Source organism: Panthera leo, chromosome B4, assembly GCF_018350215.1.
Source record: "Panthera leo isolate Ple1 chromosome B4, P.leo_Ple1_pat1.1, whole genome shotgun sequence".
Lineage (NCBI taxonomy): Eukaryota > Metazoa > Chordata > Mammalia > Carnivora > Felidae > Panthera > Panthera leo.
This window is the reverse complement of record NC_056685.1, coordinates 112,478,268-112,550,356: the sequence shown is the minus strand read 5'-3', so window position 1 is coordinate 112,550,356 and position 72,089 is coordinate 112,478,268. Positions and strand designations below refer to the sequence as shown.

Here is a 72,089-nt window from a genome sequence, read left to right as displayed (position 1 = left end):
TGTAAGTTCAAGCCCTGCGTCAGGTTCTGTGCTGACAGCTCAGAACCTAGAGCCTGTTTTGGATTCTGTGTCTCCCATTCTCTGCACCGCCCCCCCTCATTCTCTCTCTCTCTCTCTCTCTCTCTCTCTCAAAATAAATAGACATTAAAAATTTTTTAAAAATAAACAATAACATTTACTGTTATTTATTTATTTATTTATTTGAAATGTTTATTTATTTATTGAGAAATAGAGAGAGAGAGAGAGAGCACAAGCAGGGGAGGGGCAGAGCCTGACACACAAACTGTGAGATCATGACCTGAGGCAAAACCAAGAGTGGGATGCCTAACCAACTGAGCCACCCAGGCACCCCACTAATATATATTTTTTAAATACTTATTTAGAAGCTATTTTTTGGGCAACGTAAGTCACAGATGATTGGATTCTAAAAATAATAAGTTCCAATACATTTCAGAATTCAGAGGCGCTTTGAGATTCTCTCATCTACGTATGTCTTCATTTTAGAACAAGGCCAGCATGTTTGACTGTCGTGATGCCCACAAAGCATGCAACTGAGGGAATCTGAACTTGAACTCAGTTCACTTCACTCATAAGTTTATGACATTCTTCACTAGATCAATTGACTGACTCAGTAGTATGAAGGAGTCAATGACACAGCCCACCCAGCATGAGGTCTTTTGAACAGGGTAAAAATGTAAATTCTACATTTCTCAAGTGGTTTTGGTTTTCCCAATAGTGGTCCATATTTTGAAAACACACACACATAAACACATGCCTACATGCATGGATATACACATGCACACACACACACTCATATATGCAGATACCCTCTATCAGGAGCATTTGAAATGTTTCATATAAAGAAATAAAAATAAACTCTTAAAGCAGGGTAGATCTGCTTATTTTATAGACTCAGTGAATAATATTTCTTCCAGTTTTTGGATTGCATTTGGGAGGGGAGGGCAGTAGTTACTGAACAATTCCTAACTTGTATAAATGCTTTTTTTTTTTTTTTTTTTAATCTAGCATCTGTCAAATTTTTGTAATTTGGCAGATCCTGTATCTGGACATGACAAATTTCAGCTGGAAAAATATGTTGTGAAAAATCTTTCAGATGCCACATCACAACTGGGGCCTCTGTTAAAGCCAAAAGTGCAGCTGGACCATATTATTACATAGCTATTTTATTTGCATTCCTGACCCGTAAGGAGTAAGTGGATTTCCATCTGGTATATTATATCATTCTTCTTCTATGATGAGAGTGAACAGGTTTTTTTTTAAAGTTATACTAACAGCATAGCTGAATTAACTATATCGGTCAAATTATTTTAAACACTATTATTCTTTATTAAGCTAGCAAAGAACTATAAAACCAACTAGGTCTCAGTGAAAAATAATTAGTATGCAAATATGATCACAGTTAAAAAAAAACTTGCAGTAAAAGTGAGACCGAAAAAATATTAAATATATTTCATTTAACATGCTTTTAAAAGAATGCATCTTTTTAAATGTTTATTTATTTATTTTGAAAGAGCCAGAGCAAGCACGAGAAAGGCGGAAAGAGAGAGGAAGAATCCCAAGCAGACTCCGTACTGTCAGTGCAGAGCCTGACACAGGGCTCGATCCCACCAATCGTGAGATCGTGACCTTAGCTGAAATTAAGAGTTGGACACTTAACTGATAGAGCCACCCAAGTGCCCCAGGACACTTTATTTTAAAGAATGCCACATGACTGAGAGAGAGAACTGGTGTCAGGGCAATGGGGCTGGCTGGACAGATGCCACAGCAGTATCCTGGGCAGGACAGAGCAGGCACTTGGCAAGCAGACCCAGATTGTCACAATTCATGCAGGAGGAGGTATGGGACCTCCAGGGGAAGTCGTTAACTTTCATGCCATGCTGGCTATACTCTATATCCCATCTCTGTCCTGACCTGTGCCCCAGGGGACTGACCTCCCTGGACTTCATGACAGTGCTTCTTTGGTCCCTGGCTTCCACTGGGTCTGACAAACGAGTCATTTGCAAGGCAGGGGGGCAGAATTGATTCTCCTCACCCACTTCCTCATCACCTGTAATTGCGTCAGTGACTGTGTTTCTCTTTCTTGCAGCCTTGTCCAGCGACTTCAGCCCCTCAAGGCTACAGATTTCCCTGCATTTTGGTAATACCAGTCCCTTCCTCCTTCTCTCAAGGGATGGTCGTTGTTTATAATAATTGTTGCCTCCTGGATGATCAGCCATTCTGTCTAGTTTCTTTACAGCCTGACCACACATCTTCATTAAAATGTTTTCAATTCAATACTTTGAATGTGCTGTTTCTGCTCGAACCCTAACTAATGTAAAGTAATAATAATAGCTACTAAGTATTATGATACGCTAAATATTGTGTGAGGAAGTGAAAATGACTTATAAAAGCTCCTAATAATCATCTGAGGCTGACATGTATTATCTAAAGATAAATATTATTTGCAGATAAGTATTAGAGAAATTGAATGACTTCCCCAAGGTCATGCATCTTAAGTGAGTGAATGATTCAAGCTCTGATTTTCTGACTCTGGAGCTTAGTTTCTTAATTATTACGCGATCCTATATTGCAAATCATCACACCTTAGAGCAAATAAAAAAGTCTGCGCATGAAAAGGCTTAAAAAAATTACAGTTGAAAAAAATCCAACTAGCACTGGCTTTCCCAATCGTTTTTCCAAAGGGGTAAAATTTCCACATTCTACTTGACTATTACAGCATAAGATGATACAGCGGGTATTCAAACTTCTTAAACCAACAGTGTATATTTTTACATGTGGCAATTCTGGTTTTAACATTAGCTACGTGGTAGTGCAACGCCTATATAAATCTGCCCAACAACAAAAGTGAACGCTACAACATCTGTCACTGTTTTTCCTCAAAAACACTAAGAGCTGTGCAGACCGATCTCATAGGAGCAGACTGATCTCATCCTGTATTTGATGTCCTGAGAAATATCTACTGATCTGTAAAACTTATCACCAGTTACGACAGAGAAAATCTGTCATTAGTTGGTTAGTAAGTGTTAGTAGTTAGCTTTTACAGTAAAGCTTAATAGCATTGGAGAGTACATTGTCCACAATTTTTTTAATCAAATAAAATTTTGTCTTAACTTGGCTTACTTACTACTGGAGGAGATCTGATATTCAGACACTCTCTGTAAAAATTATGCCTACGTTTGTTGATGTCAGAAGCTATACGGATGAATTCATGTTGGTGCAATGAAAGCAAAAATTATGGCTATAAATTGAATTGGTACTATTTATTTTAAGTTCAATGTGGTTCATCTTCTTTGGTTATGTTATTCTATATCAGAAAAAAAAGGAAATGTTAGGTCTGAGAGTTACAGGGACACAGTTGGATTCTATTGTTCTATATCATTCATTTAAAAACATGAATGCTGTGAAAAAAAAATTTGGCCTTCCTCATGTACTTTATATTTTCTCTGAGAAGTAAAAACTAATTGAATGTGTGAATGAAGGACCTGTAAGTGAATGAACAAGCCAACCATTCAGGTAAAAATTACTTTCCTTACACATTAAGAGTTGATTAATGTAAGGGCATCTGGGTGGCCCAGTAGGTTAAGCGGCCGACTTCGGCTCAGGTCATGATCTCGTGGTTCATGGGTTCGAGCCCTGTGTTGGGCTCTGTGCTGACAGCTTAGAGCCTGAAGCTTGCTTTGGACTCTGTGTCTCCCTCTCTCTCTGCCCCTTCCCCTCTCACATTCTCCCTCTCCCCCCCCCCCCGGCCTCAAAAATAAATAAACATTAAAGAAGTTTTTAAAAAGAGTTGATTAATGTAACAATTACCTTTTGCAATATTTAAAATGTTCTAGTTTACTTAAAAATCTCTGGTTTACTTGATTCTCCTACTTATTGGGCACTGAGAGGGGTTTCACAGTTATTGAAAGTCTATTATGCATGAGATATTGGCTCATAAAATTATTTAAACCTTAAAATAATTGTGGCATGTTAGGCAAAGATGATTAATAGTTAGGAAAAAGGCTTTTGGTGTCAGATCTGTGTTTGAGTGTCAGATGGAGGTGTGAGTGGATCCAGAATCTCTGTACAGAAGGGATATTGAATTTTTAGGGGGTCACAAATAAAACTCATCTTGTACATGGGAGATAAAGCGATAGAATAAATATGTCAACTTTATTGTCAATAAAACCTACATTAGAAGATGTGGCCTAGGTCGATGGCCAGATGGTCTGGGGAGCACTCCGTTCTTTATTTCCACTCCCATCCCCACTTTAGACATCGGGATAGCCCAGTCAAGGAGAATTTGAAGTCTACTGAGGGCAATCCCACTTACCATGATGACCACCACCCATCTCTGGGATAATAATGGAAGGAAATAGAATGGATAGCGAAGCACTCCCCAGTGCTTTTAAACTTCAAATCACTTAATTCCATCTAGTTGAGCACAATGCCAGACGCATAATCTTTAAGAAATAATAGTTATCACTACCATAAGGCACAAATATTCTAATTTTGCTATGTAAGAAACTAAGTCTCCAGTAAATGATGTGACATGTTCAAGTATCAGAGAAGCAAGGATTCAGATCTGAGTCAGACCCTGCAGTAGGTGGAAGAATGCCCCCTGCCCCAAAGATGCCCACATCCTAATGCCTGCAACCTGTGAATATGTTCTGGTACACGACAAAGGGAAATTAAGATAGCAGATGGAATTAGGCTTGCTCATTAACTGACCTTAAAATAGAGTATCCTGAATTATCTAGGTGGTCCAACGTAACCACAACGGTCTTAAATATGGAGGAGGGAGACAAGAGTCAGAGTGATACACTGTGAGAAAGACTGTATCAGCCATTATTGGCTTTGAGGATGGAAAGGGGCCATGAGCCAAGGAGTGAGGGTAGCCTGTAGAAGCTGGAAACAGCAAGAACACAGGTTCTACTCTCAGGACTCAAGAAAGGAATGTAGCCCTGCCAACATCCTCATTGTAGACATGAGACTATTTCAGAGTTCTGACCTCCCAAATTGTGACCTAATAAATTTGTGTTTCGAATTACTCAATTTCTGGTAATTTGTTACAGCAGCAATAGGAACAAATACAAACTGCAAAGGCAAGCGTGTCTACCCCATACCACACCTGTTCCCAGATGGACTCTGACTCCATCGAAGGCTGAGTTCTAAGGGCTGGGTTAGAAGGTGAGGTGGCGTGGATTCCAGATGTCGTGCAGGACTGGCAAGAAAGATGATTTGATGAAGAGGGGTTATTTGCCACTAATAGACTTTGAGGCACATAATAGAAGAGACTTTGGTGAAAGGAGTATGAAAGAGTGAGCCCTCTTACCTCCGCGCCATGTCCACAGAAGCTGAATAAAATGGCAAAGAAAGAGCATTTCTATGGCATTCTTTTTCATGAGACATTGTGCTTCATAGGCAGTTTTAAGCCACACTGTCATTCTGTGGCTCTGTCAGTAAAAGCTGGTTACAAAAATACAGATTACTCCAAAGCATAAAGCTCCAAAACAATGCATCGTGTCTATTTAACTCTGCCTTTTAATCTAGCCCTAAACCAAAACATTTTGTGAAAAAATTCAATGGTAAGACTAGCTTGTTCTATTTTAGAAACTAGTAAAAAATGGCTATTAATAGTTTAGGTTAGTTGTGGCCTTTAGAGCGTGTTACCCTCCTGAAATGGAGCTGCCTTATGTTCATTACATTGAGTAGAAATTGGATATTTTATTTGGGTTCCATCTGGAAAGGGAACCAACGCCACCCAGGAGACTTGACACAACATGGGCTTCGAGTAGGATAGCATTAGGAAATTGGAAAATAATGTTTTCACCTCTTGGTCCCTTCATAGCGGCTTATAGCAATATATGCTTAAGATGTTCATCTGGGCTATATTTTTTCATTGCTTCTTAAGAACGAGTTTGTGGAAATGTCTAGCTATGCTTTGACCCAGAATTCTGGATCCTCGGGACACATTTTATTTGCTCACTGACCCATCCCTGACCACCTTTGCCTCTCCTTGGTGTCTGGAGGCTAAAAATTAGGAAAAGAATTTCAAAGGGCTTCTGCTCCCTAAGACCACTACCTCTGCTCTCAGACAAACGTGGAGTTTTGAAATGATGACTTCAGGATCTGAGTTCACTTTCTCTACCAACGTTTCCAGGAGAAGCGACTTACGAAACACATCTGGAACAGCTCCGATGAAGTGGAAATTCCCTGAAGTGAGTGCATGTGATTAGTGATAAATATTTTCTTATGTATTCATTCAGAATGACTTGAAAATTTTTGAGTCATCATCCAGGAAAAACACATACAGTGTAAATAAAGGTGGTATTAATAAATAGATGTTGCTTTCACAATTTCACAGTTATTTCTGAAGAAGTGAAATTTGAACATAGATGTTCTCCTGACTCCAGGAAAGCCTCACTTCAGATCAGGCGCATGCTATTTCTAGGTCTTTTAACATGAATTTTATGTTTTCAAAATCCTCAAATTAGGAGCGTCTTGGTGGCTCAGTCAGTTAAGCAACTGACTCTTGAAATCAAGAGCCTGCTTGAGATTCTGTCTCTCCCTCTCTCTCTGCCCTTCCCCTGCTTGCATTCTCTCTCTCTCTCAAATAAAAAAACCCCAGTTTTTTAATAAAAAAATAAAATCCTCAATTTACAGATTTCCCTCTATTTGTTCATACAGGTAAAGTTTGTTTTCTCTTAAACTAATCAGTGAGCCTATTGGCAACAGACCCTCTATACCTTTTATTGTCCTCTATCAGAGAACACCCTTCTCCCCTGCATCATTCTGAAAGCTTTTACAGATTAACAATTCAAACAAATGAAGAATGCCTAGGGTTACTTGTCCCAGAATAAGATTTTCTTTCATTTTAATAATGAAGGCATATCCTCAATTTTATCTCGGCGTACCTGAAAACCCCAGCCTTTTATTTTTTGATGGGGCAATGAGTTGCCTTTATGCGCACGAGAAAAGTGTATCTTTCAGCACTAGCACAAGGCTTGGTGAAGGACAAGTTGATGGGCAATCAGAAGGTGTTCATTTTAGGCAAGTGAGTTAGAAGAAGGGCCACCTTTAGACAAACCCTAGTAGATCAAAGGCTGGATTTAAGCCCTCACTCATACCCAGGGGTATGTACTCGGAGACAGCACCTGCACTGCCCATAGGTGCCCAGGAGCCTCGTACAAAGTAGACCCTCAGGAAGTCATCTCTTTGCTTTGCCTTCTGAAAGGACTTTTAAAAAAGTACTCTCCTCTTCCTTGGCAAAGAGCAGTTGCTATGGGCTCCTCAGCCGATAGCCCATTGAAAGGATGGGTAGACGGCAGGTGATGACGCAAATGAGAAACAACACAAACACCACAGTAATTGTTCAGATAAGTGTCAGGATCTTTGATGAAACTTTATGTACCGTAAGGGCTGTGGACTAATACAAATAATCAGTTACTCTTGTGGAGCTCTTTATCATTTAGAAAAATCTTTTCCCTCTGGGGACTCACTATTTCACCAGATGATCATAACGACCGTAGGAGTTTCCTGATTTTTACAGAGTCAGACTATAAGTCACTTGCAGTATGCTGACCATGTTGAAGGTATGATGATGATTGTAATACAAAGCAGTAGTCAAAGGAAAGTTCAAAGGTTGAAAATGGGTAGATTGTGGAGTGTTATGTTCCTACCATTAGTGTTCCATTTTGTCTGGAAAGTATTCCCGAAGAAAGGTAGGCAAACATTCAAACGTGGTAAATTCCACATAAAAGTTCTGATTTTTCCACCAGACTGTTGGAGGTGAGCAGTAGCAACCCTTGTAGAAAAGGTGTGTGCCCTTTCAGTGGACACAACCTCTGCCACTAACTCCAAATATAGGTACGTGCATTTACAGCCGGCAGGTTTCAAACAAAAAGAGGGTCTTGCCAGTGCCTTCTCTGTCTCATCTGGAAGTTGGGATTTTCCCTGATCATTTACCTAGCGTACATATATTTATTGAATGTCTACTATGTGCATTGTTTTAAGGCTGGGACAGAGCAATACACAAGACAGACAAAGTTCCTGCCCGCACGGAGCTTTCATTCTACTAGCTAGAGATCGTGATGGGGTTTAATAAGCTCGTCTATTTTGTTTCGGTGTAAAGACCATCTGTGATCATTTTGAAAGTCATTCATTTAATACATTATGGTGTTTGGGGCTCTGTTGATGAGTTAGGTGTTCCAGGTGCTTTGACAAGCACGCTGCATATCTTAATGACAGGAGAAAGCCCACAGTAACTCTCTTGAGGTCGGGGTAATTATGATCCTTATCTTAAGCACGATTTTACAAACAAAATCTCAGAAAGGGAATCTTGCCCATAGTTTGCAAGCTATGAAGCAGTGAAGCCATGATTCATAAACAAGTCTGACGAACACAAAAGACATTCTTTCTTGTAGTAACTTGTACTGCTAAAAGCAATTAGCTCAAGTGTCAACATTTTGCCTAGAAGCCGTCTTGCCTCAAAGTACAAGTTAATTGGGTGAATTCACTATCTTTTTAGTTGGAGCCGTACATTTTTACTGTGGGTAGGTAGCACGGGGTCCATTTTGCCAATATCCTCTTTTCCTTTCCATTTTTGAATTTTTTTGCAACCTGTTTTCTTGCCTTTCACTATCCAGTGCCAAGTCCAAGGGTTTTGTTATAGCAGCAGCACACTGCTATGAACTGCCTCTCTTGGTTAAGAGTTTACCTAGAGAATATATGCTTAAACACAGAAACTTTCCCCTTTTAACCATGTAAAACCAATGGACGTATATTTGTGGTGCCGAGAAGAGTGTAGGAAAACAGATATGAGACCAGATGAAATAATTTGAGTGGTTAAGGAACATTACACTCGGTAATATTAACCATATCACATTGAACATGTAGCTGTCAACAGATTCTGCTTTATTTGCATGAATGTGAGAATAATGAGGCCTTCAAGAAATTAATTGCTAAAACAGTATCTGGCTGAGCTGCTTTATGGCTACAGCAATTTCTTTTGTTCACGGACGGAAATTCTCATAAAGCAAATGAAATACTTTCTGATGCTCTTTTTCTTAAGAGCTAATGCTCTTTTTCTTAAGAATAAAAATAACTTTTGAATTCTCATCTTCTTCATCCACAGTATATAGATCAAGGAAATTTGTGTTTGTATGTTAAAAAATAAAAAGCTGCTGGAGTAATATTTACTGTTATCTTCAGGGTATAATTTAATTGCAAGTGAAAACATGAATGCATCCCTCCATATACATAAACTATGTGTCTCTCTGATTCATAGCCCCACATCCATACAAACATTCTGAGGAAATGTATTTCTTTTAGAGAACAACTAGGCGTGGTCCATAATTACTTACAAAATGAAGCAGTAAGAAACGAAGGCAATCGATTGATAAGAAATTTGGAAATGTTGAATTCACAGTTTCAAGAACATCTGTATAATGTTCAAAACAGTATTATAAAATATCTTAACACATCAATTCTTACGTTTTCTCACTGAAAACTTGTAAAGTTTCAAACAGTAAATGTGCATGAATATATATTCATATATTCATATGTATATGTGCATATATATATATACACATTGATTCATATATGCTTTCACATATGAACATTAAAGCCCATCATCAGGACGAGCTGTATGGTAGGACCACTTAGCATTCCATTTGACATTCACAGCTTTTCAAATTTTGACTTCACCACTCCCTCCAAATAATCTTGTACATATAATTTCAGAGATACATTGATGGAATTTAAATGAAATTATGATCATACTTCTTTAAAGACACAACTGATTTTGGGGTACCTGGGTGGCTTGGTCAGTTGAACATTCGACTTTAGCTCAAGTCGTGCTCTCGAGCTTCCTGAGTTCAAGCTTCACATTGGGCTCAGTGCTATCAGTACAAAGCCCGATTTGGATCCTCTGTCGCCCTCTCTCTGACCCTCCCCAAATTGTGCTCTCAAAAATAAATAAATATTTAAAAAAATTTTTAAAGATAAAAAAGAGACACAGCTGATTTCAAATCTTATTTTTATATATCTTAATACTAAAAGTGAAAATGAAAGAGATACTGGTTTCTACCAAACTTTTAAGAGACTGATAATATGGTCTTCTTTAGTAGAGGATTATTTTTTGAGAATACATATATATAAGATCATTTATCCAGTTTTTAAATTGATTTGTATCACAGTCCCAAATTTCTATTCATTCATTCATTCATTCAACATTTATTTAGCATCTATAGGGGTACCCACTCTGCTGATACTAAAGATAATAGGGCAGGGATGCCTGGGTGGCTCAGTCAGTTAAGCTGATGACTCTTAATTTCGGCTCAGGTCATGATCTTGCAGTTCATGAGTTTGGGCCTCACATCAGGCTCTGTGCTCATAGCACGGAACCTGCTTTGGATCCTCTGTCTCCCTCTCGATGCCCTTTCCCCACTATCTCTCTCTCTCTCTCTCTCAAAAATAAATAAATGTTTAAAAAAAATTTTTTAAAAGATAATAGTGCAACATTTTTATCCTCAAGAAATATACAAAATGCACTGTATTATAAGGGGAGAAAGACATATAAACAAACAAACACAAATGTTATAGTTGATTTGAGAAAAGTCTGTCCTACATACATGACGTTGTGAATGGCAAAAATGAATTAATAACTACTTCTAAGAATCAAGACAATGGCACAGATCAAGTTACACTTGAAACAGAATTTATATTTTATGTATGGTTTTTTTTTTTGGTGGTGGTGGTGTTTATTTTTTTGTTTGTGTATTTTTTTGTTTTGTTGTTGTTTTTTTTTTTTTTTTTAGAGAGGGAGAGAGAGAGTGTGTCCAGCGTGGAGACTGACTTAGGGCTCAATCTCATAACAGTAAAATCATGACCTGAACTGAAATCAAGAGTTAAAACACTTAAGCCACTCAGCCACACAGGTACCCTGAGAAGTTATATTTTAAATGAATATTGAAACTTAAGTAAATTTCACTAATTCACAGAAGAGAAAACAAAGCATGAGCAATGAGCCAGGGGGTATGAAACAATATGATGCATTTGGGGTCCTCTAGGCTATTCACTATGGTTGATTTTCAGATAGGTCATGGAAAGACACATTAAAAGATGAGGCTGGAGACCTAGCAAGAACCTGCCATTGATCTTGTATTTGAAGTAGTGAGATTTGTTTCTGTATTGTTCAAGAAGATAGCCACAGCCATATGTGGTTGTTTATTTTAATTTTTTTTAACGTTTATTTATTTTTGAGACAGAGAGAGACAGAGCATGAATGGGGGAGGGTCAGAGAGAGAGGGAGACACAGAATCTGAAACAGGCTCCAGGCTCTGAGCGGTCAGCACAGAGCCTGACGTGGGGCTCGAACTCACGGACCGTGAGATCATGACCTGAGCCGAAGTCGGACGCTTAACCGACTGAGCCACCCAGGTGCCTCCATATGTGGTTGTTTAAATTTAACGTCAATAAATTAAAATTAAATATAATTAGAATTAAATTGCACCATCACCTCAGCCACATTTCAAGTGCTTAATTGCCTCTATGTCTAGTGGCTGCTATTTGGGACAGTATAGATATCGATCATTTTTATCATTGTGGAAAATTCTACTGGACAGCACTATATTATTTACACTGGGAATCCCAAATTTTAATGCCTACAAAGGCCAGACATATAAAAAAATAAATGAAAATCTGGCTATATATATATATATATATATCATATAAAATGCCTATGGGACATCCCAGAGGGAATGTTCAGTAAAAAGAGGAATAGAAAATTATAGAGAACAGAGCAAATGTCCAGACAGTAGTGCAGTGTTTTGTAAATAAAGGCTATTGACACATCAGCATGTACATTTATTTACTTAATGTCTATAGCTGCCTTTGCTCTACAATGACCGAGCTAAATAGTTACAAAAGAGACTTATGGCCCAGACATCAAAAAAAATTAATACCTGGACTTTTTCTTAGAAAAAGTTTTCCGACTTCTGCTCTAGAGCAAGAGATTAGTTTACTCCATAGTAAACACACATCGTTCTACCAAATGTGTGGGTTAAGCCCATTCATTCATTTATTTAATCAATTTGAAAATATTATTTATTAAGAAGTATTTGTGTGCCAGGATTAGATTCACAAATGATACATGGAAATTCTTCAGGAAAAGGATGCATCTTTTAAAAGGATGCAGATATAATCATGATACGGGAAAGGACTTAATAATAAAGACTTTTTTTTCCCTCAAGACATCACAAGGAAAATCATACCAAGGCAAATATGTGAGTCCTTCCAGTTTTAACAGTCTTCAGTTTTGTTTAGGTTCATGCAAATTTTTACTGGAATGTTAGGTGATATTGGCTTCTCTGTCATTTCTTCCAGAGTAATTCAACTTAAACAATCAACAATCTAGAAATGTGAAAAGGCTTCCAGACTGACATCTGAAAACTCCAAAAGAACTTCTAGCACAAGTAGGCCATTGATGCTGTGGTTTGAAGAGAGGACTGTTCCTGGCATAACTACAACTCCAATAAACCAGGTGACCATTCACCTATGCAATCACTCATTCATCCATCCATTTATTTAGCAAACATTCTTGAAGTGCCTACTGTTTACCAAGAACTGTTTTGACCTTGCAGATAAAAAAGAAAAATGAACAAAGAAAAACGATTCTAGGAACCAACATAGATATTAACCTAGCTGGGGAAATTATGTCTTATAGAGTTCTAAGGGAATATAATGGTAAAGTTTAAATAGCTGGTGGAAAATTGAACAATTTCATCAACTTCTATTTCTTTACCAAATCCCATTAAGATAGCAATAAAAAGAGACTTTTTAAAAAAATGTTTATTTTTCAGAGACAGAGCGCGCACATGCGCGTGCTTGTGCAAGTGGGGGAGGGGGAGAGAGAAAGGAGGACAGAGGATCTGAAGCAGGCTTTGTGCTGACAGCAGCGAGCCCAATGTAAGGCTTGAACCGCGAGATCATGACCTGAGCCAAAGTCAGACGCTCAACTGACTGAACCACCCAGGCACCTCAAAAAGTCTTTAAAAATCTATCAAAAAGGATGGTAAAAAGAGAAAATAAGACCGTGGCAATAGAACTTTGGAAGCCAGAAAGAAGGATAAAGCTCACTGGCTTAAAAGAACTAAGACATTTCCAGTTTCAGCAACAATGTATAAGAATCTTGGAAGTAACTCCTGTTACAGTAAGAAAAAGCTGAACAGACTGAGCATCAGTGACCTTCTTGGACTCATAAGAAAATGGAGGTTTCAGGGCAAAATACTATACTGAAATCTGGCTAAACAGGTGAATTCAGAGTCACAGCCGGAATGTGCTTAAGTGGAGCAGAAGCCACTGTAGCCATAAACTGACACAAACACATAAGTGGCACTTTTGAGCAGTCACTGAAGGCTGAATGTGTACTACCATGACAATGAGAAACTTCTTGGTCTTCAATGTTAAGGTGACCTTACATTTTCAGGATTTTTGCCTCTGGAAACTCCACCAGGTTCTCAAGCTGAAGATCTGAGGAAGATCTTCTTGTGGTTTTGGAATGGGAGAAGATGAGTAAATACTATGGAATGTACCTGGAATGTTCCCTGTAACAAAGATCTATTTCAGGGAAAAGGCTTGACCGGAGCCTTATCCCAGTTGGGGGAAGGGGGTTCCTACCACTCCAGCTTGTCCAGCCTTCATGTTGTACCAAAGCAAGTTTGGGGTTGGCGGGGGATGAGGCTATACCAGGGGACAGATAGTTGTGAAGGTCACAGCCCAGACATACAGGCACACTAAAAACTAAGATTTCATTGTGAGACTATTGAATGCCTCCCCCTTCCTTTTCATAACACAATAAGCTCCATTATTGGGATGCCTGGGTAGCTCAATTTGTTAAGCAACCAATTCTTGATTTCAGCTCAGGTCATGATCTCGTAGTTCCTGAGATCAAGCCCACGTAGGGCTCTGTGCTAACAATGCAGATCCTGCTTGGGATTCTCTTTCTCCCTCTCTCTTTGCCCATTTCTCTCTCTCTCTCTCTGTCTCTCTCTCAAAAACAAATAAATAAACAAATAATAAGCTCCATTATAATAACAGTAGATTATTGTAAAAAGAGCTTCATGGCACTCCCTCTGAGGAAGGGTACTTAGGAAAATTCAAAGGCAAGTGAGGAGACAAGGGCATTAGAAGATTTTGAAACTTTTGTCACTTAAAGCCACAAAAAATACACAGTCCAATTCCTAAACATATTAATGCACATCCTCATGCTACAGGCCTATTGACCTCAGTTCTCACCTAATACAACATGCTTGGCTCTCAACAAAAAATTATAAGGCAAGCTAAAGAGCAAGGAAAAATAAGAAACAAAGTAATCCTAACGTATATGTTAACGTTAACGTATAACGTAGATGCTGGCATATTCACAGGGGATTTTTAAAAACTTTGATAATGTGTGGCAGTTCTAATGGAAAAAATAGACAACATGAAAGAACAGTTGGGTAACAGTAAAGAGATGGAAACCCAGAGGAAAATTACAAAAGAAATGCTAGAAATCCCAAATTCATAACAGATACAAAGAATGCCCATGACACATGCATTAGTAAATTAGATATAAGACATGTCTGAAGAAAGAATCAGTGAGCTTGAAGATAGATCAATAGAAACTTCACAAACTGGCATTTGAAGAGAAAGAGACAATGAGAAAAAACAAAACAACAAAACAAAACGAAACAAAACCCAGAATATCCCCAAAGTGTAGAATAATGTCAAAGGATATAACATACTCATAATTGTAATAGCAGAAAAAGAAAGAAAACGTTGATGTTATAATGGCTGAAAGTCTTCCAAAATTTATAATAGATACCAAACCACAGATCCAGGAAGGTTGGAAAACACTAAGCAGGATACACACTGGAACGCAACATCAAGGCAATTTGTATTTAGAACCTCTCTCCCACCTCCCCAAAAGAGAAAGACAAAAAAACTTCCCCAGAGGGGAACAAATGTACTTACCTATAGAGGAACAAGTATATAGTGGACTTCTTTTTTTAAGAAATCATGTAAGGAAGAACAAGGTGGGATGAATTGAAAATGTTGAAAGGAAAGAAACAAGTACCAGCCAGGAATTCTGTATCTGGAAAAATTATCCTTCAAATTGAAAGATAAATAAAAACTTCCTTAGACAAAAACTGAAGAAATTTATTGCCAGCATACCTGTATGCACACACAAAAATATGTGAAAAGATTTCTTTAGGCAGAAGGAAAATGATATAAGCCACAAACTTGGGTCTACCTAAAGAAGGCTGTCAGAGGAAAAAATAAAGAAAGACAAAATAAAAATATTTTATTTTTTATTCTTATTTGATATAAAATATAACTTTTATAAAGTCATAATAGCTGGGTGCCCGAGTGGCTCAGTCAGTTAAGCATCTGACGCTGGTGGTTTCAGCTCAGGTCGTGATCTGACAGTTTGTGAGTTTGAGCCCCACGTAGGGCTCTGCACTATAAGTGCATGGCCTGCTTGGGAATCTCTCTCTCCCTCTCTTTGTCCTTCCCCCACTTACTAAATTAATAAATAAATAGATAAAATAAATAAAGTAAATAAATGTATTTAAAAAACAGACAAAGCAAAAAAAGGGAAAAAAGAAAGAAGGAACAAGTTCGGCAAATAGAACAAAGTTACAAACATGTTAGATATTAACCAAACTATGTCAAGAATAGTTCTCCATGTGAATGGTCAAAACACCAATTAAAATTCAGAAACTGTCAGAATGGATAAAAAAGCAAGGCCCAACTTCACATTGTCTCACAGAAACCGACTTTAAAAACAAAGTCTCAGATTGGTTAAAAGGGATAGAGCAAAATACGCTAACAATAAGCAAAACAAAACTAAAGAAGTTGTATTAATTGCAAACAAAACATAGTTCAGAGCAAGGAAAATCATCATGGGTAAACGAGCATCACATCATGATAAAGAAGTAAATTTTAATTTCTCTTAAATGTGTACGTACTTAACAACAAAGTGCCAAGTCAAGTTAGACAAAAGCTGGTAACATTGAAGGCGGGTATGAACAAATTCACCACTAAAGTTGATGCCTTCAACACTACTCTTTCAGTAAGTAATAGATCAAGCAGAAAATTGGAATGTATATAACCTGGATATCACTATCAATCAACTTGATCTAACTGATATTTACGGAATGCTCCAACCAATGACAGCAGAGGACACATCCTTCGCCAGCTTGCACAGAACAGTCATCAGGATTGAACACATGCTGGGACATAAAATATGCCTTAACCAAGTTAATAGATTAGAAAACATGCAAGGTATGTTCTCAAACTCCGTGGAAATAAGAGATAGTGGTCAAAACCCCAAGTGTTTGAAATTAGACAACATACTTTTAAATAACTTTTGGGTTAAAGAAGACGAGTGTTTGGGTCAAAGAAGAGAAAGTTTCATTTGAAGCAAATGAAAATGAGAATACAAATTATCAAAACTTGGGGAATACCATAAAAACAGTGGTAAGAAGGAATTTATAGCGAAAAGTGCATATATTACAAAAGAAGAAAGATCTGTAGCCAATTTCATCTTAAAAAACTGGACAAAATTCAAAAAAAATTAATCTTATAGGGGTGCCTGGGTGGCTCAGTTGGTTAAGCATCAGACTCTTAATTTCAGCTCAGGTCATGATCTCACGGTTCATGAGATTGATCCCTGTGTCAGGCTCTGTGCTGATAGCATGGAGCTTACCTGGGATTCTCTCTCTCTCTCTCTCTCTCTCTGCCCATCCCCTGTTCTCTCTCGCTCTCCCTCAAAATAAATAAATAAACATAAAAAAATTAATCTTATGAAGAGCCAAATTTTTAAAAACTGACATGGTACCTCTAATTTTTATATGCCTGTAATGATCTGGCTTTAGAGCTATTTGTAAATATGAGAAATTGGAGTACAGTGTGTTATAAACTCAATGTTTGTATTCCCCCCAAATTCATATACTGAAATCTGATCCTCAGTGTGAAGGTATTTGGAGGCAGGGACTTTGAGAGGTAGTTACGTCATGAAGGTTGGGCCCTCATGAGTGGGATTCACGCTCCTATAAAAGAGGCCTGAGAGAAGGTGCCGTGTGAGATTATAGCAAAAAGACGATGGTCTCTGAACCAGGAAGCAGGAGCTCACCAAACACTGAATCTGCCAACGCCTGTTCCTGGACTTCCCAGCCTCCAGAACTGTGAGAAAAAAAGACCTTGTTTGTAAGCCACACAGTGTCTGGTGTTCTATTGTAATGGCTGGTACGGACCGAGACACCATGTTTTCTTCACAGATGTACTAGGAAATGACTGTTGGACATTTAGATTTTTATGGGCCTTTTTCTTAGGGATGGGATCACGTGAACATAAAATGTCAGTATTGCCCTGGTTGCAGAGGGGCTTGGGGGAGAATCAGCCACCACTTTCCTCAACCTTCACATGGTAGCATGTTTGAAAACCGCTGGATTAAGTTATAATTCATCACACTTTATAACAAAATCAAAAATATAGTCCACTTAGCATTTCTAGCCTCTCAACAATATATAAACAGTTACGTATGAGTCTATTAGCCCATTTCATGACTTTTATATACTATTAATCCATTGTATTTTGTTTAGGGACTTGTGCCAAATGTCTAGTGGTTTAGTTTCGATGATTTAACAATTATGGAGCAACCATATGACCGATACATCAGGAATGATGAAGTTGAAAAGACATGGCCCCTACATTTAACCAACTCATAGTGTAGCGGGATAAACAATTACAAAGACCTTTTCAAAGTAATGGAAAATACTATGAACTCTCTCTTTTTTTTTTTTTTTTTGAATTTAGTTATTTACTTTGGGAGAGAGAATGCGGAAGGGGCAGAGACATAAGGAGAGAGAAAGAATTCCAAGCAGGCTCCACACTGTTGGCACAAGGCCTGACGTCGGGCTCGAACCCATGAGCCGTGAGATCATGACCTGAGCCAAAGTTGGACACTTTGACTGAGCCACAAAGGTGCCCCATGTGAGCTTGATTCATGTGAAAACATAGCTTGTTTTTCCCTACATGATAGGGCTGGAAGCCCTTGTGCCTGCTGTCGTGGGCCACAGACCATCGCCCAGATCTCCTCAGCAGAGATTGAGACACTCACCTTCTAGCTGCCAGAATTTTTGAAGACTGACAGTTCACAGCAGGGTCCCATTGGTGAAGGGAGCTACCTTGCCTAAAGTTTAGCCCCTTCCCAGGGATGATTCCTCTGGCCGATGTTGGGGAACGGAAGTTCAGCTGCCTTGCCAAAGGAATTCAAGTTAAGTCTCAAGTCCTTTCAGCTTCAGAGCTTCCCGCCTGACCAGCTGAGGCTGAGGTTGTCACTGCAACGCAGCACCAATGCTCCATATGTCTCATCCTGCTTCCTCTCTGCCTTACAAGGGTTGTTTCTGAGAGCTTTCTCCAGTCAACCTCCCGAAAGAAAGCTTTGGCTCAGAATCTGCTTCCTGGTGAAGCTGACCTGAGATATCTCTGACTAAAGGCACACATAAGCATCCCAAGTGTCAAGGAAAATCCTGAGGGGCCAGACTGGACACAGGATTAGGCATTAATTAAGGGAATCGGTTAGGAAAGATCTAATGTGGGATTTATAGGGTATTAGAAGATCCTTGAGACTTAGACTACTGACACCTGCTCCTGTAACTTCACCCAGTAAGAGCAGAGTGGCTGATCAGCCCGGGACCCATTTAGAGTAGTTTTAACACATTGAAAATAAGATTATCGTAGCCCTTACACTGCTGCTATTGGGAGTCTCTGTGCCATTTCAGAAACATGAAGAACTAAGGATATATTTCCCACCTGATTCCAACAAACTAAAGCAGCCTTAGGTGGGAAGCCCCCAAATATGTATATGCCTGACATCTATTATGGACTAATCATTACTAACATTAAATTAAATATAAAATATTGGAATTTGGTTTTTAAAGTCTTGGATTAGGGGTTATTAAATATTTCCCAAGGAGTAAAACCTCTGCCATTGATAACAGGCGATGCGATTTTAGATGATCCATCGATGAACAGTTTTATTAGAATAATTTCATATTCCCTTAAGCATGTAACAGAAAATACAACTACCATACCATGATGTGGTTTTTCAGATTTTGTTATTGTTTAGAACAATAGCCATTAAGTAAATAAGGAATGATCAATACGTAACATACATAATCATGGAGGAAAACAGGAGATGATAAAAACTTATGCCATTGGTCATCAGCTGACTGAATTTTGAGGGTCACTAACTTATGGGGGAAATGGCAGTGGTAACGGAAAGTTGCAGTGTGGAAAAGCTTGGGCTTGGAAATGGAAGTGGAGAGGCACATAAAAATTTAGACAGATGTGATTTTGATATTCTATGTGTGAGTGCCTGGGTGTCATCTGTGGGGCTTTGAAGAACAAACAGGGATAGTGATGTCTCAACTCTGCAGTAAGGCAGGGAAACTGGAAGGGCTGCGCTCCTCAAAATTACCCCTCCGAAATGGTACTCAGCTTAGGTGGCACTTTGACTTGATCCTCTGCCAATCTAAGGGGACTTTGTCAGCAAAGACAGGTTCTTCTAGTTGTTTAAGGGAAGGTAACACGGAAGAAATGAATGTGGGTGCCTTGGGGTTTGTGGAACCTTAGGTCCTAAGGGCTAATTTTCAACAACTATTTACCTTGTCCCACTATGTGCCGTACCTGTTTGAAGCATAAGAGACAGAGCAGTAAACAAAAGAAGCACATATCCCTGCCCCAATGGAGCTTTCATTCCGGTACCCACATCCTGGATGTGGGTACACGTTAAGTATGTATACATTAAGTTATACATAAGTTATACATTAGTATACAGTAAGTTTGTGGTGAACTACATTATGGCTCTTAAATGATCAATGAAAGAAACTTCACATCTCCCGAGGTACCTTTGGTCTAACACTGATTTTTTTTCCCTCAAAATCTTTATATGATGCTTAAATTATTTCTCTTGTTTGGAATTAAACATTTAAGTGGTTAGTTGTTAATTTCAACATACTCAATATTTTAAAAGCGCTTTACAGAAATAGGTGCTATTCTTTCAGAAAGAACGTGTTTTTAGTACTGTCCTCAAAACAGCCAGCTTGTGTAGAAAATATTTCTAGCAAGACCAAGGTTTATTTGACTATGCTAAGTTAGTCTAACTGTATTTTATAATCACAAAACATAGCCTTATATTCCTGGTTTCACAGAACTGCTGTGACAAGACACAGATACTTTACTGAAGCTCGGTTATCAAGACTGAGCAGAGAACTGAAAATAAATGCCTGGTGATAAGGAGTTAGTACCATCATTCCAAATGCATTATCTGGTCTTCAGATTATGTCCTCAACGCTTGTAAACAAACACTTGGTGACATTAAAACTTTCTGGGTGAATTGCTTTCTATAGAAAATCTGTGTATTTTAATTGTTATGCTCAGTTTGGTAATGATTTTAATTAAAAATGTGAGGTGTCTTTCAATTTCCTCTGTGACATAAACATAGCAAGCCCCCAGGCCCAATGACTAGGATTTATTGGTTGAGACCAGGGATGTTCTCCAAGAAGAAACCCTTTCTTTTGAAGAAGCCCTTGTGATAATTTCCTTACATTTCACTATCTTCTCACTTAAATATATACATAGTTTTAAACTAGCAAACAAAAAAAAGAAAGCTTTTTTTTCTAAATTAAAAATTTATTGTATGATTTTACTTAAATGAGGTATCTAGAATAGGCAAATCTATGGGGATTGTAGAATAGGGTTTACTGAGGACAAAGGGGAGAAAGAAATGAGTTATGGTTTAGTGGGTACAGAGTTTCTGTGTGGGATGATAAAAAGTTCTGGAAATGGAGAGAAGTGGTGGATGCATTGTAAATGTACTTAATGCCCCCAAATTGAACATTTAAAATATAAAGTGATAACATGTTATGTATATTTTTACCACACATGTGCGCACGCACACACACACACACACACACACACACAAATACACACACAGCCTTTGAAACCACCAGATTTGCAAAGGCATCACTAAATACTTCCTAGTGTAATGTGGGTGTCACCATGTATGAAAACATTCCAGCTAGCCACCATCAAGATCTGCAACTTACGAGGTTTTTTGGGGGGGGCGGGTGACAGTGGGGTTTGTGGGTCCAGAGTCGACAACCAAGAAAGAATTCTTGAAGCTGTCTTTGGTGCAAAAAGGTGATTTGATTGAAACACAGGGACAGGACCCACAGACAGGAAGAGCTGCCCAGGGACAATGAGGAAAGACTGGTTATATACTATGGGGTTGGGGGAGGTAAAGTCCAGGGGAAGTTTCCAGTGAGATTTTCGTATGCTAAAGAATACTTCAGCCATAGTGGAAGCCTAGCTATTGTCAGGCTAAAGTTGCTTTTCCCTCTAGCCAAGCATTAACATTAAGACAGTAAAGGAGTTCCTGGAGAAACATTTTACTCTGCCTGCCTCGAGTATTTGTCAATGGGCTTCAGGTTATAAGGAAATTTAGTTCTATCTGCCGTCTCCTTCTTTGTTTCCCACATTACTACGGAGGGGTGATGGAGACTTAGGTCCTGCAGGACGAGGATTTCTATCAGTTAGCCATTTGTTTTTCCCCTTTCCTTTGTTCTTGGGCAGCCAGGGGTGCCTGAGGAATATCACACATATCCCGCCTGGGTGGGGGGTTGGGGGTGGTGTTTGCGGCCTGTCAGCTTGCCTTATGCTCCCTCATCACAACTACATGAAAAAAAAAAAGCTCAATATTTCCTATAATCTGTCAGCAGCTTTTGCTATGTGGTTTTACTCTCATCAGAGAGGCACATAATGTTCTTATCATTCAGAAGTTTACCAAATCACCTATTTAAAGTGCTGCTTTGATAACACAAACTTCTATGGTTGTTGGCCTATGGGAAGAATTAAATGCTCTGTTTCTGGTTAGATTTCGTATTGTTTCAGACCATGAGTAATGCTAGGGAAGTTACTGAAAATGGCCTCCAGGAATGAAGATGTTTCATGAGAAGCCAACCTTTTGATGAAGAAAGCTCCAAAGAGATTTACACCCGATACACCAAATGTGATCATGCCTCAATTTTCTTTTTTATCCCCATAGACTCATAATTATAAAGTAAGTGCTCATATTGGTGATTTAATCCTTTTATAAATGATATGCTTAGACATCATTCTATTAAAAATGAGCATATAAATCATTTGTGAAGAGTAATATTTCCTCAAGTATTTGAAGTGGATTTATTCAAAATACAGGATTGTTTCCAAATATAAAAGCTCTCATATGATTTAAATGGGAAAGCATGTTTCACTTTGTTTGTCATGTTAATGTATATCTGCATCAAAAAATTCATCTCATGAATTATTAAAGAAATAACCTCAACAAGGCAAATTACAAGGAATGAATTATTGCTATTACAGGGACAACTTGAATCAAATCAAATAGTTCTCAAGGGACTATAACCATCTCAGAAACAAGTTCCTAAACTAAGTCATTATTGTACAGTACAGACATTAGAACAACACTTTTCATGCATTTGCCTACTTAAATTCTGGAAGGCTCTATTCTGTGGCAGAGCATTTACTTTTCCTAGGATACAGGGTAAATAGAAAGGAGAATATTTACAGACCAAATAGGTGCCACACAGCCAATACACATTGCACAGACATGACCTGCATTTGAGTGCTCCAAACTAAACAGGACAGAACTTTCAGGCTGGAGTACGAATGAAAAACAAGACGAAGAAGAAAACGATCTCTTAAAGTCCTCGGCCCATTCTAACATTTTCATTACTTGACATAAACTCACAGAGCTTCTCCTCCATGGTTCTGTTCTACCCTCTTTACAAATATAGACTCATTGTATCGTCCTGTGAAATAAGGTGTGATCAGGAATGGGGAAACCGCCTAAGGTCACACAGATACTCAGTGGCAGAGCCGAGAATCAAACCTGAGTCGTCTGTCTGGCCCCAGGGTCTGTGTACTCAATGATTACACGATGTATGCTACCTCCCTGAAAAATGAAGTGATCTCTGTTGAAAGTAATTACAAATACAGGGTCTTCTTTGTTTCTGCAATTCAGGCATTGCACATTATTTGATTCAATCTTATCTTGGGCTTGAACTCAACTTTCATCCTCATCTAGTATATTTTCCTTTGTTTGGAAAGGAAGCATAGCATTGCCAAAGGAGTGCTTCAGTGGGTTTATGGTAGCAAGCCTTGTTTCCAGCAGCACCAGTCAATTAGTAAGTAAACAGGCAGGAGCTTGGCCAGGAGGTGGTCTTCCAGGAAACTGGAAGGTCTGGCTTTTATCTCTCTCTTTTGTAGTTTCCACTCACTCCCAAGATGCACATCTCCTGAGCTGGTGTCCTCTGTAAAATGTCAACAATTCTGCCTTCGCTCAGTATGGGAAGCCTTCATTCAACATGAAGTCTTACCCTGTGTGAGACTTTGCAGGGAAAGATTCTACATCAATCTTTCCTTTTTTTAAGCCCATAATTCAGATTGCATGATTTCTCCTTAATTTCTCACACCGGAGTCACCATCAAGGCTACAAATCATTTTCGTACCCTAAAAGTTGAATTCATATAAGATGGTCAATTCCTTATGAGTTTTGCAGACATCCAGAGCTTTACGTAGCTTTATTTTGATGGTGACTCTTCTCCATTTAAAGAATGTTCTCCCAGGAGAGAAAGATGCCTGTAAAGAAGTTGACTCTGTCTTTGCTTACATGACAAAAGCATCTGGTTAGGATGGCAGAGAACAGCGAGGGGAGGGCATGGCTTCTTCCAGCCTCAGCTCTGTGCTTTTAAAGTTGATTATGCGAGGGGCATCTAGGTGGTTCAGTCAGTAGAACATGTGACTTTTGATCTTGGGGTTGTGAGTTCCAGCCCCACATTGGGTGTAGGGATCACTTAAAAATACAATCTTACAGAAATTGATAACAAGAATGGATTATGCTAGTGCCTCGATGATAGCGTTATCATGAGTCTTACCTGAGATAATGCATTGAAAGAACACAACCAAGAACCGGTGCTCCAAACATTCGTCCTTAATATATCACAGCAGCTTCCTGGGCAGTGGGCCTATTTTCACCATGTCCATCTGCTCGTTACTAAGGTATTAATACAGCAAGACTAAAGCAAGAACTTCCTTGCTAGTTTCCTTGATTCTAGTTTCAACACCCTGCAGACACTTGTTAGCGTTGATCTGCTAAAATAGAAATTTCATCACGGTATTACCTCATCCAAATACCTTTGATAACATCCAGCCGACAACACATTAATTGGTAGATATTAATCACCAAGTGGGTTTGGTGAGCAAATGAATGAGTAAACGAGTGCCCTATGGGAGACTTTCAAGTCTTTTCACAAACCCAACCTTCATGTCTTACCTCAGCTCCTGTTAGTTACGACCATACACAGGGACATTCATTTACTGCGTGACTTCAACATGTCAGACACCATGGCAGTTGTTGAATATTCAAGGATGACAAAAGGGCCCATGGCTTCTTTGAAAGAAAACATCCACTTAAGCCCCATTGATTTATTTATTGTCTCTCGCCTTCCCATTGCCAAGATTTTGATAACGTTGTTCTGTCAGGCTAAAAAGCTCTCTCTCTTCTTTCACATTCTTTTTGGCCTTCAGGATTCAGCTCAAATTGTACCTTGTTCTCCATAAACACTTACCTAACTATCCATGTGTAAAATGATCTCTCCCCCACCCCTCCTCTGCCTTCCTAAGACCATTATTTTTAATTATATCATACTTTACTTTGCCTAGGAATTATAATTATATAATGCATTATAAGTTTCATGGTGTGATAACTCTAAAATGCTATTAAATATATATATTTAAATAAATATATATTCAATATATTTAGGTAGATTATGTCCTATCTCCTTACCGATGTGAGTTCTTTAAGGTCATGCCTTTCACATTGTCCTTTTTATTTCCTGGTATCTTCCATAGCACCTAGTATTAATATTTTCTCACATGGTGATCCCTCAGTCAGTATTTGCTGGTTGATTGATCAATTATTTGCTAAGTTATGGGAAATTTCCTATGTAACAGAAAGGTATGTTCTTTGTTCACACTACCAGATATTTAATCAATGTTGACTTGTTGTTTCAGTACAAACTACTTAATTTATGAAAACAATAAAAATCCCTTGACTGCCATTGATAAACGAGATGCTCCTGAGTGTTCAAGAAAAGAGGCAGAGAATTCAGGAATTGAATACATCCTTGTGGTAAAAGAGAGCTACATATCTCCATAATTTTTCCTTATCGTCATTCATAACTTTCCATGTCCCATGTTTATTCCTATTACCGTTTCATTGCTCAAGTAGAGATTCTTCACCTAGAGTCTCTGGATCCTTATGAAGTCCATGAATGCCTTTCAGCAGGACATAGAACCTAGAAAAGATGTTATGCCTAAGTCAAGGCAGACAGTTATTTAGCTATATGTACTAACCTACTTTAAACCTCCCTGCAAACCTATGAAGTAGGTAATAATATGCTTATCCACATTTTATAGATTAAAAACCTGAATGTCAGAGAGGTTCGGTTATTTATACAAGGCACAAGTACACTGAACATGATGGTGAGGGGTCTGGGGAGTGGAGGCTTGAGGGAAAGAAAGATGGCCAAGGTCATAGTTTTCTACTACCAGATTGTGTTTCAAGCCACCTGGCATTCAAGGCTGTCCTGAACTTCACCGGAGGCTTCTTTCTTCGCTAAAGAAAAAATACCTGTCCTGGGTGACAAAATAAAGCACCAGATAGTCCATTCCAGCCCCTGACCTGACTTTGAAGAGTCAGTCTAAGAATAAACCAGGCACATCAGGTTTGTGAAGATAACCACTTGTTTCCAGACCTCTTAGAAAATAAAAGGGTGTCCAAAGGAGACCTTTCTAAATTCTGGCATGTTTCACATCTTTAATATACAGGTACAATTTAAATCACTTGTATTTGATGTTGGTGAAGAAGAGTGACTAGCCTTGAAATGAACTTTGACAACATGTAGAATATAGTTACCCTGTTAACTAGTGGGTTGTCAGTAGAAATCATAGTTTAAGTGTCTTTAACAGCAGATGTGGTATGTGCTTTGAATTTGAATATTTCGAATAATTATAAGGTAGCCAAGGTTTCAGTAAACCCTACCCCCAAGCATTCCAAGCCAGGGTAAGTTTCGGCTGCCTGCACAAGCACTACTTCTAGCCTCAAAAGTGTTCCATTTCCCACTAGATTGCAAGATACCTGGATTCTGATGATAGCCCCGTGGCATCTTTGTGACTTAACTGCATATGACTTTATTGTGTCTTAGGGTCTCCTACCTAAAAGTGGGTGTGACAGTATGCAACTTAACATCTAATTAAACAACAAATTTTATATTTTAAAATGTTTATTTATATATTTCTGACATAGAGAGAGAAAGAGAGAGAGAGAGATCGTGTGAATGTACAAAGGACAGAGAGGGAGAGGGAGAATCCAAAGCAGGCTCCATGCTGTCAGCATAGAGCCTGACGTGGGGCTCAATCTCACCATGGTGAAATCATGACCTGAGTCAAAACCAAGAGTCAGATGCTTAACCGACTGAGCCACCCAGGCACCCTAGAACAGATTTTAAATCAGACGATGTTGGTAAAATCCTTGGGGTTTTAGAAGTGGGGTTCTTACTGAAATTTAAAAAAAAAAAGAGGAAAGATTTGTTCTTGCACAAATACAAAGTGTAGAAAGAATTGTAACTTGGTCACAGATCTTAAACTAGTCTGCAAAGACATGTTGCCCAAGAATTTTGCTAATTAGTTTTTTATATCTTAAGAGTTTGATCTTTCTTAAAATCTAGTCCAGTAATGGAAAGCTAGATTAGGTTCAAGAAGAACTGGGTATTAGTTTCTGTTGTGCTTCTTACCAGCTAGCTCTGTGAACTTGGGCAGATCATTGGACTTCTGTTTTTTAATCTGTAAAATGGAAAGAATAAAGACGATTTCCCTTGCTCATCACAAAGGATTGCTGTGATGTACATCAGAACAAAAAAAGCTAACATTTATGGAGAGTTTAATTAACTGGGACATGTTCTGAGTTGTATGCTTTATGTATATTGCTTTATTTAGTTTTCTCTCCAATGTTTCTCTCCAATTTGAGTTAGGTAATAATTTTTACCTATCATACAGATATGGGAACTGAGACTCAGATGTTAAATATTGTCTGAATTCATACACTTACCATCAGAAGAAAGAACCCAGATGTGAACCATAACCAAAATGTCTCTGCTTTATGAAAGTATCTACATATCGAGATAATGTGTCGTCTTTTCCATTGCCTTTCCTACTTCTCCTTAATATCCTTATCCTCCCACCCCTTTCTCTCTCTTCAGCAACAATTATCGCCATTATTCATTATATACTCTGTGGTAGGGTTGAGTTTTGATAAGGATCAAACCAGGACTGGGCAAAACAATAATCATGGTGGAATCCATAGCCAAAGATCTGACTGACTTTATGTGGTCATTCACCAAGTGTTTCTTGAGAATTTACTGTATACCGTGACTGTGCTTGGGTGCGAGCACTCTACAAAAGAAAACGATGTGCTCCCTCCCTTGGGGTAAGACACATACATAAAAAGCTACAATACGAAGAAGAAGGGATTACCTGTATATGAAAGAAATAGATACAAGAGGAGTTCAAGAGGAAAATGTAATTGATTCCACATAAGGGGATCATGGACTTTGCACCAATGTCCAGGGAAAATAATTCTTGGCTTTTTTCTAAGTGATCCAAATAACTGGGTATGTGGTTATTAGATGTCAAAGAGAGGAGGTGTTGGGCAGGGAGTTGTAAAATTAAGGGAGGCTGGTCTTGGGAAACAAGGAAAAATATCATGTGACAGCACCCCTCCCCTCCTTTAGATATCCACTCAGGAATTTAATTCCTTCAAGTTTCATTAAGGCAGAAGTATTTACTGTAGAATTGTGTAGTTGGATGGCTAGAGGAGGGGAGGGGAAGGTGGAGGAGGGGAGGGTTAACTTCTCATGTTTCACAGATGTGGATTTCAAGTTTCCACCTGGTAACAGCCTAGGGGCCATGGCATAAAGATACAAGTCAAAACATAGAGACACAGAGGAAAAGAATTAAAGAGCATCCAGCAAGGGAATTAAGAAAAACTCAAAAAAGCTTTCCAGTGGCTAAATAAATATCTTTCCTTGTGTTTACATTTCCTTTTTGCTATTTACTGAAATTTGAAAAGAGCCATAGACTTTGTTGCCTTTTCAAAATTCTGGATTATATAAAAGTGTGGTCCATGAAAATCAAAATTTTCATATACAGGCTAAATTAAAATGAAACCCATTTCTGGTATCTATGTGTTTTATTTAGAAAAATAGAAAGAAACCTAAAGGCTGGTAAACAACAAGAGAGATTATAAACTATGAGTAAGGAAATAATAACTACGTGATATTCTTCACATAAAAAATCATGACTTTTTTCCAGGACACTAGAAATATGTTCAAAATACACAGGAAAACTCCACAGCTGAGTACTTGAATTTGTGCAAACAGCCCAAGGCAAGTAAGAATCTGAATGAAAATTTTCACCTAAATCACTCATTTATTTCTGCAGACCACATTTAAAATAACTACAAGATTAATTTCGTTCCATTTGCTGGATTTACACATCCTGATAGCAAGAAAAACTGTCATTTTGGAAGTATAAATGCTTCTTATAAACAAGACTAGAAAGGGTGGCTAGTGCAGTGAGGTTGGGGGTGGGGAAGCAAACCCTTTAGCTACAATGTTTTAGGGAAATGAATCCACACAATAAAACAAATTTCAAATCAAGTTGCCCCTCTCTACCACATAAGCAGTTTAGAATCTTAAGCAGATGCAAAAGGAATAAAGCAAATGGGGAGAAAAAAAGGTCGATAAACTTTCTGGCTGCAATACAAGAGACATATCATTACCATATGATCTAATGTGGGTGTCAGCCGGATTGTGTTCATTGAGGGAAACCTTATTTTTTAACCGTGCTATGGAGTAGAAGCAGGAGGTTTTCAACCTAGTGACAGTCACAGAGCAGCACCTACCCCCTCCTCCTTTCCACACCTGCAAACTCTTTTGCTGGGGCTGAATATTTAGTGTAATTACATCTCAGCTTTGAGGGCTCCTGTGGCAAATCCCCGGATTAAAAGGTATGGTTTTCAATAATTGTCCTGAACTCTGCTACAGACTAATAAAACTTCGATCAAGTTGAGAGCAAAAAGGAATTGTTTGGTGAGAAAAAGGAAAGAAAAAAAATCGTGCTAAACTTTTGATAATCTTTATGCAGCATTTTAAACAAGTATTGCTTGAAGACAGAAGTTAAATATTTGGTAAAATGGTTGAATGCATTGTTTTAGTTCTTTCTGTTCTTGCAAAGATGTTTATTAAAAAAACTGTAACCTAACACCATGAGTATCTATATTGATGTATTTTGTATTTGTACTAATGAAATGTTTTACCTCTTTAGAAAGTATTTATAAAAAAGTATTCTAGATCAGCATCGAATTTGTAGTTGGGTTATATGTATGTATTTAAGGATTTAGTCCCCTCCTGAATTCTTGCATATGTTCAGAACTTTTAAAACCTCAGTGATGTGAACTCTGGTGGTGAGCTGCAGAAGTTAAATGTATATTTCTACAACCTAGAGAAGAACAGAAATTATCATCACAGAGGTGAAAATAAATATTGCAAATATTATGCTGTTTATTAAAGAAAATCTCACAGTTAGCTACATAATTCCTTACAGGGAAAGATAAGACCCAGTCAGTTTTCTCAATGCAAATGAAATTGTATTGTAAGATACATCACTAGGGTGTAGGTTATTTTTCTTGCTAATTTCAAAAGAGGGTACCACCGATGACCACTGGTTAAGTGGGCTCCCAGTGACATAAATTCCTGTGGCTTTTGCTTTTCCTATTGCTATTTTGACCAGAAAAAGAACCAAATGCCTCCTATAGCAGCCCTTATTTGTGGATAAATGCCTTTTTTATTGTCTATTTTTAAATCATTTCTGTTATTATTGGGGTTTTCCATTCACCTAGTGCTGGGGGATTTTTATTTTTGTCTGTAGTTATAGTTTTACTAATCTCCTGAGGGTTAAATTTGGATTTTGAAAGTCACACCAAAGGCATAAATGACATCCTACAAATGGTGATCTGAATTACATAGTGAATTTAATGGGCTGAAGTAGTTTAAGGAGACAGAAATTATTATTTTTGATGAAACACTTAGAAAGTGGGGCAAGTAGCTTTAGTGCAGTAGTGACATTATACCTAACAATTAGCAGGTAAGAAGGAGTCATACATTTTGAGAATGCTTAAAACAATTTCAAAGAAACTTGGGAAATATAATATGTCAGTAAATAATCTTCTGGGTTCCACAGGGCAACTGCTATTTTGTGCTTATTTTTCTTATATACTAAGGAAGGAAAAGTGATTAAAAATTATTCATATCAATAGCCTCCACTAATTGTTTTAAGATGCTGCATCTTCAAGTATGATGACAGTAATTTAAAGAAATAATCTCCTGGGGGAATTTGTATAAAGTTACTTGACATATTCTTCTCCAGGACATTCAGGGTTAAAATGCACACACATACACACACACACACACACACACACACGCACATGCACACACATCAAAGTGATATAATATAAGTAATGAAAGCTATAAACTTCCTGTTTGTGTTCAGCTTTAACCAAGAAAAATATTGTGCAGAGAATTTGCACCATTTTAACAAGAGGAAACACATATAAATGATAATATTCCTCTGAGCTCATGTTCAACATTTCTTTTTTTGAGTTAGTGAAACAACCAGGCATTCTCTGCTCTGGAGAAAAGATCAAAAGGCAACATCTGCGTTAATTCGCATTGCTATTTATTAAATCTGCAATTACTTTGCTTCATTTTTCTCCTAAAATTGTAAGATATTAAATATGCAAGGCTAGCAAACTGTGGTAAACCGTAAACATTGCATTTTAATGTGAAACAGACCAAAAACCACTCCCTGAGATCCAGTCCAAGGAAACACTGCCAAAACAATAGGGTCTCCGTAAAAAGGCTATGCAGTAAATGAGTGGGAATATACTCCTAGAGAAAACCTGATACCAAATTTAAAGGGGCAGCGTGAATAATAAACTTTGTGGTATTTTTTAAATGAAAAGCCACGACCCGTTCTGTATATGTGCTGCCTTATACACACCTCAGTAATAAGTAGAAACTAAGAACAAAAGTGTAAGAAATCCAAAAACTGTTTTTTCCCTCTCTAGTGGACCTAGCCAAGAATTTCCAGAAGATACTTAGATACCTTAAGGTCAGGGCATATAAAGTTGCTTGTTTTGTTGTTGTTGTTTGTTTTTTGGGTTTCTTTCTTCCTTCTTTCTTTCTTTTTTCTTTTTCTTTTTTTTTTTTTTTTTTTTGCATATGCTACCATTGGCTGCTGATGAAAAAATCATTCTTTAAGTCTAGTTATGAATTTGCAGCTTTAATATGCTCCTTGTAAGTGTACAATTCAACGTAGATGTGGCAAAACTAAAGATAGTATCTACAATGTGTTTTTGGAATCCTTAGAACATTTCCAGTGGTGTTTTAAAATATATCAGCTCAAAAATAGACTGCTTCTTCTCCATATGATCAGCTACTTTTTGTCAATTAAGATTTATTTAGTTCACTTCAGCTAACAAAACAACAAATTCAACAACAGATATATAAATCTAAAGGGCTCATTGAATGAATGGAGAAGTACATGGATTTGCCAAAACTGTACTTTTGTTTCTTTACAAGAAACCAGATAACATGGGAGTCATATAAAAATCAGTAGGATTTTCCATAGATGTTTATTTGTTTTTTTTAAAAAATGATCAGTTTGAGAAACTGGTCAATAGATTTATTTTGAAAAGTAAACTGTGCTTATACCAAATTTAAGTTTTGGATTTGTTACCTTCCTCATGCTAGAAATTTGCTATTGAAAAAATACAACTTTGTGTTTTAAAAAATCAGACTGGTTGCTTGGAACAAACCGAATAACGTGTATTATTAATAAATTGATGGTCAATTGAGTCATTTTTGTGCAAAATATTGTGCAAGGCCTGGGTACAGAACAAAGAATAATAAGACACGCCCTGAAGGAGTGCATCTTCTAGCTGGGGGGGACAGACCAAGCACGCCAAACAAATTACAGTATAATGTGATAAGTTCTTTAAAAGAGGTAAGAGCAACGTGCTTTGGGACACAGAAGAGGGAGGAAGCAGCATCCTGTGTGGATGAGCCAGGGAATACACAAGGGAAGTCCATTATCTCATTCAATCTTTGCAACTCTCTCCCAAGGTAGGTATTTTAAAGGGCAATTAGCTTTGAGTGTCAGGGCTGTGGTGGGGGTCGGAGTGGAGAGGAAATGGAGAGAAACAGGGCTTGAAACATCGGCACCAGATTGTGAATGGTCTCACTTGCAGCAAAGGGGATGTGGACCTGATGGGCAAGCCTTGAGAAGTCAACAAGGAGTTTTCAGTAGAATAGAAATACAAGGAAATCTGATTTTCTGAACATGACTTGGGCAGCAGAGTTGAAGATGGCCTGGAGTAGAGAGAATCTTCAAGGCCAAGGCCGAGACCAGTTGGAAGCTCTTGTGAAAGTTCAGGGAGTGATGAGAAAGGTCTGGACCAAGATAAATACAGTGGGATGGAGAGAGGAGATTGGCTTCCAGAGATATTTCTGACACAGGAATTGGAGATCTCTCATGTGTATAGATGAAATTTTATTTGACCGTAGCATGGCTTATGTTGAATGAGCATTGAAAATTCCAACGTGATCTATCATCTTAACGATTTTGCAAATGATGTGAATATATATTGCCTTAATTCAGACTCCAAATTCAAGCAAGCAGATTTCAAGAACATTCACATTTCTTTACAGAAGTAAATAGCTGTGCCAGGTAGTCTATTATGTACCTTTCAAATACATTTCAATATTCGGCTTCCTAACAATAAATGAAATATGGTTTTTTTTTATGCTTTACACTCACTCTACTCTATCTCATATCAGAGATAACAACGTAACCAGGCAGTGCTACTCCTCTAAACCTTTCGTTTGTTTCCCAGGTTCCTTGGCAGTGAAAATACATGAGATAAATCATGAAGGCAACTATCATCTTCCTCCTGCTTGCACAAGTTTCCTGGGCTGGGCCGTTCCAACAGAGAGGCTTATTTGACTTTATGCTAGAAGATGAGGCTTCTGGGATAGGCCCAGAAGAGCACCCTCCTATTGATTCTGAATTAGAGCCTCTGGGACCAGTGTGTCCTTTCCGCTGTCAGTGCCACCTTCGAGTTGTGCAGTGTTCTGATTTGGGTGAGTAGGTGCAGGAGGCCCTCTTTCCTTACTTTGTTTTATGTTCTATTTTTTTGTTACTGTTTGTTTCAAATAGTTAGTTAACATATCCCCTACCCTGTTGTGTTCACAGGAATGGGCTTCCTTGAGAGTTAAAACATTTTCATTTTGAATCCCCGCAGTTCCAAATGTGAGAGACAGTGCCACCTATGGAGAAGCAAAGGAAGCCGAATAGCGTAGAAAGAAGTAGCCTTGAAGTTAGGAGACTGTTTTCTTCCCTTTTTTAAAGTAGGGGCTCCATCGCTTGCACAATCTTAGACAAATCACGTTTTGAAAAATCTTTCTGAGCTTCATGGTCCCCTTTCTTTGAAATAAAATTTTGAACAAATCACTGTCCTATGATTCCAAAGTGAAGGCTCATTTTAATTCAGTGATTTGCTTTCAAGAAATACTAGATATTAAGACGTGGGTGATGTCTCTACTCTTGGCTTAGCCCAGATAACGGTGTTTGAACATTACTAAATTGTAAAGTATGTAGAGTTATCAGAAGTAAAACAAGTAAAGTTTTAGAACAAAAAATTATCTTTCAAGTACCAAACTACTCCCTTAATCTCTGGGTCTTAGTTTTGGCTTTACATTTGGCATTCTGTAATCTAGCTATTTATATTCTTTAGAAAGTTTCAAGAGCAATCTTTACAGCCAAGATATGGTGTAAATATCCAATATAATCACGAGACATATAACTTTAGCCCAACACTGTATACACTTTGATTTATCATGTTTCAGGAAAAATTTGGCCTGGGAATTCCAAGAGCAATACACTCAAAAGATAAATCTCCAGAAAGTTTGAGGCCCCAGCAGATGGGCCAAAGGGGAATGAATGTAGTTGACATGACAGTTGATTTGTATCTCTCTCTCTCTCTCTCGGTTCATTTATTATAAGGAAAAATAAAGAAAAAAAAAATCCCCACAGAATGACTTTACCATGGGGTATGGAGTATTTCCTTACAGGAGAAACTCCATAGTGTAGTAGGGTACTTCTTTTCAACATTCTATATTTATTCAGAACATGCTTTCTAGCAATATTTTGCAGGGAAATTTGCCACTAACTTCTATAGTTGGAATAAACTACAAACTAGAACCCAGGAAAACATAAAACATGTTCAATACTAACAACTGAAAATCAAACACTTCAAGATAGCTTTTTCGGTGCTGACGTATTGTATAGCCATTTAACCCCCTCCCCACAAAAGTGTGTAGAAGGCTTTAAAAAGGCTACAGGATAATTCCACTGGATTCATGTATTCATTCAGCAAATACATCGAGACCCCACAATGTTGTAAGCCCTGAGAAGAAAGGAATGAGGAAGACAAATATGGTCCTTATTCATGTGGGTCTGATATTATATTAGTGGTTATTTCTTTTTTGAATTGTATATTCACTACAAGGGGGATTAGATTGCTATCAAATTCTACAGAAACTATTATAAGCATCTAGAGATTACCTGCATTACTCATATAGGCAGAAAAATAATGGAGATGAAAATATCTGAACAGAGGAATCATCATATGATGGATATACTAGTGGTAAACTTTTGTTTTTTGAATGTTTATTTATTTATTTTTGAGAGAGAGAGAGAGGCAGAGAGAGGCAGAGAGAGAGGGTGACAGAGAATCCCAAGCAGGCTCCGTGCTGCCATCACAGAGACTGATGTGGGGCTCAAACTCAAGAACCATGAGATCATGACCTGAGGTAAAATTAAGGGTCAGATGCTTAATCAACTGAGCCACCAGGTGCCCCAAGTGGTAGACTTTTAAAAAATTTATTAAATGGCCAAGTTCCTAAGACATGTGATACACGTTAAATCTCACTTGGCCTCTCGTAACAACGTTAAAAAGATTCATGATTATTCCCACTACATATAATACCAACAATGAACAGTTGATAATTTTAAGGAGCAAAGACTTGTTCGGTCACTTCACTGGTTTTATTTTTCCATAGATGTGGCTTTATTTTGCTCACATGATAAATAGTTTATAAAGCTTGACTCTGATGAAAGCATTGGAGACAGTTTTCTACTGGTCTTTCATAAAAAAGCCCTAAGGCTATTTCTCAAAACTAAACAGAAAAATCAGTCTCAGGAAACATCAAGTTCATTGACTTGGGCATCTCATGATACAGCTTTGTTGTTGTCCTTGTTATTATTTTTTATTGTTTATTTTGAGTTGTTTTTTGATGAGGAAATTTTTTACGTGTTACCTTTATCTAAGAGCCCAGAGTGCACGTCTTTCCTGTAAAAGGTTTACTGACATTATATACCAAAGAAGTAGCCAACATTGTAATAATGATTTGTTTGAGGAAACCCTATATAATTAAGAGAACTGAGTTCCCATGAGGAATGGTCTCAGCTAAGTTACTTTTAGTTTCTGTTAAATTCATATTTAAATATATTGTAAATAATTTTGGTCAGATATTTCTAAAACAGAAAATATATTTTTAAGTGTTTATTTATTTATTTTGAGAGAGAGAGAGAGAGAGAGAGAGAGAGAGGTGGGGGAGGGGCAGAGAGAGGGGGAGAGAGAATCCCAAGCAGGCTCTGCACCGTCAGCATGGAGCCCAACCTGAGGCTCGAACTCACGAACTGTGTGATCATGCCCTGAGCTGAAATCAAGACTTCGGCGCTCAACTGATTGAGCCACCCAGGTGCCCCAATACATATTTTCTATATGAGGATTCTATGGAATAAAGGCTGAAAGATATGTAAAAAAGAAAAAAAGAGGAAGGAGAAATAGGCAACCTTGTTCATAGTAAAGGCAATGCAGTTTATTTTTTGGTTTAAATTTTCTAGTGATCTGAACATGAAGCTTGAATTATTATAACAGAGAAAAAAAATGTAATGCACTTTGGAACGAGAAATGTGAATGCTTATCTGCATCAAAGGCTAATGTTTTCTTAAGGATTATCCTTGCCAGAGCTTCTAATGAGGGGAGAGGACCTACAGTGTTGAAGGACAGTAGGCCTTTGTCATCTAAACAATGTTTAACAGAAGCAAACATTTCTTATTAAAACGTTTGACTATTTTTGCCACTAAGAAGTATTTTTAACAAAGTTAAATGGCATCAAATTTGTAAACAGTTCTTTCAAAGCTGAGATGTTAAAACTGTGAAGTTACAATTGAATAATTAGTCCATGGGAAAATTCGAGGTGGTTCAAGAAGACACATTGACTGCTTTCATCCTTCATTCTAATGTATCTGAATAGCATTATGGTATATTTTCTATAGCATGTTTATTATTTCTATAGCATCCAGGATTGAGAAAGTAAGCATATTTCAACCCGTCCAAGAAATAATGAATGCTCCATAGATATTGGCCAAGTTGTTTGGCTGAATTTCTTGTACTTTCTTGTAATTGCAGTTTGGATCAGAATTTTATGAAATCTTCCTTCTTTCTTTTTTCTCTTAAGACATAAAGCAATTTACTCTTAAATGTAACATTTATTACAAAAATAAAATAAACATAAGCTTAGCAAATTTGAAATCTGTGAGTTCCCTTAAAATCAAAAAGGCACCAATGTAACTCATTTTAGTGCAATCTTTTCAAAATGTTCAATATTGATCCTGTGATTGGAAGTTCTGTTTTATGTACCTAATATCTTGCAGGAAAACAGTCCCCTTACTTATACGTATCCTCTTTGGCCCAAGTGTTATCAGGTAACCATTCGTCTTTGGCTCACATGTTACCAGGTAGCATTATTTGGTACTTTCATCTGGCTGCTAAAAGGCAGATCGATCCTGGCAGGTAAAATAAGGATCAGCATTGTTTTTTGACTATTCTTCCAAACTTAAATAATACTTGTCGATACATTTCCTATAAGCAAACTTGAAAGGAATTTAAATACCTTTTAAAATTATTTAATAGTTGAAAGAACTTGGGTTATGCCGTTCAATACCTCTGAACTGAAGTTCTGCTTTACCATTTACTACCTGTAACTTTGCAACTTTCATTGGGTAAGTGGGAATAGATCCCATTTCGTTAGGTAAGAATAGAAATGTTTGTAATAGTGTCTACCTTTCTGTTGTATTTAGCTTACCATTTCAGACAAAGTTGGCTAGTCACATGAGGCTCTTCGTCATAATGTTCTTGTGTTTTTCTTTGAAATTGAGAATCTCTAAGAAGCACATGGCTTGTCAAGATTGATATAAAATAACACCTTCTCTCCCCTGCCTCCCAAAGGGACTGTATCACCTCCAGCTATAAGCAGACATGAACTAGAAAATGCTGCAATTATCAAGCAGTTCACTCTTCTCCAAACACTATTCCTTTGAATAAAAGGGGTTTGGTTAAGTGGAGAACAATGAAACATTTGGCTATTTTATAATCATAAATGATTCACAACCCACATAGTTAGCTCTCTAGAGATGATGTCAGAAGATGTAACATTTTATTTTGCCCTGTAAAAGCAGTACAAATAGCTACTGGTTCCTAAAATGTACTTCATATGGCAAAGGATATTTTAGTTTAAAACAAATCTTAGCAAAAAAAAAATACAAGCCTTCAAGTTGCATAGAGTTACTTTTCTTCTTTTTAATCATTTTGCTTCAACTGGTGAAAATTTTGTCAGTGGTCACCACTTGAGACATATATGCCATAGCTGTTTCTTATCTGGGGAAACTGGTTTTCCAGAAGCAAATTTTATCCATGAGGTAAATGAACCATTACACTTACTCTGTGAAATCAACTCAGAAGAATAAATTAGGGCTGTTTTGTAGAGGGGCAGAGAGAATGCTGGAAGTTCAGTTGCTTTTATAGTTTCTGTTGCAGCAGCAGGGACATGGGTGACCCTCACTGGGAGTTTCAGATGCAGCCAAAGCGTATGTCTAAGACATGGTGCGGGAAGGAGGCTGTGCACCGAGCATGCCCAATGGGTTGCCTAAATTATTATTGGGTAGGGTGGAGTATGGCAGATCTTTAGACGCAGCAAGAGGAATTCTCATGCGACTCGGATGGCCGAGGTTCCTGACATCAGGGGTCAAAGATGGGGAGGAGGAAGAAAGGAGTCAGAGAAAGCCACAGGAAGCATCTGTCTTCTTGAGCTGACTGAGAACTGACACATCCCTGGTTTCATTCTCAGTCCCGGGAGGGAGAGAGAGGCAGCTGTGTGAGATCAAGGCATTTGGTCAGACTACAGCTGCGATGTGTTCTCCCTGCAAGATCATCTTGGCTCCAGAGGACAGGCTGAGAATAGGTTACCGGAATATCAACTCCCTGAGCAAAAGAAATGCAGGGGACCCTCTAATCTTAACTTTTCTCCTTCAGAGAATAGCAAAGAGATTATATATTTCCTTGAAAATAAGGATAAAGGAGAAGTAATCCACTTTTCATTCCAGTCTCAATAAAAGGAGAAAGCCCTGAAGCAACTACACTATAACAGTCAAGGTTCAATTAATCCTTGACTTAGTTGGCGGATTGCTTTCCTGTAGCTTGTCTACTTCTGTGCTTTCACTATAATCTATATTTTCCTTGATTATTCTTATATATTTATATATATATAAATTATATATAACATATATATAGTAGTTATTCAGTATATTTTATTTATTTACTGAAACATTTCCTTCCAATACCCTAAGGAAAGTATAGTGATAACTTACTTTGTATACCCTGTACTCAACAAAATGCCTTATACTTGTTAGGCTCTCAAACATCAATAATTGCCTGACGAATGAATAAGTGAATATATGCATGACCTAGTGCTTGGATGAGTGCATAATTCTACAATATTCTTGATTCTATCAAGCTGGAAAAAGGAGAAAACATGGCTGACTAGGAGTCCTGGAGCTGTGGTGCACAGCATTTTTGTTTTTTGGTTGTTGTTTTGTTTGTTTGTTTGTTTGAGGATGGCCATAGAATCAGGAAGCTTAAACCTTCCTTGAGTTTATCTGAAAAGAGAATCAAATTAAAGGGGGAATCTCCTATTTCTGAAACCCAATGCAACTGCCATCACAATCAAATTGCTGTTTTTAAGAGGGGAATCAGGAAACATGTATGCCTTGAACAGAAAGGTTTTTGGTGGAACTGAGACTCCAACCTGTTGTATCTGTCATGTACCAAAACTGAAGTGTATCACTATTGTCTTCATTATTAAATTGAAGACAGCATTATTAAAAAATATTGTTGGCAGTCAACAAGAATAAATTGTGGAGTTTGGACCCCTGCCACAGAACAGGGTGGGGGGGGGGGAAGCATGATGTCTTAGGGCAACCTGGCCTTTGTCCAACATGCAGTTTACCAGATTGCTGACATTTGCTAAAGAACCATGCTATTCATCACTGGGGCAACTAGAAAAAAAAAAAGTACAATTTGTCATTAGCCTTCATTTCAGAAATGATTTTCTGGTAATATCTTAAGTAGAATCTTATTTACTTTAACAAATAGCCCTATTTTAACGAAGATAAAGTTCCTTTTACAGAATTTGGGAGAACAAATAAATAATTCAGACTAGACTTAGAAACAATTGCATTTCAATGGAAAATTTAGAATCACATTAAAGGAAGCTCATTGAAAAATAATTGAATGGAGAGAACCACTCTGTTCATGTTACTATTATTGAATAAATACTATCTCAAAACTTGACCACGTAAAAAGTAATTTTGCTTCGCTCATTATTTAAGGACAGGAGATTTGACTTGGGGTCTCTCTTGCATTTCAGACAGGTGTTGGCTGGGGCCGGGGCCATGGGGAGTCTAGCACACCCAAAACAGCTCACTCATAACTGGCAATTGTTGCTGCTGTTGCCTATGAGCCCAGCTGTTCTGTCATCTGGAGTGCTTCAGATGGCCCCTGCAGCAGGGTGGTCTCAGCTTAGACAGGCTTTTTACATGGCCCCTGACTGCTCCCAGAACAAGCTTCCCAGAAGAACTGGGTAGCAGCTGTACAACCTTTTTTGACCTGGCCTCAAAAGTCACACCGTGTCTCCTCCGGCCCATTCCATTAGGTCATAGAGACATTGTAAGGCCAGCCCAGGTTTGAAAGGAGGGGGATTTGACTTCATCTTTTTATTGTTATTGAATAAGAGCATATGAGATGGGAGATATAATTAATGTCATCTTTGGAAACTGTGACCTTCTACACGCTCACTTGGATTTATATATGTTTCTAATGAGAAACATAGGCATAAGTTATGTATTCTATGTGGAAACTCCACAGATATTACATGTCCCTGTGAAGGTCATTATTTAACTACGTAAGAGGTCAAGTCAATGATAATGAAAATTAATTGACAAGTTTACTTCATAGTTACTGAAACTTTCTACTTGAGTTTAAGAAAGGCATTGAATCATATCTTCATAGCTTTTTTTTTCCATTGTAGAAGTATCTTTTTTAATAAAATGCTTATTTATTCATTTTTTAGAGAGACAGAGAAAGTGGGGGGGGCAGAGAGAGAGAGAGAGAGAGAGAGAAAGAGAATCCCAAGTAGACTCCATGCTGTCAAAACAGTGCCCAACATGGGGCTTGATCCCTTGAACTATGAGATCATGACCTGAGCCAAAACAGGAGTCGGGCGCTTAACTGACTGAACCCCTCAGCACCCCTGTAGAATATCTTTTTTGAAGCAAGTTTTACCTTGAAAACTGGTATTTCATTTAAAATGCCTAAAAAGTTAGAGAGGGAGGGAGCCAAAACGTAAAAGACTCTTAAAAACTGAGAACAAACTGAGAGTTGACAGGGGGTGGGGGGGAGTGGGTGATGGGCATTGAGGAGGGCACCTGTTGGGATGAGCCCTGGGTGTTGTATGGAAACCAATTTGACAATAAATTTTATATGAGAATAAAATAAAATAAAATAAAATAAAATAAAATAAAATAAAATGCTTAACATCTTACTTTCCATATAGTTTTAGGAAATAATATAAAATTCATCAGTATCAGTAGGAATGGTTTAGTTAAAATCATAGATGGTTAATAAAATCATATATAAAGACAGAATTTGAGGGTTTTTTTTAATTTAAAAGCTTGAGATAAAAATATACTTAAGATTGAACAACTGTCTGCTTGTATGTTATCTGAAGATTAGTTTTAGTTCAAGTAAACAATTTTTAACTAAAATAAAGTTTTTTAATCACCTCAAAATAATCTTTAGCTTTAGGATTTCCACCCTAGTCTACTTCATGCTCAGCGTTTTAAGATCAAGAAGCGTTATATACGTGAATATAATGAGTTAAAGGTCCCAGTTATCTCTGGTTGGCATCCGAGTTGATGTTAAGACGAAGTCACTCTGACTCTAAAGATGATAATGTTGACCAAAACAAATAGCCCAATGCAAAAATGACTGAAATTTTCCGAATTTGCCAAAGGAGTATAGCATTTGCCACTATTAAAATCTAGTTAAATGGACCAGCAACAGCTTTGGGGAGGCCGAGTTAGTTGTTGGGGAACATGTGCTTCCTGAAATGAGGAGATACCAGCAAAAGGCAGGGCTTTGTAGACAAGCTCTCTAGAGACCTTGAGCATCAAAGACCGTGAACGTCTTTAGAGACTTTGAACGTCATGGGAGCAAGGATGAATGCAACAAGACCACACAGGGTTTGGTGAGAAGAGCCAACCCAGGAGTAAGAACTATAAATGAAAAATGTGTGTGTGACACATAGGCAGAGCGGATGTCAGCTTCCAGGATAATACGTGTTATCATTGTATTGATTACAGGGAAAAACCCCTGAAAAACAGTCACTTTGCCACAGATTTACAGACTAATAATCAGCAAGATAATCGGAGCGGCACCCTTTTGTCTCCTTATTGAAAATACTTGTAGGTACCAGTAATTGAGGCCCTACTCTGCCAGATGGTAAGAAATTATGTTGTAGGACAATTTAGTGAATCCTCACAAAACTTCTTTGAAAGCTGCAAGAAAACTGAGGCATAGACAGCTTAAGCAACTTACCCAAGGATGTTAAGGATCAAAAAAGAGGAACCAGGATTAAAATTCAAATAATAGTCTTATTTAAAAGGTTATAGGAGGGGTGCCTGGATGGCTCAGTCGGTTAAGCGTCCGACTTCAGCTCAGGTCACGATCTTGCGGCCCGTGAGTTCGAGCCCCGCGTCGGGCTCTGGGCTGATGGCTCAGAGCCTGGAGCCTGCTTCCGATTCTGTGTCTCCCTCTGTCTGACCCTCCCCCGTTCATGCTCTGTCTCTCTCTGTCTCAAAAAATAAATAAACGTTAAAAAAATAAATAAAATTAAAAATGTTTAAAAAAAATAAATAAAAGGTTATAGGAAGATTTTTAAATATACAAAATCTGCAAAATAAGAGACACTTGTACATTCGTCACCAAGCTTCAACAACTGTCAACTAATGCCTGTATTTTTCTACGTATCTCCACCCACCTTCCCCCTTCCATATTATTTTTTTTAATTTTTTAATTTTTAATTTTTTAAAATTTATTCATTTTTGAGACAGAGAGAGACAGAGTGCGAGCTGGGGAGGAACAGAGAGAGAGAGGGAGACACAGAATCTGAAGCAGGCTGCAGGCTCTGAGCGGTCAGCATGGAGCCCGATGCGGGGCTCGAACCCACTGACTGGGAGATCATGACCTGAGCTGAAGTTGGATGCTTAACTGACTGAGCCACCCAGGCGCCTCTGCCTTCCATGTTATTTTAAAGCAAATTTCAGTTGTCCTGTCATTTTATCCAACAATGTGTTGGTATGTTTCTCTGAAAGATTAAAGCTCTTAATTCATACAATCACGACAACCAGATCACATCTAAAATTTAAGATCATTTCTTAATATCATCTGAGATTCATTCAGGGTACACATTTTCAACCATCTCGTAAATATTACGAATGTTTAATTTTACAGTTTGTGTGAATTAGGATCCAAATGAAGTACATAAACTGCAATTATTTAAATAGCTTTAAAGTCTTGTAAACTATAAATGATTGAAAAACAAGCCTTTCTTTACTTTCCCCTGCAGTTTATCTGTTGAGGAAATAGGGATTTTGTTGAATCCGTTTCTTTATTTTTGTTTACGTTTTTATTTTGATTCTAGTGAGTTAACATACAATGTTATATTAATTTCAGGTGTACAATATAGGAATTCAACAGTTCCACACATCACCCTGTGCTCATCAAGACAACTGCACTTCTTAATCTCCATCTCATTTAACCCATCCCCCCACTCCCTTCCCCTCTGGTAACCATCAGTATGTTTTCTGTAATTAAGAATTTGTTTATTTCTCTCTCACTTGCTCTCTCTCTCTCATTTTTGTTCCCTTTTGCTTATTTGTTTCTTAAATTCCACATATGAGTGAAATCATATAGTATTTGTTTTTCTCCGACTGAATTATTTTATTTAGCAATATACTCTCTAGATCCATCCATGCCATGTCAAATGACAAGATTTAATTCCTTCTTATGGCTGGATAATATTTCTTTGTGTGTGTGTGTGCATGTGTGTGTGTGTGTGTGTGTGTATACACCACATCTTTTTTATTCATTAATCACTGGGCACTTGGGCTCCTTCCATATCTTGGCCATTGTAAATAATGTTGCTATAAACCCAGGAGTGCATGCTTCCCTTGAATTAGTGTTCTTGTATTCTTTGGGTAATTACCCAGTAGTGTGACTGCTGGATCCTAAGGTAGTTCCATTTTTAACGTTTTAAGGAACCTCCATACTGTCTTCCACACTGGCTGTACCAGTTTGCATTCCCACGAACAGTCCTTGAGGGTTCCTTTTTCTTCACATTCTCACCAATGCTGGTTGTTTCTTGTGTTATGGATGTTAGCCATTGTAACAGGTGTGAGGTGATACCTCATTGGAGTTTTGATCTGTATTTCTTTGATAATGGGGGATGTTGAGCTTCTTTTCATGTATCTGCTGGCCATCTGTATGCTTCCTTTGGAGAAATGTCTGTTCATGTCTTCTGCCCATTTTTTAATTGACATTGTTGAATCCATTTCTTTAATAGACTTAAGCATATACCTTTGACTTCTGTATCTCTTGTAAATTGGGAGTTACATCTACAGGCTTAATCAGATTCAGGGTTCATTATTTGCTTGATTGTTTTTGATAATACTTATCTATAAGTGAGGGTCTGTTCCTCCATCCAAGGGTTTACAATTGATCTCTTCCCATGAGAAATATATGTCATACAAAAAAACTGTTACCATTGTATCAGTTACCACGTGGGACAGAAAAGGTGGTATACTTCAGACATATGTGAACAAAGGTTCCTCACAAATATGTCATAGACACAGAAGAAATTGAGAGCAGTTTTCAGGTGCAGATAATGGGGACAGCATATTTGATGGTAGTGTTCATTACTAAAATGTTTCTAGCTAAACCAAGAATCAGAAAGAAAATTCTGATTATTATAGCCAGTTGTATTCTAGTACTTCTGAGGAAAAGTAAGAACCGTTATGAAAGCAAGATGCGAAGAGATGATTGTAACAAAACATAGCAGAAAAGATCTTGAAGTCATGACCATGAACATTTCACCAAGGACAGCAGGACAGATAATGATTTTCCAACTAATCAATCGACAAGTCACCTTTATGTGTAAAGCAGTAAGACCACAGCTCTCATGAAATATAGTCATTTGTTCCTGCTTGCCCAGAATTTACAGAAAAGAAAGAAAACTGAAGTGCAGGACAATACCTCATGAGATTATATATAAGGAGTTGGTGGCAGAGGGGTCACTGTTATCTGGTGTGGTTAGGATGAATATTATAGAGGAGGGGGTGAAGGGCACACTTTAAGGGGTTATTAGAATGAAGCTAGAAGGACTTGAGTGGGTGGAATATTCCATAAAACATAAATTGTAAATAAAAACAAGTATTTAAGAATCAGCACAGTATGTTTAAGGAACAGTGTAGATCAGCATCTTTTAAAAAAAATATGTGCCGTGTTTACATACATCTATGGCACATCGGGTAGATCTAGAGTGAGGACTCATGTCACCTTGTTCTTGGTTTAGGTTAAACATGAGATGCCTTAGAGAAGCCATATAACTCCATTAAATTTAAATTACCTATAAAAGAGAGCCTCGGTCTATATTAGAAGTCTCCTAATTTCTGGGACAAGTGAAGTTTTGAATGTTGAACAAGTTGATTTCTTATAAGATCAAAACCAAATGCAACAAAGTAACAACAACCTGCCGTCTGCTATCAGAATTATTTTTTTAAGAAGGTATATTTGAAATGGAGGCAGATGCTCGTCTCAGAAATGTGTGTGTGTGTTTGTGTATATGTGGGTGTGGGTGTGTAATTTACATTAAAAACACACTCAGTTGCACTTATTTTTGTCGAATTTTGTTTGATGTAGACTGGTAGGAATCTCATTGTAGTGTCTCCCTGATCAGCATTTGGGAATCATAGACAAGCTGTTACTTAATGGTCCTTTCCTTTGTGACATTTTAAGAAATCATAACTGGGATAATGTCCCCATTGTACTCTGCCTTTAGTTGTTGAGCAAGTTCAATGCCCTGTCTAGACCTTAAATGTACAACATGTGATTGCATCTGACATCAGAATGGTTCTGGGGTGCCTGCGTGGCTCAGTCTGTTGAGCATCAGACTTCAGCTCAGGTCATGATCCCCGGTTCATGGGTTTGAGCCCCATGTCAGGCTCTGGGCTGACAGCTCCCTCTCTCTCTGCCCCTCCCCTGCTCATGCTCTGTCTCTCTCTCTTCCTTTCAAAACTAAATAAACATTAAAAATTTTTTCTAAAAAAAATAGCTCTTGTTGGGGATACAGGAAAATTGTGTTCTAGTCTGCACTTTGACCCTCTTATGTGAGTTGCTCACGGCATGAAGCCTTTTCTAAAAATCATCTGGAAAAGTAAAATCACCCTACAGCCTTACCTATCTTGCCAGATTGATGTAAGTTAAATAAGATAACATATTTTCAGTTTTTATAAACTATAAAGCGACATCAGTAGAAAGCTTTAATAAAAATACTGCTCTATAAATCCTCCAAATAGATATAAATTTACTAGTAGCTCAGAGTAGATGGTAGGGTTATGATTTTAATCGAGAAAATGACTTTCTAAACACTAAAATGCAAAAATCACAAGCCTGAAGATTTTTTGACATTAAATCTTCAGAAAAATGACGTATATAATTCACCTCAAGCAGTTCCTAAAATTCCAGGACAAAATAATCAAAATTGTTAGCCAAATGATATATCAAAAATGATATATCATTTTTTCCCTCTCCACATCTGACATTTATCTGCACTTTGGCATTAAACAAATGTTAAGAGAGTCACTAGGATTTAAGTTCAATAATATGTAAAAGTAAGCATAAGTGGAGATTAAAACTTTGACAGAGAAGCCCACAGACTAATAATGAAATGTAGATGGGAACTTTTTTCCAAAGGAAAGGAAATGTGTCTTTTCTTGGTTGGAGAACACTAATTATCAATGATTTGGCAGAAGCCTGCCACTCCTAATTGCATGAAATTATCAATCTGACATTTCTGAAAATGGCAGCAATCATGACTGCATAGAGCAGTTAAATATCCTCCTACATAAGATAGCTGTTCATCGCTGAAAACACTTCACTCTTGTTTCTTCTCTGTGAACTGTTTCTGTAGTGAGTTCTTGGAATATATTTGTACATGTTTAGCATCGCCTGCATTTCGCTATTTAAATTTATAACGATAGTTGATCTCTGATAATGTGACAATGTGAGTAAAAAATTATTTGCAGAGAACATAGAAGGTAGGTGATTTCAGGAATATTCTCTGCAATTTTCATGGAAGACACGAATATAGCACTATGACTGCAATGGTAATTCCACAGTCTGTACTCCCGTAAAATTCAAAATTGGAAAGATACCTTTGCAACATAGCAGTTGTAGTCCCTGTAGAAATTTTCTTTGTAATGGAAAACATTGAATCATATGTTCTGTGGGGATGTGGACAATTTCTGTCTTGTTCCTGCTGTGTCCCCCGGGCCTAATAAATTGATGGTGTCTAGGAAGTATTCCGTAAAGCTTTGTTGAATGAATGAAAGAATTCAAGTTTCAGATATGATGGAGAGGTTAAACAACTTTTCTGGTTTATGTGATACAACCTAAAATACAGAAATGATCACATGAATTTGAGTCAATAGAATATCACATTTTTGCTTAATGACCTACACCAATATGAAACAAAGCCAATGGAAGAGAGAGAGGTATTTTAATTTTTTTAATCTTAATTATTTTTGAGACACACAGAGAGAGACAGAGTTTGAGCGGGGGAGGAGCAGAGAGAGAGGGAGACACAGAATTCAAAACAGGCTCTAGGCTCTGAGCTGTCAGCACAGAGCCTGATGCGGGGCTCAAACTCCCGAACCGCACGAGATTGACGCTTAACCAACTGAGCCACCAGACGCCCCAAGAGAGGCATTTTAAATGTATATCTGTGGCAATGTCATGTTAGGTCTAAAGGGTCTTTGATGATTTGGCTGAAGCTCTTCTCTACTCATGGTATATTTATGCAGAAAGTATAGATTTAGAGGTCGCTTGCACTTAACATTTATCAAAGGAATTGATTGTTAAAACAAGAACAGTGAGGTAAAACAATGTGCACTGAGAAAGTTGAGCCACTCTCTTACAAAATATAAATTTTACTTTTATTCAGAAAAGTAATTACATGGGGAAGATGATGTGTTTATTTATACTTGAATATACATATATGTAACCTTTATATATATATGTATCCTTTGTATACATCCTTTGACTTCTTTGGGAAAAATAAAGCAGATATTTTAAACTACAATCGGTATAATTCCTAGAAGAAGAAAATTATGGTACTGGTAAAATTTTCATTGTAACACTGATTTCTTTGCAAACACATCCCTTGTGATTGTGTAGTCATGTGCCCCTTTTACTGACTATACGTCACTTTTACTCTCATGCAAGGTTTGGAAAAAGTGCCAAAAGAGCTCCCTCCTGACACTACGCTGCTGGACTTGCAAAACAACAAGATAACCGAAATCAAAGATGGAGACTTCAAGAACCTGAAGAACCTTCATGTAAGGATTCTTTGTGTATTTGTTTGTTGGTTGGTTTGTGAGTTGTAACAAGATCTGACTCAGAGGATTTTTCAAAACAAAACTTAGGTAAGGCCTGGGGTACTATATGGTAATAAATCAACACATAAGTGTTGATTAAATTCTCTGTTTAGGGAGCGAGAGGGGCGCAAAACATCGTATTCATTAACCCCTAAAAGTCAGCCAGTTTTCTTGCATATACCCCATATATCTTTAGTATTTGCTTCCTAAAAATACATATATCTTAATCTTCTCTTATGTTTCATGAATAAAAGTCTTTATCTCCCCAGTTAGATAGTACTTCATTAGGCGAACAAAATGGACTACTGATCTTAGCATTCATTTATTTCTTTTTGTTTTCTTTCATTCATTTTCTAAGAGGTGCAAGTGTTTTAAAGGCTCAAAGATTGGCACCAATAGAAAAAGGGATAAACATCCATGTTTTACTTAGTAAATATAATTCTATCTCCAAACATCTATATCTATATATCTAGATCTTGCTTTGTATGCAGGAGTATGCATGCTTCATTCTTGTCTGTATCTGTGCTTTTATTGTCATTATTATAGTGTCACACATCCAGTGTACCGGATAGGATTCCAGCAGAAAATTAATGGCACTCTCAAAAGGGTTCACAGAGAAGGCTTTACTGAAGGGACTATTTACAAAGGGATATAGGAGCCAACAAAGCGTTATGAAGTATGCAAGCCCACTTTGAGAGAAGTGGGGAACTGTATTCCCACCTCCTGATTTCCTGTCAGTGTCTCCTATGGATGAACCTAATGAGAGGTCAGAGGTTAGGGTCATCTGGGTTAGGCAGTTTCCAAGTTCACTTCCCAGGACATAGAGGAAGGTCACATAGAACAAAGAATGAGTATAACTGTAGTTGGGAGAAAGTACGTTATAAATGGAGAAAGACCAACCCAATCAAATAGGGTTAAGTATTGCTAAGGCAGCCTTCTGTAAGAGAAAGTGCATTGCCTTTTCAGGTAGGTCATCAGAATCCCTATGAACTGTATTTTTAGTCCAGCTCTCTACCTGTGGGATGAGTAGAATGTAGTCTCCCCTCAGAATATCATTGCACGCTTATTATAAAGAAGCTGGGTTTCAATGTCCATAATAAATGCCAAACACCTCACTGTAGGCCCCTCTTGAAGTATTGAGTCTGGTCCTGGGCAAGACATTTTTAGAAGGGCATTAACCTTTAAGTATCTTCAGAATTATCATCATGGGGATAAAGAATCTGGAAATCATCTCTTATAGGCACAGTTGACAGAGATGTGGACATCTAAATTGAATGAAAAAAGGTCACGAGTGACATATATGAAGGGCCATATTGGAGACGAGAAATTGAATTTACTTACTTCAACTACAAAGTGACAGAATTGTCCTATTGGCAACTGAGTGGAAATTTCAGGGGAGCAGAGTTTTGCTTAACATTAAAAATACAATGTAAAGCATTAGAATTTTCAGAAAAAAAAAGGAGAGAATTGCATAGTTATGAGATGTAGAGATAATGTTATGGGTACTAAGAAAGAGTCAAATCAGACATGTCCTACATCAGGTTACCAGTTAGTATTTGAGAGAATATTGGACAAAGGATCTAGAGGGTTAGCAGAATTTTGAAAGGAAGAGAAGAAAAGAGGTTTTCTGTGTGAAAGGACAGGCAAGGCAAAGAAAATAAGCAGATACAGGAGTTGGCTGGAGGGAAAGATACAGGCTGCAAAGAGTGAAGATAAGGCGTGAGCTAGAGATCTCAAATCTTGAAGCGATGGGATCCATTTCTACTGATAAGATACAGACCTGAGCCCCAACTCACGTTTTCTCTGCCTTCATGGTATGTTTTCACTTGGAGTGAGCTGATGGTGAAACCAACACAGTCTGTTAATGACTCTTCAAACTGTCATTGAATATGTTAGAAGATTAAGAAAAATTTAATGTTATTTCCAATGAGCTAAAATTTAAAGGCTTCATTTTATTTTTATAACTTCACCCTAAAGGTACTTTTTTAAGGAAGGAGAATTCTCTTACTCTAATCTCAAATTACTGTATGTTTAAGTATAATCTGAATAATTTGTTTGACCTCCTTATAGCCTTAAATAAGAGATATCTAGTTTCTGTGACACTCTCATTAAATCTGGCATTTGTAATAAGATGTTCTTTCTTTTCCACGTCTCCCTCTCAGTATGTTTTAGGCAACTACTATCTTGGAATCTCTTTCCTTCTACTTCAAAGTATACATTGAAGAGAGGAAGAGTTTATTAGAGCTTCCAACTGTTCAGGGAATGTTAACCAGCTATTTTTCTCTTACTCTTTCATTCATGATCATTTCTAAACTTGTTATTTTGCAAATAAACGTTATAATTTCAGCCAGGAAAGGCACGCTTGAATGAGAAGGAAGAAGAGAAATGAAAATTTAGCAAAGATTAAAATAGAAAGGATTTAACAGAAAGCTTCCTTTTTTCTCAATAATTTGATCAATTTAAACTCTGTGTCTCATAATGAGTAGTATATGCTGTGCAAGAGTAGTTTTATACTTATAGAAATGTAATATAATACTTTTCTATGTAATAGAAAAAACATAATTATTCTGTGAAATAATGGAAAATTAAGTATTACAATGCCAACTTTTCATATATTTCCTTTGAATAAATGCTTAATAAATCTAGTAAGGAAGTTCTTTTTAATTAAAAATAAAAAATTGTCAAAAGTTTCATAATAACAAACATTTGTGTAGCAATTACTACATACTAGGCTTAATACCTATATACAGTCACTTATGTAATTCTTACAACTCTTCTTATGAGGTAGACACTCTTGATAACTCCCTTATACAGATGAGGACACTCAGGCACAGAGAGGTTACTTATTCAGTTACTTGTTCCTAGTCACACAGCAAATAAGAGCCAAATCTTGGGATGCAAACTTGAGAGCATTCTGAATTGACTCTGTACGTTTATTGCCTATAAAAATGATAGTAACCATACAGTCCCTTAAAACGATACCTGGTACAGTATAAACCTGCATTAGTGGTTTTGGAGAAATAATACTAAGTCAGGCTTTAACATTTTTTTGTTTCAATTGTGTTGAAATATAATTGACACACAGCACTGTATAAGTTTAAGGTATACAGCATAATGACTTCATATATTGCAAAGTGATCACCACAATAAGTTTAGTTAATATCCTTCATCTTGAACAATGTGTGTGTGTGTGTGTGTGTGTGTTTGTGTGTGAAAAGAAAAAAAATGTATTTTTCCTTGTGACCTTGCGAGGAGACCTTTTAAGACTTACTCTCTTAGCACCCTTCAAATATACCATACCCCAATGTTGGCTGCAGTCGTAATGTTGTACCTTACATCCCAGCCCTCATTTAACTGGAAGTTTGTAACTTTCGATCACCTTCTTGGATGAAGGTGGTGAAAATGCTTTTATTCTTTCTTCCACTCCATTTCCATTGCCTGTTTTCTTTTCATCTCCTCTCCCATACCTCCCAGGCTAGATCCCTTTTTATTTAGTTACCAAGGAAAGGAAGTAGGTTGTGCTGATTTTTGAGGCTATGCTTCAATTTTAGTCTATGTGATGCTCAAGTCATTTCCTGCCCGCAAGCAGTAAGTTCTCTTCTCCTCTGACTTCTCTCACCTCTTAGCAAAGTCTTGATGAGTCGATTCTACTTGTCTTTCTCTTTTCTCTTCTTTCTTTCTTTCTTTCTTTCTTTCTTTCTTTCTTTCCTTTTTCTTTTCTTTCTGTTTTCACTCTTGTTTGCATTTATCTTTTGCAGAATTGACTCTGGGCCATAAGTTTTTGTTTCTTCAGTTTCTTCTGTGATATCTTTTTGTTCTGTGCATCCTCCTCTTCTGATTTAAGAGGAATCTGCTCTTTTACAGTAAGGATTATCTCAGGTAGGGGTTAATCCAACCATAAGCCCTATAAGTTTAACTCCTGCATCTTGGCTTTGTTCACTTGGATGTGCTCAATGACCAGAGAATCTACATCTAAACCCTTAAGTTCAGCTCTACTCTCTGCACTTTTTAAGCATATTCAGTAAAAACTCGGCACTCTTTCTGAGCCACCTGTGTCCAGCTTCACTCTCTGGCCTGGGCACAGCTACCAACTCCACGATCGTAGTGACAGGGTGGCACATGTGGCTTCTGCAAAGTGACATCCTTCAGATAATCGGTGGCTTTTCCTTGATGTCCTGGGAAATCTCACATGCGTTTTTAAAATGAACACAAAGATTTGATTGTCTCGACTTGCATGATTTTGTAGGATTTTCTGGATCAAGTGAGAGGTGAACCATTTTCAGAGATCATCTCAGGCTGTTTATGGGAAGAGGTTCCTTCTTTTCATTAGCTGATCTCCTGATGACTACCTGAGGTTCACCTTTGACTCTTTCTCTGTTTTTGCTGGCCTTTGGCGTTAGCCAATGTAATTAGTTTATTCCTATCTTACAATCTTGTCATTGCCTGTTATTTTATGAGTGTGCTTTCTTAAATAGGTATCAGCATGCATGGAACTAACATCAGCCATCTTTACAAATACTGTATATACACAAATAACTTTGTTTTCGCTTGTGGATCTGTTTTATGTGAAGTTCTAGCTCATATAGCTCTTAAAAGTTTACCTCATTATGACCGAAATTTTCATAGCTTATATTTATTTTTCAAATGTATTTTAATTTGAAAGCAGGTGTGATTTCCACTGGATTAAGACATTCAACCAGCAATGCCATTTGAAAAGTGCTTTGCAAAGAAGTCCATATGCATCACTGTGCTTTGACTCTCACAATAACCCCCTGTAGGTGCTATTATTATTCCCAGTGTACTGAATACACTAGTACTATGGCGTGCTCACAGGTAGAGGTGTTATTTAATTATTACCTAGTGAACAAAGTAATATTTTATTGGCTGAAATCATCATCAGGGTGATTCTGCATAATAGGTTTTGACATTTAATGTAAAATAAGCAGATTTTCAGACCACGTTTAATACATTTACTGATGCCAAGCTTTCATAGTTTTCTTCCATAGATGGCAATAGATGCTCTCCTCTTTCTTCATAATTAATTAAGCATCTGCCATGTTGGGTGTCTTTCAACGATGCAGCTCCTCTTAGACCGCTCTTCTAGCTCTGCTGTTACTAATTTCCTGGACATTTTGCTTGTAAATATTAATATCCTATGACTTGAACCATGGCGGGTGTTTGAATTTTTTGTAATATGCTTTGGGATTTCCTGGGATTTTGTTTTAACCAACCCATGCATCTTTTAGGATCAGTTGAAAGATTGTTACTTGTGATAAGGTTTAATTAGTCAAACAATGGGACCAACATGAGGATGTACATGGGTTAACCTACCAGCTGTTACCTTCAGAAAGTATTTCTGCATTTCTGATAGTGTAAGTTCTCATTGTCTTATTTTTTGTCCCTGTGCATTTTCATATATGCACAAAGTGCACTACAACTGAAAAGCAAGTTTCTCAGACCTGGATAAAATTATCCCGAATCCCATAGGATTAGTTGACAAGAAGACTTGGAATAATAAGGAGTATGGTTCTATAGACATACATATCATTGGAAAAGAAAGAAGTAGCCCAAAACTAAGTTTAGCAATAGCTATATGTGTAACAATAAGGAATGAGAAGTAATTTTCTTTTCTTTTTTTTTTTTTTTATTTTTTTTTAACGTTTATTTTTGGGACAGAGAGAGACAGAGCATGAACGGGGGAGGGGCAGAGAGAGAGGGAGACACAGAGTCGGAAGCAGGCTCCAGGCTCTGAGCCATCAGCCCAGAGCCCGACGCGGGGCTCGAACTCACGGACTGTGAGATCGTGACCTGAGCCGAAGTCGGGCGCTCAACCGACTGAGCCACCCAGGCGCCCCAGAAGTAGTTTTCTATATTAGGAGAAGGCAGGAACAAAAATTTAAGAATTACCAAAAATATTAACATACTTGACTATATAAAACCTTATATGTAAAAAGGATAAAAACAGAATAAAAAATATTAAGGCTCTGCATTTCATGTTAACTATATCTTTATTTTCTATAAACCAGTTATTAAATATATTAAAATGTAATAAAAATGAGAAGTATTGTGATCACGCAAATCTTTCTTTCCATAAGATACCGAACAAAAGGAAATTGATTTTACCTTTCAAGTGACCAAGAAATCCAAAGAAATTACAGTGAGCTACAACATAATATACCAATTTGGCAAACTTTTGGGGAAAAGTTTTATCTAAATTTGTAAGGCTGCAAGAAAATTTTATGTCTTGCATTGCTGATGACAGGACAAATCAATGCCATCCTATTGCAGTGGAATCCGTGACAGCAGTCAATGAATTTGGATTTTTAGGTTAAAAAGTTGACTGGGGGATGGATGCCTGTGGCATTGGCTTGTTTTCAGGCATTTTGGGTTACTCTCATAATTTCAATCTTTAGGAGTATTTACTGTTGAAAAATTAAGTGTCTCTGTATCTATATTATAATCTATATTTCATCACCTTAATTTCTGATGTTCAGATCCTCATTACACTTCTGAAATGAAAGAATCACATTTGGTTAATTCTTTTCTGATCTCTTGCAGTTTTGTAGATTTCTCTGTTAGTCTCATGAATGAAATAAATAAACTACACACCTATTATATACATGTTGTTTTTGTTCACTATCTACAGACGTTGATCCTTGTCAACAACAAAATTAGCAAAATCAGCCCTGGAGCATTTACACCTTTGTTGAAATTGGAACGACTTTATCTGTCCAAGAATCATCTGAAGGAATTGCCAGAAAAAATGCCCAAAACTCTTCAGGAGCTGCGTGCTCACGAGAATGAGATCACCAAAGTGCGAAAAGCTGTGTTCAATGGCCTGAACCAGATGATCGTCGTAGGTACAGATATTCTTATAACTCTAAGGCCAGGATTGAAGGTTCACCTTAAAAGATTCCAAGTAAGCTTTAGCTGCAGGAAGGGAAATTAGCTAGAACTGGCATGTCTTTAGCCTATACCAGGAACAGTAGCAAGACCAGCAGACATGAGATTTTGAATCTGTGCTTTACAATGTTTTTGTTCCTCAATCTTAAGGATCTGGGAGTGTGGAGAAAACTGTAGGCCCAAAGTCACCCTCGTGTATGGCCAAGATGCAATGGAATGGATGGAATTAAGTAGTAATTAATTAGAGATGTGTGGGGGATACCTTTCCACAGTGGGGATTGTTTCTATTGTGAACATTCATAAATCATTTGTTTTAACAAATGTGTTCTAATCGTGATAACAAATGGTGATTTTATAATTGGCTTACAAAATGCTAGTTTCAGATTATTTAGCATTGCAACTCATCTCAGGAAAGTAATAGCCCCACCATAAGTGTGACTTATAAACACTTGTGTTTGTTGATTTCCAGGCAAACCAATTGCTTTTACCACAAATCTTTGTGTTTTATTGTTATTGTTTGGTTTTTGTTTGTTTTAATGAGAGAAAATTTTACCTTAGTTTGCTATCCCTATGAAGAGCGTGTTCATTAATTTCTGTTTTGTTTTTCAGTCAAGCTGTTATTGACCCAAATTTCTCTTAAACTCCTTGTTGAAACAGACATGACTCTGATTTGCAATATCCTAATATTGTTCTCTAAGAACTTTGCACTTTTTGCATTTGTAGAACTGGGCACCAACCCACTGAAGAGCTCGGGAATTGAAAATGGAGCCTTCCAGGGAATGAAGAAGCTGTCCTACATCCGCATTGCCGACACCAATATAACCACCATCCCGCAAGGTGATAGAAAATTCTCCAAAGCAGTTTGAACATCCAAATATAACAACTTTAACATTCAAAAAAATTGTTTTGGAAATTTAAACGGTGACTGAAGCAGCCAACTTCCAGTAAATTGTCTTTACTGGACATTTCCAGTTATTTCCAGTAAATTGTCTACCCTTGTTTCTATTGAGCCTGGATGACCCCTGGGCCATTTAGGCTCATTGTAGAGATGGCAAGACCTATAAAGTCTCTTCTAAGATATAACTTACACATAATGATTTCATGTTAAAGAATTGTGAGAACACAGGGGAAAAAGTACAGTTATTTAAAGAATAGAATCCCTTGCTGGTGTTAAAGGAAAAAAGATACATGGGAACACCTCAGAAATTGAGCCAATTTTTACATTGAGTCTCCAATCTTTTAGTGAATTCCTTTCCATCTTACTCTGAATAAGAGGATCCATAGTGGCCACTTATATAATAAGTCTTATATAATAGTGTTGTAGAGAATATGGATTTTGGTCTATTTGCTTGAGTTCAGTGTGTCCCTAACTGGCTCTAAGACCTCATTATTCAATAGTTATTCAAAAGTTATTCAATATTTATGCTTTAACTTCTTTATTGGTAAAGTGGTAATAACACCAACATACAACTCATTAGATTGTCTAATGATTAAATAACTAATTAGAAAAATATCAGGCATGTAAGTAAATAAATAGTGGATTAATATTACCTTTTATTATTTGTAAAAATGTTTTAACACTCATTTTGCTTAGGCAAAGTACCAAACACTGGAGACAGGACAGTGAATAGGGTATACTGCCTGCCTTCATGGACCTTATTACCTAGAGCAAAGCCGGAAAATAAATAGCAATCACTACACAGCCATGGGGTTAAGGTCATTGTGCTAAGGGCTACCTGGGAGAGACACATAAGCCATAAAGAAAAGAAATCTAATCACCATAAAGAAATTCCTCTAATTTTCACATTTTACCTGGCCCAGGGTTTTAGTCTTTCAAAAGCCCAGCTGTATTCTCCATGTTTCCCCTCCATCTGGCCCTTTCTCAGCTTAGATATCTTGTTCTTGGACTGGGCACAAAATGTAGGTTCTTGCCCACAGAAAACAATTACCTTTTATTGTGCTTCCACAGAAACGTCAGCTCCTGTGAGTACATATTCCATAGAATGGTTTTTTACTACCCCTTGCTCTCTCCATAGTCTTTTTGCTACAGAAGATGTTTTTATGCCCATAACAGCAACTACTGATATAGATAGATAGATAATAGATAGATAGATAGATAGATAGATGATAGATACTCATTTATAGTTTATAAAGCACTTTCATATTGAGCCTCCAACTTGTTGCATGTAACGAGTGTCATTCTTTAAAAAAATATTTATTTGTTTTGAGAAAGAGAGTGTGAGAGTGTAAGACAGAGAGGGAGAGGGGCAGAGAGGATCCCAAGCAGGCTTCACGCTCAATGTGGGGCTCGATGCAGGGTTCATTCCCACGACTGTGAGATCATGACCTGAGTGGAAGTCAGATGCTCAACCTACTGAACCACCCAGGCACATCAGTTTTAGTAATATTTTAATTATTTAATTATATTTTTGTATAGAATATATACGCATACATTTTGCCTACGGCCATAGAGCTATAGAAGGCCAAATAAAAAAACTGGAACCAGTGTTTGATTTTGCTGTCCTTTTTAATGCATCCTCCAAAATATCTTTCAGTGACACATTTCATCACTTAGGGATCTATATTCCTCACATCTTCTCCCTATTCTATGTACTCTCTTCTCACCATTTCTAGCTTAATTTATTAAACACTTACTATAAAAATTACAGTAACTAAATTTTGTTCAGCCCTTATTTAGTAGCAGGTATTGTGCCAAATGCTTTTTGTGGATTTTTCTATATGAATCTCAAACCATTCCTCTCTAGGAATATTATCATGCCTGCTTAATAAATACGGAAAACCAAAGCTTAACGACATGAAGTAAATTGTGACCAAGGTCTTGGAGTTTGGAGGTGGCCAAGCTGGGACTGTGCTGTGCTGATGTCAGAGCCCATGTGCGTGACCACTGTATTCTGCTGCTTACCTAAGTCCTCTCTCTTATGCATATTTATGCTGATGAAATACATGAGTCTGCCTCTCTTAGGCTGGATTCTTACACCAGAACATCAGCTGCCTCTGGGAGGCTTAATGTCCACATTAATGGTCTACCATCACTGATGGAAACACAAGGCCGTGGAATGAAGTGATGAGTTATGGTTTCTCCACTTAGAAAACAGGAGTGAGAGGTCTGGCTCAGCCACTTAGTCTTTCTGTGACTTTAGGCTAATTATTGCACATCTCTAAAACCTCAGTTTTACTATCTACGGAGGTATTAGTGACACCTATCTTCTAGTATATTTGTGAGGATAGACACAAATAAGACTTGAATGTGCATGCATAGTACCTGGCCCAAGGTAAGCTCTCATATTTACCTTAAAAATGAAAAGGGAAAGCAACAAAAAAAGTAAGTAGAGTGTAGGTTCCTTAGCTAAGCGCTACAGTGGCAAAGATTAATGGTATTCTTTGTAAATTTGCCTCTCTCTATCTTATTGCAAAGTTTTCTTCCACAAACTTTCTCCTGGCTATACCTTAACTTTGGGGAAACTGACATTGCAAAAGGGAAGACACTTAGAACCTTGGTAAGAGTTATGGATGTGATGATAATTGTTGTTCTAGAGACACTACATTTTAATACTATCTTTTCATGGTGATAGGGAAGAAATGATGTGTATTCAATATGGTTTGTTATAAAGTCCCTCATTAATTACATATGGGAGTATTTTAAAAATCCACACTTGTGTATTCTAAAGAGACTTGAGTGGTTAGAATCCCTTCTTCCAAGAGTGACTGTGTTTTCATGATATTTAGTCATAAGAACTGTGCAATTGTGATTTTGTTACCGGACCCCGGAGACTAGGTTCTTGAGTCTCAGTGTCATAGAAATGAACACTGAAGTGCGGGGAAAGAGTGTGGGTGGAGTTTATTAGAGATAACTTGTGTATAAGGGAGCCGACAAGAAAGAGAACTGTTGCTCTCTGAAAGGGTATTGTGCAAGACTTGTAAAGGCATTTTTCCTAGGGGAGAGGGGCTAGGATTTGGGAAGCATTCTTCAATCCCACGGTCGTTATCTGCGGTCGTTAGTTTTCAGTGGATAAGAGACAATCCTAGAATGCCTTTATGGTTGACATTCTTTTAGGGCTCCTGGAAAATAGAAATACTTGTGCAAGCAGGCTTTAAATTGTTACTTCTAATTTTGCCCAGACAACCATTACTCGTAATGACTATTATCTCATTTGTTCGCTTTCCCAGAAGGAGGTATTTGTCTCTAAGTATATGGAAACTTTTAACCTTTGCCTCAGACTAGTGGCTTTATGGGAGTTAAGTCCCTCTTGCTTCTCTCATGCTGTCTCAACTTCATTTCATTCAGTTAAGAGCAACTATAGTTCAATTTAACTCCGTTTGACTGTCTGGGAACATTTTACCTTCCCTACTTAGCAGCTAGATAGTCTCCAAATTTGTAACTTTGAGTCTCTGTTTCTTCGTCTATGAACAGGGATTAACAAAAAATAGTTTGTAAACTGAAACAAGTAAATGAGATAAATTAGGGAAAGTGCCACAGAGTTGACCACGTTTCAGACTTGCAGGGAGTAGAAATTCCTTCCTTAGCAGCTCCCACACAAAACATAGCACCATAGAGAAACTGATACTAAGGTCAAATCAAATATGGACTAAACTTTTACATTAAATAGACAGTACTGATAGAATTCAGTGACACGCAATGACAATTTCATGCCGAACATAACCTGCAGTTTTCCAATTTTGTTCTTTATGGACAAATAACCGACACTCTCTGCTAAGCAGATGTTAGTTCTACATGTAACCAATTTGCTCTTTTCTTCGTGGTTGGTGCTATTCTTGTAAGTGGAACAATATGCCCTTTAAAAAGCTGTATAAAAGCATAATGCATCCTCAGATGGCAGGAGGAAATGAAAATAAAATATTTAAACTTTTATATTAATATTACTAAATTTTTAGAAGTCATAGCCTTTCAAGAAGCACTATCCAGAGGTTTTGTGGATACTTTGGATCTGAAATTATTTCCCCAGGTGTTCTACATATGGCAGGTCGCTTGATTATAGGCCTCCACATTCCTCTTGTGTAGGGGAACAGTCTTGATTTGAAAGGTCCAAGTAATCTTTAGCTCTTTGGACACATCCATGTTGCAGAGGAATTTGATGTTGGGTTTGTTTTTGCATTTGATTTATTTAAAAGTTTTTCTTGTTTCTTTTTTTTATTTTTGAGAGACAGAGAGAGATAGAGCATGAGTGGGGGAGGGACAGAGGGAAACACAGAATCCGAAGCAGGCTCCAGGCTCTGAGCTGTCAGCACAGAGCCCAACGTGGGGCTCGAACCCATGAAACTGTGAGATCATGACCTGAGCTGAAGTCAGACGCTTAAACCTCCTGAGCCACCCAGGCGTCCCATGTGTTTGATTTTTAATGCAGAAAAGCTGATTAAGACTGAAGCCAGCACAGTATATCAGCGTCAATTATTAATAATGCCCATGAATGAGATACTTAGTTAAATTTGCCTATAGGTTTAACTTATACATGATCTCTTTATTATAGCTCAAATGCTATAATAAAGCATATAATAAAGAGTTGTCATCTTTTATCCACGGTAGTGTTAACTTATTAGCAGAAGTGTAAGAAACTAATGAGATTCAGGGTTTGACCTCAGTTCTACAATTGTATCCTAAGAATTCCTGAGACAAAAATCTACTATGTGAGAAACCACAGTCCATGTTTTTGTTTAAAATCGAACTACGAGAAAAGGAAAAAGCCCCTGTACTACTTCTAGAAGTGTATATTGTTATGAAAGGGATGAAGAAAAAAGATAAAAATCAAAACCAATGAAAATGATGTAAAGCAAATCCTTTGACACTCTGTCTTTTAGAAAATTGGTGGCCTTTGTCTTCATTAAGTCTTTACATCCCATCATTACGTTTATCTGCTAATGTAACTTTTGTATTTCTGTATTCCAGGTCTTCCTCCTTCCCTTACTGAATTACATCTTGAAGGCAACAAAATCTCCAAAGTTGATGCAGCTAGCCTGAAAGGACTGAATAATTTGGCTAAGTAATAATATTCTTTCATAACCTTATGTCTGTAAAATGGCTTGATGTATAGGTGCCCACATGCCTAGAACTAGAAATGCCATGGGCAATTTCTGACCATACCATATTTTTTGCTGTTGGTCCCAACAATCTCAGACCTCAGCATGCTCAATTATTTCTTTAAAAAGCCATGAAATGGCATACTTAGCATAACCATGACATATCTCATGTACAATGTACCTGATTAAATCAACATGCTTATTCAGTAGGTTCTAACTTAGTTGAATTCAACAGAAGGTTGATTACATTATAACCCAGTGTTCAGAATTTGAAAATGCCTTACAATGAAAGCTACCAGGACATGGAAGTACTGGGCATCCCACACCATTGTATCCGGATGATTATGATGAGATTCTCATATCTCTATTCTCTGAAGAGTTTAAAATGTCTCTGGACATTTAATGTAGTCTTACAAAAGTCATTGGGTTGTGTGTGTGTGTGTGTGTGTGTGTGTGTGTGTTTCTGGGCCTTGTTAACTTTTTTTTTCCTGATAGATAATCATTAGTTCCTTTCCTGACTTCTACCCTAACTTTAATCTTTTTATGTTTGCAATCTGGTTAAGTAATAAAAAGAGGAGAAGGCTTGCAAACTATTTGCTTTATCTTCAAAAAACACTGTGCTCTTGAACTGTATTGCTGAATGTTCTTACGAAGGAGCGTAGTGTTATGCCAAATTGACTCACTTCTCTTTTTTTCTTTATAAATTTTATGGGAGACAAATAAAGTATATCATTTATCCTTGAGAAATAGCTAAGGCAAGATGATATATAACACAGTTTTTCCCATTTCTGTGGGTATTCCCCAGTGAGCTGGTGGGTGGTGAGAGCTGAAGGTGAGCATATAGATGTGACTATAACACAGTGTATTACCCTAAGTCTCAGATGAGAAGAAATCTAAAGTCATTTTCATTACAGCCTCTAATATAGAAAATATATTTTGAAATAGCATTGTGCATCACTGACCTTTTTTTGTTGATTTGGTCCCTCTAGCTGCAGAAAAATGTAGGAAGATCAGTTGCATTGCCTATTGTATAGAACTGTCTTTAGGACAGCTGTTAGTGGTAGCAGTGGTTGAGATGTACAATAGTCTAATTCCAAATATGGTAAGCCCCTAATAATATCTGTGCCTTTTTAGAATAAAAGTTTATTTTATACTGAAAGTGGTATGGATTTTTTTTTTTAACTCCATTCATTAAATTGGAGCAGATTGACCCATTGGCCAAGCAAATTTTTCCAATTCTTGAATTTATCAGACAAATTTCTTTTTGGAATCAAGTCCAGAAAAATATGTCTATGAAACCATCAAATCCTCATGTTGTTTACTCTTCGCTGATGTTGGGACATGAGAAGTATTTTGGTATTGAAAATCAAAACTGGGAAAAGAAGAAAAAAAAGCAGCCACTGATCTCAGAACGTTGTGGGGCAAATATTCCAATTAGTTATTAGGAACATGTGGGGAGAAATAGTATATGCCTCTCTCCAAAAATATAAGATGGTTTTGGGGCACACTTTCCTTTTTGTTATATATGTATACATATATCATCATCTCCCTTATTTGATGAAATACTCTTCAATGGAAGGAATCATTGTTTTTGAGCCATGTGCCCTCTGCCTTCATAAGGCTAGAATAATATCTTGAACATAGCAGGTCCTCAAAAATATTTATTGATTGAACATATAAATAAATCACCATAAAATTGAAGTTTCTTTGAATCAGTTATTAAGAATATTATATTCTAAGAATGTAGTAGCCCAAAATTGGATATGGGATTTGGAGTGTTGTAAGAAATAGGAGACATGACTCTGTGATAGGAGAGACAAGATCAGAAACAAGAAATATGTCTAAGACTGGGGAGGGTGGGGTGGTGGGGAAACAACGTGTTCTCTGCCAAGATGCCAGGTTAATAATCAATAGCTAAGATAAATCCACTGTTTTATTAATAGCTTAAAATTAGCATAGTATAATCTCAGTTATTTCAAATACCAAGTCATGATTAAAACTGAGAGACTTGGGTTACATAAACCGGAATCTAAATCTCAGAAGGGCTCAAAAATCAGAACTAGCTGAAGGCAAGCTAAAACGATCCTACAGAAAGTTTCCAAGCCTATTCCACATCATGTGAAGGAGCCCAATAGACTCCTCCTCTTTCTCTCCCTTTGAGTTTTCTGGTTCTCTTTCATTACCTTGTTGCCTCATCCCAGGTATCTCCTCTCTGCCCTTTAGGATTGACAGCACCCTAGTTTGACAGAGGCATTCATCTTCGGAATGCCAAATACATCAACCTTGTCTCCATGTTAACCTCTTCTGACTTTTGAATCCCATTTACTAGGAAGGGACCGCACGGCTGCAGAACTTTCACTTGTTACGCACTTAATTTAAAAAATGCAGCCCAAAACTTTGAGTGGTATTGTAGAAGAAATGTTAAAGGGCCAAGAAACAGACATGTAGGTCAGAGGTCAGGGTCAGAAGCCAGGAATGCTGGCACCAGGCAAATTCTGATAGTAGCAGATGATAACTGATAAACTCAAACGAAAGCAAAATGCTAATTCTGTTAACCTTCCTGGCAGATATGTTTACTGATTCATTGGAACCTTCTACCTTTTATTTCCAATGAAGAAATGTATATAATAAGTATACAATTGTTTGATTTCTAAAGTGACCCAAATGATAATAGTACTCCTTTGAGTATTCTACGGAGTGAATTCATCATATGTATTATACATAGACATCAATTCAGCAGCGACTCATTGATCATAAGAAGCTTTCTGTTAAGACTGGATATGCTGCAAAACAGTCACTTTTCTCTAGGAGAGACCACAAGTACACAGTCCCTTGAATTTTTTAAGAGGGTGCTAACAGGATGCTATAGGAGCATTTACTAGGGGTACCTATCTAGTTTGGTAGGATCAGACGAGTTTCAAAGAGAGTAAGTTGGGGTGCCTGGGTGGTTTAGTCAGTTAAACCCAAGACTCTTGATTTCAGCTCAAGTCATGGTCTTTGGTTCGGAGCCTAAGGTTGGGCTCTGCACCGACAGTGCAGAGCCTGTTTGGGATTATCTCTCTCTCTCTCTCTTTCTTTCTCTCTCTCTCTCTCTCTCTCTCTCTCTGTCCCTCCCCTGCTTGCACACATGTGCTTTTGCTCTCTTTCTCTCCAAATAAATAAACATTTAAAAAAAGAGAGAAAGTGACTCTATGGTGGGAACTTTGGAACCAATGGGCTTTATGTAGGCTCAGCAAGGTTGGAAAAAAGTACTCTAAGCAAAGGGAACAGTAAATACAAAAACAAAGAAAGTCCTTGCTGTTGACTTGATAAATCACACAGCACCTGTGAAGAAAGCATCCATGTGCCCTGAGCAGAGGACATGCATTCATTTCCACTTCCTTTTGCAGGTTGGGACTGAGTTTTAACAGCATCTCTGCTATTGACAATGGCACTCTGGCCAACACTCCTCATTTGAGGGAGCTTCACTTGGACAACAATAAGCTTATCAGAGTACCTGGTGGGCTGGCGGAGCACAAATACATCCAGGTAATGCAGCACCACTAAACCTGTAAGGGGTCTCTAGGGAGCAAACCCTCCCTACTGGGATGCTAGGAGGCAGGTAGCTCTGCCTGGCAATATTTTTGCAGAAAGATATTTTTCATGTTTCCACATCATTATTCATTCTGGTTTCCTGAAAAATACAGGCTTGAATTATTATTTTTTTAATAGGACTATTACCTTAACCTTATTATAATGCTATCTTCTAGAATAGAGTATGTTTTAGGAAGCAGGCAAGGTAGTTTTAAGCCATAGATCAGTGTAACAAAAACATATTGGTTGAAGGAGATGAGATCATTTGTGATGAATAGATATGGAATAAAAGAGAAGTTTTAAATTTTAGCTTTAGCAGATGCAATATAGGTCAAAAGGAATGTTCTGTGACCGAGTTAACTTCATGTCAGTTATCAAGCTATAGTACATGCATAAGGATAAGAAGATATGGTCCAATGGCCCATGGTGATAATAGAGCTTTGTTGTCTGTAAACCTATAAATGTAAGGCATGCTCATCAGTTTAAATAGTGATAATATTTTTTTCACATATAACAAAATAATATTTCCACTGTTACTCAGGAAATTGCACAAATATATTAGTCAATTTTTTTTTATTTTTTATTTATTTATTTTTTTTTAATTTTTTTTTTTTTTTAACGTTTATTTATTTTTGAGACAGAGAGAGACAGAGCATGAACAGTGGAGGGTCAGAGAGAGGGAGACACAGAATCTGAAACAGGTTCCAGGCTCTGAGCTGTCAGCACAGAGCCAGACGTGGGGCTCGAACTCACAGACCGCGAGATCATGACCTGAGCCGAAGTCGGCCGCTTAACCGACTGAGCCACCCAGGCGCCCCTATATTATTCAAATTTTATATTCAAAAGTTAATGTGGTTATTCATAGATTTTATGTATTGGCTTATTTTATCTAATTTTTCAGCTTCTATAAAGTTCAGATTTAAATTGCTTCTGTCAGATATTTACCTAGGTACTTAGTTGAACCATGATGATTCAGAAATTATATCTTGACATTGATGCTCTATTATAGATAAAACCTTTTTATCAAGTTGCCATTTTAGTAATCTAGTACCTCAACTTTTTTGCTTGTGGTTCAAGATAGGTTTATCCCTTACTCTGCCATCAGTTCTGCCAAAATGTGATGGACGTCTTTTTTTTTTTTTTTATTGGTTTGTGACAAAAACTCCAAGCGAAATAGCTATAAGGATTCACGTTAGCTAGATTTCAATAAAGTATCTGAATTATAAGTATAAAGATGACACTTGAAAACATTGTATTTCACGCTGATTCTTTTTTAGTGGGTCTTTGATGGTGGTAGGATAATGAGTAAGCAGATCTGAAGGCACAAGCAAAAGCAAGACACTTAGAAGACCAAGTAATAGCTACCATTGTTACTATTAAGATTTCTGTTGGTGGTGGGCATTTTTGGGGGGCTGCGGGGATTGGTTTGTTTTCATTTTTATATCCCAGAATAATCCGTGTTATCTTCTTGATTGCCATTTTTCAAATTTCAGTCTGGACACATTATTGAGTTCATAAAATAAGTTTGATGAGTTAATTAACATGTATGGGATAAGAAAGGATAGGATAGGATGCATGGAAAGAAAATATCACTGTAATGGTAAGGATTTCATAAAAATGTTGTTTAAATGCGTAGTTTCATATATACCAAACCTTAGTGTATAATGTGTTCTTATTGTGAGTCACAGAGAAAAATTTATAAAACATGCTATTTTGAAATCTTTGTTGAATGTCAGCAAATCTCATGGGCATTCACACAGGGTCTCACGTTCAGAAGGGTCTCATTCTTGGTTTTTCATCTCTAATTGGCTATCCGTGCACCCATTTCACATCCCTTCTTATAGGCTCTTAGAGATTTCACCCATATCACTGCTTTTTTCGTAAGCATATAACTCAGTTGTTTTTAGCAAAATTATATAGTTGTTCAACCGTCACCACAATTCAGTTCTAGTACTTATGTTACCCCCAAATATTCCTCATATCCATTTCTGGTCAATTTTCAATCTCATCCCCTTTCACAGGAAATCATTAATCTATTTTATACCTCCGTGGATTTGCCTTTCCTGGACATTTCATATAAATAGAATGACTTATTGTAATGATGTTAGGTCACCCATAACAACATGTATCAGTAGTTCTTCCATTTTTATCAGTGAGTAACATTCCGTTGTATGGATATACCACATTTTGCTTGCTAGCACTAAGCTTTTTGATACTATAGCCTTTGGCTGTGTTTTGAAGTTGGGAGTGAAGGTCTTTTAACATTGTTCTTATTTTTCAAAAATAAGAACTATTCTTGTTTCTTTGCGTTTTCATATAAATTTTAGAATCAGCTTTTAATTTTTGCAAAAATAGCCTGCAAAATAGGGATTGTGTTGAATCTATAGATCAGTTAGGGGTGAATTGTCATCTGAATAATATTGAGTCCTCCAATTCATAAACATGGAATATCTCTCTATTTCATATTATTTAACTTCTCACAGCAATGTTTTGTCATTTTTAGTATACATGTCTCACAATTGTTTTACTAAGTTTATTGTCATTTTCTTTATTATTTTTGATGCTGTTGTGAATGGTTACCTTAATTTCATTTTTGCATTTTTTTTGCTAGTACAGTAAAACCTTGGTTTGTGAGTATAATTCATTCCAGAAACATGCTTGTAATCCAAATTAATCAAAGTTAATTTCAAGAACAATTGGCTCAGTTGTGACCATGTGACATTTGTCATCACATACTACTCCTATTGCAAGACATCATCAGTCATTTATCAAGTTAAAATTTATTAGAAGCATTTGCTAATCTTGCAGAACACTCACAGAGCAAGTTACTTGCAATCCAAGGTTTTACTGTATATGTAAATATAATTCATTCTTGTTTATTGATCTTCTATCCTGGTACTGTGCTGAAATTTTTTTAGTTGCAGAAGTTTTTGTGCACGTCTTTGGATATTCTGTATTTGGGATCATGTCACTTGTAAATAAATACAGTTTTAGTTATTCTTTTCTTATCTGAATTATTTTCATTTATTTTTCTTGCTTCATTGCACTGGCTAGAATATCCAGTACAATATTGAATAGAAGTGATGAAATTAGACATCTTTGACTTGTTTTCCTTTTAAGAGAGGGGTGGACATTCAATTTTTTACCATTCAGTGTGATGTTAGCTACAGGTCTTTTGTAGATGCTCTTTGTCTAGTTAAGAAGATTCTTTTATTAGTTTATTGAAAGTTTTTGTAGTGAATTTTTCAGATGCTTTTTCTGTGTCTGTTGAGATGATCATGTGGTTTTGGTTGTTTATTCTTTTAATAGAGTAAATTAAATTAATTAATTTCCAGTTAAAGCAATTTTACATGCCTGAGATAAATTATGCTTCATCTTGGTCATGGTGTATAATCTTTTTATATTTTGTGAGATACAGTTTCCTAATATTTTGTTAAAGTTCTTTATGCTAATATGAAATATTTACAGGTAGGTTGTGTGTGTGTGTGTGTGTGTGTGTGTGTGTGATGATGATGAACATGATTTTTGCCTGGTTTTAATAATAGAAAATAATGACCTTATAAAATGAGTTGAGAATCTAATTTTCTTTTTTACACAGACTAATACTTGCTTTATGTCTTGACATTTTCTTCTCTCACCTTCAGTATTAGCCCTAAATTCTAACCAAACATGAGCCCCCTTTCTTGCTAGTCACTGCCAGGAAATAGAGAATGGCAAATGAGAAGAAATTTTCAAAGTTTGAAAATTATAAAAAAATACTTATAGCTATTGTTTGGCTTTAATATCACTTGTTTCTGTTTTTATTGTCTTCCTTCTAAAACCTTTTTAAACAAAGCCTTTTTCACCTGCATATAAGTAGGAGTGTTCTGGGTTAAGTTAATTATTTTAAGGAAGCATCTCATAGGCTTTATAACACACTTTAGAAACTGTCACGTTACTATTATATTTTAAGTTAGGTTGTATGATAAGTCACTTCTCACTCTTCAGAAATCACATCTACATGGAAACCCATTTCTAAAGCCCTTTCATAAGTGTAATATTTAATATCCTTGAGAAAAACCTATGAACAAGTTACCATTATCTTAAACATAATCATAAAATACATTTCAGAAAAAATTCTAATGAACTATAGAATTCTATTCATAAGATAGAATTTGTAATATGGAATAAATTTTTATTAAAAATTTCTAGGTCTGGGGTGTCTGGGTGGCTCAGTCATTTGAGTGTCTGACTCTTGATTTGGGCTTAGATCATGATCTTGCAGTTCATGAATTTGAGCCCCACATCAGGCTCGGTGCTGACAGTGTGGAGCCTGCTTGGGATTCTCTTTCTCCCTGTCTCTCCGCCCCTTCCCTGCATGCTCTCTGTACCTCTCTCAAAATAAATAAATAAACTTAAAAAAAACTTTCTAGGTCTATTCATTCCAAATGCTATGACACTCAAGTGTTTCTTAGACTTTGTGATTATTTTGATTCAAATACTATGCACACTCCTCTTGTTCATTATATATTACTTCCTCATTCTGCATAATCTTGTTCAAAGGTCCCTCATTTTATCTTTGCCTTGAAAACAGCCCATGTAGACACAATTTATGAAATAACATCAATTTATTCATGTGTTCATTTAATGTATATTTATTGGACACCTACTGTGTTTAATAGACACTGAAGATACAGTCATGAACAAAACAAAACAAGTTTCCTTCCTCATGGAGCTTTTATTCTAGAGAAGGAAAACAGGTGAAACAAACAAACAAACATATAATATGCTCTATAGTGATAATTACTGTGAAGATTTAAAGTAGTGTGACTGGGATGGAGAATGAATGGCAGCATTGGATAGTCAGGGAAGACATCTCTGGTAAGGAGAAGTTACATAAACTACGTGAAAGAGTAAGCCTTGTAGATATCGTGGAGAAGATAAGGCCAGGTAGAGGAAACAATGTGTGCCAACCTAAGGAAGGACCTTGATCTTTTAATAGAGGAAAAGCAGGTAGGCCAGTTAGATTGAATAGTGAGGGGAGATGAGGTCAGAGCAGAAGGATGGCAGACCATGTTGGATTTGTGGGTCATTGTGAGAACTTTGGACTTTATTCTGCATGAGATGGGAAGCCATTGGAGTGTTGAGGCAAAGAATATATAACGGCTCAATTTTTTAAGTAATTGTTCTATGAGCTAACTTACAGGGTTACAGAAAATAAAAAAGAAAAAGGAAGGAAGGAGGGAGGGAGGGGAAGAAGGAAGGAAGGAAGGAGAGAAGGAAGGAAGGAAGGAAGGAAGGAAGGAAGGAAGGGAGGGAAACTGACTTCAGAGCAAAAGAGGAAGCAGGAAAGACAACAATAAAGGCAGCTTGAATCATCCAGGAGGAGATAATGGCAGTTTTGGACAATGTTGTAGAAGTCGATGTGGGGATAAGGACTGGGTTCTGGGTACATTTTGAAGATCAAGCTAGCAGCATTTGTTGATGGTTGGGCAGAAAGTGTAAGAGAAAGGATGGGTCTAGGATAAAGAGTAAATAATAAAAGAAAAAGAATAAGGTATTTGCATGAATGGCTTAGTATATTTAGAGGAAAATAATCATTCTCCATTATTTCATTTTGCAGGTTGTCTACCTTCATAACAACAATATCTCTGCAGTCGGGTCTAACGACTTCTGCCCACCTGGATACAACACCAAAAAGGCTTCTTATTCAGGTGTGAGCCTTTTCAGCAACCCGGTCCAGTACTGGGAGATCCAACCATCCACCTTCCGATGTGTCTATGTGCGTTCCGCCATCCAGCTTGGAAATTATAAATAACTCCCAAGAAAGCCCTCGTTTTTATAACCTGGCAAAATCCCATTAATATCGTTGCTCAAAAAAAAAAAAAAAAAAAAAAAAAGAAAGCTAGATACTGAAAACCTAACTGCAATGTGGATCTTTTCCCCACATGATTTATAATGCATATAAAGCCAAATATGCAGTTTAAATAATTGCCTACAATAAAAAAAATAATTTGCCTGCCATTTTCAGAATTCTTTTTTGAAGCTTTCTGTTGATGTTAACTGAGTTATTGCAAATATTCTTATTTCCCTAAACGTAAAATTTGGAGTAAATGTGTGTATATATATATATATATATATATATTTATATATATATGTATATACATGTCAACAATTTAGTAAATCTTGTCTAATTTTCAGAAGAAATCAAATAAAAAAACATTGATCTTTTGTAACTCATAGGGTCTTAGATTCTTTGACATAACGTTGAACTTCAAATTCTATCTAGCTCTGTATTAAACCCCATTATTACTGGTAAAGCCTCATTTGAATATGTAAATTCAATACAGGCTATGTAAAATTTTTGCTAATGTCATCATTTTGAAACAAATAAATTTACAAATACATTCAAACTTACTATTGTATAAAAGTGTAATTGTAATCTTCCCTAAACTCAATTTTCTGAAGACAGCAGACATTGTGTTCTTGGCAAAAATAGTACATCTTTTCAAGTTCTCAGATATTTCATCTCCTCCTATTTTTTGACCTTTGTGTATTACAACTTACATTACCTATATTCAGTGCTGAGCTGATAACGTGCAAAGCTGATTTTTCCTGATTGGTCTAGAAAGCTGGTATTTTCAGTTACTAAGATACTAATCAGGTTTAAAACATCATGTGTATAACCAGGGCGCTGGCTTGAATATTTCTATAATTACTCGATTAATATTCTAATATTGTAAATATTAGAAACATTTCTTGCATTTAGTTAAATCTTCAAATTTAGATTTGTTTATTTTCTGCAGGGTTTATAAAGACCTATCAAAGCAGACCGCTCAGCAAGCCTGGGGTAATAGGCTGATTTACAAAAAGTAGAGATTTATCATAAACTACATTTATGCTCTCCACATTCAATAAGCAAATATGTGAGAAGAGTTGTTTTTTTCTACAATGTTGGATCTTTTGTGTTTGCAAATCCTGACAACCAAATCCAAACTGGTTTAAACCGCAAAGGAAAACTCAAACCGTCCTGCCATTGGAGGAGCCCGTAGGTACAACTTGATCAGAGTTCCAACCAAGTTTCTCTGCATCTCTTTCAACTTTGTCTTCCTTCA

At 37.2% G+C, this 72,089-nt stretch overlaps 1 protein-coding gene across 2 annotated transcripts; it reads left to right on the top strand.

The window, feature by feature from the left end:
* The first annotated feature begins 28,912 nt into the window (after nucleotides 1-28,912).
* DCN (decorin) lies at nucleotides 28,913-71,391 on the top strand. Of its 2 annotated transcripts, none has more exons than XM_042947347.1 (8): nucleotides 28,913-29,239; nucleotides 33,185-33,431; nucleotides 48,314-48,426; nucleotides 55,112-55,325; nucleotides 56,092-56,205; nucleotides 61,292-61,385; nucleotides 64,812-64,950; nucleotides 70,598-71,391. In XM_042947347.1, the coding sequence occupies exons 2-8, from the start codon at nucleotides 33,218-33,220 to the stop codon at nucleotides 70,790-70,792; spliced, it is 1,083 nt and encodes a 360-aa protein (XP_042803281.1). In that variant the 5' UTR covers nucleotides 28,913-29,239; nucleotides 33,185-33,217; the 3' UTR covers nucleotides 70,793-71,391. The 2 variants fall into 2 exon arrangements, with proteins under 2 accessions (XP_042803281.1, XP_042803282.1); XM_042947348.1 differs by lacking the exon at nucleotides 28,913-29,239 and adding an exon at nucleotides 32,280-32,414.
* Nucleotides 71,392-72,089: the final 698 nt, after the last annotated feature.

Bases quoted from the DNA above. Each gene is read 5' to 3' on its own strand.
- DCN (XM_042947347.1), top strand. From the start codon at position 33,218: ATGAAGGCAACTATCATCTTCCTCCTGCTTGCACAAGTTTCCTGGGCT. The intron at 48,427-55,111 runs GTAAGGATTCTT...CACTATCTACAG, and splicing joins AGAACCTGAAGAACCTTCAT to ACGTTGATCCTTGTCAACAA. The intron at 56,206-61,291 runs GTGATAGAAAAT...TCTGTATTCCAG, and splicing joins TATAACCACCATCCCGCAAG to GTCTTCCTCCTTCCCTTACT.